The following is a 53113-nucleotide window of genomic DNA, read 5'->3' on the forward strand; positions in this document are numbered from 1 at the left end:
CGTGTAAAGCCTATTTAAAAAAACAAAACAAAATATTTGTTAGCTTACATTATATTTAATATAATATAAAAGTAATATTGTATTTTTATTTGTTAATTGCGTTCCTTAAATATGAAAAATATAGACTTAATAATTACAAAACTTAAAACAAATATTTATTCGGGCATAATTTACACACGTCTATTTTATTATAAAATCATGACGAAACCAGTTCTGCATATGAATTATTTTGCGGTTAAAGACAATTTATTTATTATGCAGAAATTATAATAAATTTACCTGAAAATATAACAAACATTTTTATAACTTTTACAAACAGCTTTCTTCACAATTTTACCTTACCAATTTAACTTTCAATAATAACACTAAACATATGTCATGAATAATTTACAAATAAATAATGTCTTCATCTGTGTGGAATTTAACAAAATAGTTATTGTTCAGTTCGCATAGATTGAAAAAAAAAAAAAAAATTTAAATAATAGTAGTTTAAGTTACTCCTTATTACATCAGCTATCAGTGAAAGTCTCGTCAAAATCGGTACAGCTGTTTCAAAGATTAGCTGGAACAAACAGACAGACAGACAAAAATTATAAAAAGTGTTATTTTGGTATATGTACTGTGTATACATATGTGTAGTCACATTCATATGAATTTAGTAAAAAGTGGTTATTTTAATATTACAAACAAACACTTTATTTGTATAGATAAAATAAGTTTCAATTTGATTTAACACCATCCTACACTTATAGATTAGCATAGAGAATCTCAAGGGTTACAAGATTTTCTACTGGTATAAAATACTCATAGAGTCAAAGACTTTTTTTAGGATCTATTAAAAGACTTAAAGCCACCTTTTTTGTACAATATTAGTGTTTGGTTTAGTTGTTATGTCAACTGTAGCTGTTTTGATATGTGTAAAAGTAAGTTAATTCAACAAGTGTACAAAAATTTTGGAAATTAACGGAAGTTGTAATACGGGCCTTCATTAAATGTTTGGATTAATTTTAGAACTAGATTCAGGTGTGTGTGTGACTTTTCTACTTAAATACCTTTAGAAAAAAAACTTTTCACATAAGTATTATGTTATTGATATAAATTTTTAGTTTGTCGCAAGATTTGGAGCTATTTTTGAAAACCTACAAAAGTCACATGTTTTGCAATTGGAAACTAATGTGTGTGACATTTACCTTTGTAAGGGTCGGTAACAAGTTGTGTTACGATTGTTTTATAGTTATTTCAAGAGTTACCAATAATTTGAAAGAAGTAATTAAATATATTACAGACCTTATTACCTTGTAGTAAATTTGAGGTCATTCTCTAGTAAGTAAACATTGTAATTAAAAATTTCGAGAAAATTTGCAATTTCTGTAGTATATTATTGAATTTTTTGTTTTCACATTTTTGGTGGTAACATTTATTATTTTTTTTTTTTGCTTTTTTTGATATTTTTATTTAAACATTCTATTTTATTAAACAATTGATTCAGCCTTTAGCATCGTCCTGCTAGGCATAAGCTTTCTCCATATACGCAGCTGAATCTACTGTGCTCCTCCACTGTGGGTTAGCAGATATATTCTTTAATGATGACAACTGAAACCATCTTTAGAAGCTCTAAAAGCCATTGTGATGTACCCACAAAGACAGACACCCAGTCCAGACACAAATATTTGAACAAATATAAATATCCATCCCGAGCGGACATTGAATTGTGCTTAAGCGCCTACACGGTACACACCTACACCAACACGGTCATAAGCTAAATGATGTATATAACTTTTACTTTAATTTTAACTAAGAGTATTTCACAATTTCACTTCTTTTCTATGTTTATGATGACTTTTCTGTAACTTTATGCCAAGATGTGTAATTTTCAGCCTGTTTTTCATCCGTATGTATGTACCTACTATGTTTCTGTAGTAACTTTCTTTGTGTGCGTAGTATCTTTCTAATATGAAGCAATTTATATATTGGGTACACAATTAGTCTCCAACATATTAATTTAAACAGACCAAATTTAGATGTGTCTGAAATTAATTTACTAGAAACCTAAGAAAAATTTAAAACTAATTATTACCTGTCCTACATTCTACACTCTTCTACAATTAAGGTAACACTGACTGTATACTAGGAATTGCTTACTGAAAAAAAAAAAAAAAAAATTTGATCATTGTTTTTAACCGACTTCAAAAAACTTCGATAATTCTGTTTTTAATCGAAAGCTGTTGCTTGTCAAGTAATCTTATTTTAAATTTAATCGAATACTTTTTGAGTTATAGATATATAAAGAATAGAGAATGAAAATTTATATGCATATATTTACGTAACTTTTTCGTCAAGCTACGGTGTATGACTTGTCAATGTAATTGAAGTCAGGTTTTTTTTTTTCGTTTGCGAGTAAACATACTTTTTAAAATTACTATTTATTATTATTTATAAAAAAATTAATAATTCTTTTGTTTCATTTCAAACTGTTGTGTAAATAAATTAAATAACTAATTTGTGGATTACAATAGCCTTACTAGGTATTTAATATGTGTATCTAATGAACATGCAATTGTGCAATTAAAACAATTTACATAGCCAAGGTTTTTCGGCTTTTTCGTTTTAGATTTTTAATATTTATATTTTTTTTTTCTAAACGACTATAAATACCAGTTACATAATAGTAATTTTAGTGTAAAATATATTCAAAGTTAATTATAAATATATAACGATATGTCCTAAATTTTGTATAATACAGTTTAACGGTAGTATAACTTCCAGTAGTTTCCACGGTATGATTTTTAATCGGTAAACCAGTGGTAGCACTACTACGAGTATAATAAAACGGTAATATTACGTTGTCATCACTAGAAAGATTGCGTGATTGCTTGCAACGAATAACAGAGTCAAGCGTGCGGAAATACGTATCAGAGAAAAGGCTATGCCATACGAAAAATTAATTGGTCTAACTGAGATGGATGTAGTTTTCGCGTCACAGTGTAAAAGAGAAGGAAAATGGTTTAGGTCGATGTACTCGCGCTGTTATGACTACAATCACATAGAGGCTGATCGAGATGTGATATAGCGGTAACTTGATGATAATTAAGTCATTATTTATCAACAAATTACATTTCTATATTATGAACCCAAAAGGTTGGGATGTATGGTAAGTGAATAATAAATTACTGAGCACTTTTGCCAATTAATGTACATAGATGGCTAAAGATTCGAAATAGGCGGAATTCGAATTAGGAATCGGAAAAAAAAATCGTTTGTACCGTATTGATACTGATTTATCTATTAATCGATTTTTTTATCAGTTATAAAAAGTGAACTGAATTTATGAATCTGTATTTTGCCCATTAAAAATATCGATAATTTTAATTAAATGCGGTACCTAATTGTTACAATATCAATTGAACAGCTAATGTTTTCCTTATCGCTTTACTATTTATTATTATATTCTTTTTTTTTTTGTAAACTTAGTTTAACATGTACGTTTTTTTATGATGTACGTGTTAAAACATTTATATGTTTTATATATATATATATATATATATATATATATATATATATATAGATTCACTCGAATAAAATCTATACTAATATTATAAACGCGAAAGGACTCCGTATACTATGAGGCTACGGTACTAAAGAATATAGCCACCCCCTCTCTTCCCGTGGGTGTCGTAAGAGGCGACTAAGGGATAACAAAGTTCCACTACCACCTTGGAACTTAAAAAGCCGACTGGTGGCGGGATAACCATCCAACTGCTGGCCTTGAAATACACAGGCCGAAGACGGGCAACAGCGTCTTCGGTACGACAAAGCCAGCCCTGCGGTCACCAACCCACCTGCCCAGCGTGGTGACTATGGGCAAAACACATGAGTTCACGTTATTTTTGGCGTAAACTTGTTGAGGCCTATGTCTAGCAGTGAACTGTATAGGCTGTAATGAATAATGATGAAAGTACTCCGTCTGTCTGCTTGTCGCGCTTTCACGCCAAAACTACTGGACCGATTTAAATGAAATTTAGTTCACAGATAGTTTTGAGTCTAAAAAAAGAACATAGGGTACTTTTTAATCTGAAAAAGGTGTGTAAGGGGTTGAAAGGTGGGATGAAAAGTTGAATGGAAGTATCGTCATTTTTAGAGCTAAAAGGTTGAAACTTCATTTTTAGGCTTTTGATTCAATATAAATAAATATTCAAAGTTTGTAAAATTTTTAACCTCAAGGGTGTAAAATAACAATAAAGAATAGAGGATGAAAGTTTATATGGAAATATGTAAAGTTTGTGTGAATATTTTATAAGTTTGCGACAAGAGACAAAATATTAGACCAAAAGATATACCCAAAAAATATTGACCAAAGTCACTATTCCACGCGGACGAAGTCGCTCGCAAATCTAGTATAGAATATATTTTAAGTTGAATAAAGTTCTTCTATCTGTGCAAAATTTCATTAAAATCGGAGATTAACCCGCACAAACATTGTGACGCGAGATTTTTATATACATACTTACTAGCTGACCCCGCAAACCTTGTTATGCCATATTATTATTATATTATTGCGTTGTTTTGCCATATATTGTGTTATTAACCCCCTTAATCCCCCCCCCCCCCTTATATCTTAGGGGTATGAAAAATAGATATTGGCCGATTCTCAGACCTACCCGATATGCACACAAAATTTCAGAAAAATCTGCCCACCCGTCTCGGAGGAATGTTTTAACTAACATTGTGACACGAGAATTTTATATATAAGATATAATTTTTTCGAAGTCAACGTGTAATGTACCCTGGCATAAAAGTTATGACCTTTCCCAATAAGTAATAATGGACATTAAAATTAAAAATAAATGAGCCCAACATTTTGTTTCTCTGTATTTACCTTGTGAGAAATTTTATACGTTATTTTTGTCTGTAAGTTGAATAATAGATTATATTGTATTCGCTCTTGACCCAATTTCATTCTAAAAAGACACAAAGATACCGGCTACACCACTAAAGGCCGGTTTGATCGGTTGTGTATGAAGTTTATCCTGCACATAAGTAAGTTACGAATAGACTTTAATGCAGGAAGTAGAAACACAACATTAGGACCAACAATTAACAAACTATAACTATTACATTCATAATTTCGAATAGAAATATCTCATAAATATAGTAGAATTTGAAGGTTAAATCATATTTTTATGAGAATCCTGTACGTGTGTCGTTAACTACCTAAACACAAGATGCCAGTTAGGATTGTTACGTGGTTCCTGATCTATGAAGGCAAGGCACAAAACTAACGAAACTACGTCATGTTAAGTCGTCAGTACTGTAGCCCCCCAACTTCGGATGCCGCGTCATATGTCTTTTTCTCATTATTTCTAAGTAGGTAGTTAGGTACTGTGTCGCGCGCTAGTCGCTATGTCGTGCCCGTTTAGCTTTAGTACGATCTCATCTCAGTATTTAACTAAAAACGGTTTGTCAATGTAGAGTTTCCGCGCACCATAAATTAAACTGCAAGTCACCGTTATATCGAAGTGTCTACAAACAAAATATTTGTATGAAAACATTAAAGATTTGATCTGTTTGTCGAAAAATCAATTGATAGCCTTTATCTGTATTTTTTTACACAGCTAGTGTGAAATCGTTGGCGTAGTCATGAAAGAATAAAACTATGTATTGTGATCTTTTTACTGGATAGTTTAACAGAAATTATTTACAGGCTCGGTTGAACAGAGCTTATCAGATAATTCATGTACTTATGAAATAATAATGCATTTTTATTAGTTGACATTAGCCCATACAACCAAGGAAGTCATACAAAATAATCGAAGTTATTTTTTATTTATAAAACCGAAAATAACTTCGGACATATTCAATGTCAATGACATGTTAAATCATTGTTTATCTTTATCTATATATAAAGTCTCAGTCTTTTATGTTTTTGGTTTGTTAACATTTGATTCAATATGTTGTAAAGTTGGTAAAGTAATTATGTAAGTAAAAATACAGTCATGGTCATTTGTGTTTACTGACCATGTGACTCACCGGTGTCAGATAACCTGTTTGTTTGTGGTGTAGTTATACATACATCAACTGAACACAGTCATCAGTCGGCTAATGACATTAAACCAGGGCTGTTGAAAATTCGTGACTACCCTTATAGTATACAATAATTATATAATTTTTTCTTTAGGAATTTATATTTTTTAATAATACAAAATTGAATAATTCCTCAACTTATTTGTTTTGATTGTACGGGTAAAAAAGTCGAAAACCGAATCTAATTTAATTGTTCTCGTTTGATTCAATCGCATGTGCCTGGAAAAATGGCAATGATTTCAACAAAATTACTGTTTCGGGATCTGTCATGATGAAGCAAACCAATTGGGAAAAAAATCAAATAACCGAACATAACACACGTATCAATTTATACCTACTAACAAAGTACCTACAATTCGTAATTACTTTGTTAGTACATACAAATTGACATGATTGGCTAACTGAAGCTAAATAATTTAATTTTTGACTCTTACAATTAAATTATATATATTCAACAAACAAACAAACAAACTTTTCTAGAGACCATCATAAGATAATTTCACATTTTAAACTAATATATAATAATATAGGGAAGAGTATGAAATTTCGTACACTAATAGTTTATATAGAGAAGGAGTGCAGAATGCTAATATATATTTTTTTAATTATGCATAAAAATATATTAAATAAATAAAAAAACATTATACACAACCATGTATTTGAAACACACACGCATATTTATACTCTTGTTGATTGTCAAAGTCTGTAATCAAATTTAAATTTTTTAAAAAGGTTCTTTATTTTAATTATTTTTTGTTTTTTTTTTTTAATTTCAATTTTTAATTATGGTCGAATTTCGACCACTGGGCGACCACTAGTTTATAGACGACTCAGGTCGTTGGGTATTTATCTTAAATTATTCCAACTTATCAAAGCATATGATGCACAGTTGTCAACACGAATATGTATCGACGCGTATATTTTTACCTTATACTGTAAGCCTTTGATACCTAGTATCTGCCAAAGTAACCATGAGTTAAACTTCATATTTGACCATTGCTTGCATTAATTGTTGGAAGCATGCATTGAGAAATTTTCAGCTATTATGAAATGACGAAAGTCTGACCATCCTGGGCTCTCGGTCTAATAGGTAGGTTCTGAAATTAAAACAATTCAAGAATCAAATCAATTATTCAGTTTTATATGGTACTCACATTAAATAAAAACTCCCAAATCAAATGTACATACGAATCCCAAATTATTTTTAACCGACTTCCAAAAAAGGAGGAGGTTCTCAATTCGACTGTATTTTTTTTTTTTTTTTTTTTATGTATGTTACATCAGAACTTTTGACCGGGTAGACCGATTTCGACAAATTTTGTTTTAATCGAAAGGTGGTGTGTGCCAATTGGTCCCATTTAAATTTATTTGAGATTTAACAACTACTTTTCGAGTTATATCTAATAATGTGTTTTTACTTGACGCTTTTTTCGTCGACCTACGTTGTATTATACCGCATAACTTTCTACTGGATGTACCGATTTTGATAATTCTTTTTTTGTTGGAAAGAAGATATCCTTAGTTTAGTACCATGATAAGGAAACCAGGATCTGATGATGGGATCCCAGAGAAATCGAGGGAAACTCTTGAAAATCCGCAATAACTTTTTACTGGGTGTACCGATTTTAATAATTTTTAATTTAATCGAAAGCTAATGTTTGTCATGTGGTCACATATAAATTTTATTGAGATCTGATAACTACTTTTTGAGTAATCTTTGATAACGCGTAGTTACTTGACTATTTTTTTCGTCGATATACGTTGTATTACTCGTCGATGTAATTGAAGTCGGTTTTTTTTTCGTTTGCGAGCAAACACAATTATGTAACCGCTGATTCTATTTCTATAGTGAAGTGAGTCATTATAGTCACTCGATACAAGTTGTCACATCAAAATCCACTTAACAATAAAAGGTCATTACAGGTTAACAGATTTACCTTGACAAATAATATGAATTTATGGTCATATTGTATAGTTAAAATATCCACTCCTACGTAATAACTATGGATAGTAGCCAAACCTTTACTTAGGTTTACATAAAATTAATTAAAAAGCCGAAGTCTTACACAAATTATCATTTCCTGTTTAATCCTGAAGTAGTATTTAATACCTCTAACAAAAAAAAAAAAAACTACCACTAGCTAAAATTATTCAGCCTTAAGTCTGTTTCAATATTTTATGCTGCTTTATGTATACGTATACCTTACATTGTTTTGTGCTAAATATTGTTACAAAGAAGAAGAAAAAAACATTTTTTCTATCGCGCGTAACATTGATTACCATTACAGTGTGTTAGTTTAATACATTAATATAAAATCATTAAAAATATATAAAGCTTATTCGAAGTGGTCTCCTTTGGCTGCAATACAGTCCTTTAAACGTTGAGGCCAGTTATCATTAGAAGCACGCACCATATAATTCCATGGGAAAAATCTTCACTACCAATCGTGTAGATTGTTTTAGCGGATTAAGATCAGGACAGATGTTGGCCAGTCTTCAGCTCTGATCCGGAATGTTGGTTTCTAATCAAGATTGGGTGGACCGAGCTTTATGACCCGACGCCGAGACTTACTGAGAGGACCATTCTTGGTTATTTAACATGGTGTACCATGTTAAATAACCAAGAATAAGTTAAGGGCCTTAACTACTAACTCTCTCAAGAATTGTATCTTGATACACATGTGCCGATGTTTTGATACTTTTTTCACAAAAATAGGGCTCAGTCACTCCTTAATAGATAACACCCTACCAAACCATCACTGAAGTCGGATAATACCCGTTGTACTCTGTTGACTAATTTTGAAGCTTCCTTAGAGCTGACGACGTCGCGTTGGTGCAGCGTGACCGCTAAACATAATTTTTCTGTGTCCTCGTTGTGACGTTGCGTACCGCTTAAGTAGTTGTTCTAACTTGCAATCTATTAGAGACACACTGTTATCTCTGTCATCTGACTATGACTTCAAAGTCATCTTTTAAAATACACTGGCATACGCGTAACGGCTGCCTTGCGCCCGATCCTTGACCGGTGGATTCGCCGTATGCGCAAACCCCTCACCTTCCGTCTGACGCCAGTTCTAACCGGGTACAGCTGCTTTGGTGAGTACTTGTGTCAGATGGCCCAAGGGGAGCCAACGACTGGATGTCACGATTGTGGCGCGGCAGTGGACTCGGCCCAGCACACCCTCAAGGTGTGCCCGAGATGGGCGGCGCTGCGTCGCGATCTGACGACAGTCCTCAGAGGGGACTTGTCACTGTCGAGCGTCATCACCGCGATGCTCGGCGACGACGAGTCCTGGAAGGCGATGGTCCCCTTCTGCGAGACAGTAATGTCCCAGAAGGAGAATGACGAGCGGATGAGAGAGGGGGCCGCTGACGAGACCTCCGTCCGCAGGCGACGAACGAGAGTGCGTAGGAGGCGCTGCTTAATGCGTCTCCAGTAACGCCCCTGTACCCTTGTCGGGCCGAGATGGGAACCCGGTCCTGCTAGACACGGCGTCGTCGGGATTGTTCAGAGGTGATCCGGACAGTCCCCATGGAGAAGTCTGGTCTTTTAGCCGAGGCCAGCCTGTCGCAAGCAGGATCCTGTTGCCTGCAGATCCGGGACCCTCCAATTAAAACGGCTGAAGGCTCCCGCAGGGGTATTGGTCGCTATTGCACCCCCAAGTGCTGAAACCGACATACGGTCTAGGGATGCCTACCCAGACATCCTGGATATCACCCGTAAATGGGTTCCCCTGCGATAACAAAACAAAAATCTTTTAAAATACACGATATGGTTCTAGGTGCGATCTTCATCTCCCGAGATAAAATCTTTTGCTTTCGGTCAGGATTTCTTCGAATTCGTTTCCTTACTGCTTTGGTCACCTTTTTCTTACGAACAATATGTGAACGGTCAGATCTTTTTCTTTCACAAACAAAAGAGGTTACAAACAAATAGCCCGGTACACAAACATTTGATTAATGCCAAGCGTATGGAGAGTTTTTAAAATTGAATTTGGCTTCGTACCTACTTTGTGTAATGCAATCACAGCTATTTGTTATCACCCCACTCCATTTTAATATTACAAAATGTTTTACAATGTATTGGCGCGAAATAGAGAAAACTAATATATATATATATAATGTTTTGTTTATTTTTAATTCTAACAGTATTGTAGATGGCCAGTATGGCCAAATTATGTATTATTTTGGAAGCCATGGAGAAACAGTATCATTGTAGGTGAAAACTTCTTTCCCTCGTGGGCGAATGATAGGAGTTAAACCGTCACGCGATGTTTCTTCTGAAACATACAGATCTTCAGTTTCACTATATTATTCTTGACCATCCTTTAAGAAATATATTTTAAAGATAAATTGAAATCTCTTAAAAATTCAGTAGCTAACGAACTTCAGGTAGCTTGCGAAATTAAATCCAGTAGAAACTGGTAGCAATTTGTCTATCTACGCTTCTCTATTGAGACATGTCCGGCTCCTGTCTATTGGTCAGAACATGCTCTTATAAACATAAGGACATTGGTCTTTTTCATTGGATATATATATATATAACTAAGCGTGAAAATTGTACAGAAATTGATTAGTAGTCTATTAGCTGTGCAAGGCAAACTGGTGTATGTATGTCCTGTCTCGCATTCATTGAAACTGGTTCTTAAGTGAGTCACGCTGCCCACGTGGTGTACACTGTATACTTAGCTTAAATGAACACTAACTTAGTTGCGGGCAGTCCATACTTTTTCAAGCTTGTAATTTTTTTTACCCACTTGAAAAGTACTACTAAAATGCGTTGAATCTATGTATATTTATTGTTTCTTTTATATTATCTATATATGTTTAAAAGTGTGTATGGTGAAATAAAAATTTAGTAATCCTTAAAAGTAGTGTTAAAAATACACATGTTGGTGAGAGGTCCAATTTTGAAGGGATCAAATGTTGATGTCATTTTAATCGATTTTAAGAGAAGATGAGATTCTCTATTCGTCTGTATGCATATTTTGTGAATTCGCCGATATTTTCTTAATTTGTACAAATTTCTAAATAATTTTGGATAGCTCTCAAACTCGACACATAACCTGCCGGTTTTTTTATTCGTCCTTTTGAACGAAATTTGATAGTTGAAACATATTTGTAAGTTATATACTGACAGTCTTAAATACGTATAATTTACTAGGAAATTTTAAAGTGATACGAACAACTATATAGTTATTAGATACATAAAAGTTTAACAACAACAATTGTTATGTTGCTATAAACAAAAAAAAATGCGGTCTGACTCAGTAAAGTTGGCTGGTTTTGTATTTGATTGCCTATTACGTCAAGCACTCGACTCATTTACCTCATTGAATAAGTTTCGTGAATGTGCACTATAGACGATCCTATCTACTTTTATATATTTTACGCTTATATATTCAGACGGTAAGTATTTCATACGGAAGGTACAAAAGAATCATTTTCGTAGATTTTTTTCCGTAGGAAATTTATATGCCTATTACTTACGTTCAGAGTGTCTTATTATTATTTCACTGATAGCAGTAAGTCAGAGTTGTATCAGATATTTCTGATCAAAGCGAATCAAAATATAATTAAAACACGATTCAGCCTGTAATATCCCACTGCTTGGCATAGGCCTCTTTCCTATGTAGGAGAAAAGATTAGAGCTCAATCCACCACGCTGCTCCAATGCGGGTTGGCGGATGTATTCCCTACCATGAGTAACGATCGCTGTCAGGTCTACACGATAACAACCAAGACCAACGGCTTAACGTGCTCTCCGAGGCACGGTGGGGAGAACCACAGGGACTGCACAAACACCCAAACCACGGCAAACATGTGTATGGCCAATACAAATGTTTGTCATGTGCGGGATCAAACCCGCAACGCATTTTGTTTGTTTGTATAATATAATTATACCTTGCATGTAAACTAAATTATCATCATATTTTATTCGTCATCTTTAATCCTTATTTCTTCTTATATACTAAGCTACGCTGAGTCTCCGAAATTCGTCGAGCCTATGCTGCCTATGCTGTACAGCACAATAAATAATAAAGCATATCAAAACGAGCATTGAGATGCATTACATAAGTCCTATGTCTGTATTTATTTTTAAATTGTTATAGCGTGAAATATTCGCTAAATCTAAAATTCACAACCCGAAAGCAAATGTGAATTATGCCAAGCCGACCCGAATATGTCAATTCAACGTAAATATTGCAATGGGCTTTACAGTTCGGCTTCCGGTATAAATGTACAGGAATTGTTTAGGATTGCCTTTGTTTTCAGACAAAATATTGTGGAATTAATTGAACTTAACTGCCTAAATTTTTGAACTGTCTCATTTTTAATACTTCGATGCTATAATTAGGATCAAAATTTTCCAGAGGTTAGCAATAATTTACTATTTTTAGCTAGATATTTAGTTTTCTAGTGATATAAGAAATATTATACTACTAGCTGACCTGGCGAACTTCGCATCGCCTAAATTTTTTATTGAGTATAATAATTGTGTATATCGAAATAAATTATAACCTATCTTTCAAGTTGGACAAAGTTACACATCTGTGCCAAATTTCATTAAAATCGCTCCAGTAGTTTCGGAGATTAGCCCGGACAAACATCGTGACACGAGATTTTTATATATATAGATAGATATTTTTATTCGACTATAAATGTTCTTCATAGTTTCATCGTTCATTCGACAAATATACATGCGATAACACTTCAATGATTTTCATGTATTCTGCTGATGACATATCCAAAATAAATTAATTGTCACGAGAAAATTACAAATATACATGCTCAGTAGAATCTCAAGATATATTGACGAAGCGACATAACAACACTCGGTGAAACGATCAATGTACTCGTCGATAATTAAGTAACTTCTGACGTACGGAAAACGTAATTAGCGTAGCACATTATATACCTTGCTTTGACAAAAGTTATTTACAACTATACATTTATTTTTTTAAGCAGTCACTTCGGTAATCATAGATGTGTGAAAACTAAAATTTATTACAAAAGTAATTTTAAAGGAAAATGAACCTTCCTACAACGTATATACTAGACGTTGTGGCATAAAATTCTGTTTTTTTTTTTTCAGTTAATGTTCGAGCCAGCGCCAACAGTGACGTGTACATCGACTTTTACTCTAATTAAAGGTAAGTAATGCTTAACCGAGGATTTATATTATAGATTCATTGCGAATATTTGCTTTAGTTTGTTTTATTTATTTTGTTAATTTATAGATGAATCTAAAAAAATCTAAATTCTATTAAGATCCATGTTGTATTCATATTAAGCGACAAATGATTAATCTCAATAGTTTTTTTTTTTTTTTTAAACCATTAAATTGTCACATAAATTTTTCTTCTGGAAAGAAAATAAATCCGAGTACAGTACCCCCATCATTAATAATTTTACGTATACACAAATGCAAAAAGCTGCTGGGTTGACATATTCAAGTAGCGCTTCTTAACCAGCGCTAATACAACCCTCCAAACCCTCTATTGTAACAATACAGTTAGACCTGAAAGTATGACCATAAACTACTCATAAAACTCAATACGTGAAATAAATAACTGGATCGTAACAGTTTTAAGTTTGCGCATTGGCGTCGGTTCGGATTTATGAGTAGAATAACCGTGTGATTAACTAAGTTTATAAAATCTAAGACTTTGAGATGAATTGACTTCAACAGTTGTCCGTGGAGTTGTCTTTACCCTTTTGTAACTGCATCAAACTCAATTCAGATTGTGAATTTTTATTTCGACTTTACTTTTGTATTTTTTTTTTACAGAATAGTTGCTTTATTTGAAAGTCAAATGCTTTATTAGTATAAATAGTATAAACTTAAGCTAAAAATGTTTATGACAATAATTATATTTAATATATTTTATATATATAACATTTATTAAATATTATAGAAAATATTAAAATTTTCTAATTAATAGTCGAAAACGATTTCCGAGAACATATAACTCGATATCAATAATTTGATTACCTATAATTCATCATGCTGATATATAAAAAGTTCGTAATCGTAAATATACAACATTTTCGAAAGCAACATATTTTAATTATATAGTGAATTATCCTACAAAAAGTCTGTAGTTATCTAAGGAGGTTTATCTGTTAAGACCCTAAATTGAAATGCTGTCCATGAACTTTTCAAACCACGGTTAAATGCAACGGGATATTTCAGAAGCTCTCAAGAATATCAAGATGATTTTAAAATAACCCCAGTCTCTGGCAAATTGAATATTTTTGAATACAGAAATATCGGTCGTCTGTTCGATTTCAGATTTAACTTTAGATTGAACCTGTTAGTGCAAGAACTGGCTATAAATAATTAGATTTTCAACTTGTGGTCGATGGTAACGAATTTGAGTCGCTTAGGTACTTAGGAGCTTAGGAGCTTTCTATAAACATATAGTTTAAAGGCAGAATTGAGAAAATAATAAAATACTGAAACGTAACATTTTCATTATTTACTACACTTGAATTTTATTTTATACATCGCTTTTTCATCGTCCTCCAGTCCTCCAGACTAGACGTGCTCGCGAATATTTTACGCTGAATGCAACCATAAAAAATGGACTGGTTTTTATAATAGTAATAATAGCACTGCCGGGAAAAAGTTTTTCAGCAAAATAATTACTTTAAGAGACCACAACATGAATGATTTGAAAAATTCAGATAGCAAAGAAAATGTCACCGAATAACTAAAAATAGAACTATGTAATAGGTATTCATATATTAAGCAAAAATTTAACACGATGACTTGATCGTAAAAAAATGAATTTACTTAATACTATGGTTGGTATTTTTTGTCAATATTAATTAAAGTTACAAAAGAAAATAATACGTATTGTGAGACTCCGAGAAGAATCGAGCTAATACCTACGTCAGACTTGCCGTTTTATATAAAATTAGACTTCGAAAGACGTGTTGTAAAATAAGATGTGAATACGTAATCCTGCAACAGGACGTTAGTCTATCTCCAACACGGATACTAATATCCTGCAGAGGGATAAACTAATTTTGTGATCACCTATCTAATATTATGTTATAAACTATATATTTCTTTGTAACGAACGTTTATGTTACGTGTACGTTGTATTTTCAAACAATTTTATTAAGAAGGTTGATAAAAAAATAATTTAAATTGTTTTCGGCAAATGTTTATTTTTGTAAATTTGGTCATTGGCAATAATTAAAATTGTGTTTTTAAATATACGAAATTTCAATTGTTATGAAATATGTAGTGTGTGATGGTTTAAAAAAAATGCGAGTGTACTTTTACTAACATTGTACTTACATTACTACATACTTGTACTTGTACATACTTGTACATTGTACATACATACACTACATACATTTCAATTATGATTTTGATTTATTTTTTATTGCTCAAAAATATGCCGTGTACATGCTACTCGATCTACCGATGGCACTCCATGACTCTTGGCGTATATAAACTTTCATGGTATGAAAAACAGACAGCATCACTAACAAGTAACGAGGCAGTGAAGTAGCAAACGGTATAATGATGTCCCTCAAGCAATACCGTTCTAATAACCCATGGACACTCGGTTCTTTTTGTGTGGTATTTTAATGTACTTTAACTTCTTTTGTTCAAGTTGATATTAAAAAAATGTTAATAATCACACTTCCTATTATATAAATAAAAAGTTTCTTCGATAATAATTTCTTTGTAAATTTTAACTTCTGCACTTTAAAAAAAGTATGGAAAAATATAATATAATATAAAAGTATGGAACAGTGAAATAAGTAATTGGATTTTAATTAGTGTACGTCTATTCGTTAAAAATTCTCATTTAACGTCGAGACGCTTGATCCTAGTTGGAACTGCGTAATTACCACCCCAACAGCACACAGCTCTGTCGCCAGGAAAGGAATAAAAGTTGCAAAGTCAGAAGTTTAACAAAAAATCTTAAAATTGTACGCTTTTATATTTTGCTTGTCTGGTACGATCTGTTCTGAGATCTTGTTATGGTCACATGTGTACCCCATTTGTCTTTGTCTTTCATTTTAATTATATTGATACAGCAAGACATATAAATAAATGGCAACGTGCTTAAAAAGTAAACGAGTAAATTACTGACGACTTTGATATCCAAAACGATGTCAACAATAAATAATGAAACAAGTTTTATATTAAAAAAAAATTAATGTATCAAAATGAACTTGTCAATTAATGTAATCCTAATATGAGTAACATTCAATTTATTTACCGTAAATTTATAATTTAAAAGCATATTTTAATTGTGACTATTTTTAAAAGATGAAAACTATAAATCGACTCGTATTATTTAACCTACTTCGTTGTAGACCTTTAAATAGAGCCTAATAAATAAAAGTTCAGTGCTACGCCCTGTCTGGTCGCACCCACCACGGGGTGGAACGTTTCTACCCAACCCGCAACTATTTATCGACGGAAGGCAAACTCAAATCCTTATACCAGTGAAAAAGCTACAATACAATACAGAATAAAATGAAGTTCTTTAGAGCTTTAGCATATACATTACTAAAGTTTTCAATGATGGACGCTCGGTACTTTTATGATCAATATTTTTTTCAATTGAAAAAAAATATATATTAAATTCATCTTAAATTGTAAAATAAAATATAAGTAAGACTTCTCGAAACTAAGGTATGTTTTAATTTATGCTAATAATTATTTGTCGCCTAAACATCATAATCATATTTGTAAAGTTGCATATAGTCTTTGAGACTACAAAACCGAGTAAAAGCAGTCGGTAACATCACGTATATACAAAAGTCGGGCATAATTTTTCCTATGTAAGAGGAAGGATCGGAGCTTAATCCACCACGTTACTCTACTGCGGGTTGGCGGATATATTCCCTAGTAACGATCGCTGTATGTGATAACAAACGTGACCAACCGCTTAACGTGTTCTCCTAGGTACAATGGGCCGGCCAACAAGGACAGTTTTACGATTGTTAATGTAATTTAATTTATAAAAAGTTAATCCTTTTCTTGTTTCAAAAGAAATAATTATTCATCATCATCATCATCACAGCAGCCTTTCGCAGTCCATTGCTGGACATAGGCCTCCACAAGTTCACGCCAAAAATGGCGTACCCATAGTCACCACGCTGGGCAGGCGGGTTGGTGACCGCAGGGCTGGCTTTGTCGCACCGCTGCCTGTCTAGGGCCTGTGTATTTCAAAGCCAGCAGTTGGATGGTTATCCCGCCATTGGTCGGCTTTATAAGTTCCAAGGTGGTAGTGGAACTTTGTTTTCCCTTAGTCGCCTCATACGACACCCACGGTAAGAGAAAGGGTGGCTATATTCTTTACTGCCGCAACCACTGTTCCATTGTTCTTCTAAATAATAAAGTTACAATCAATCAATGAATAAAAATAATAATATTTTACTAATAATTAAAAACAAAACCAAAGTATATTGTAGATAGTAAATTGACATTAATTCTTCTCTAAAAGTCTTCTCTAAATAGTCTGTAACTTATTGCGGAACAAGACAAGGGGGCAAGGGGCACCAATGCGCATGCGCAGGAGATCTCTCAGCTTCTCCGAATACAAACGGGCGACTTGACAAAATCAAGGCAATTAAAAAATGTATTATTGATTTCTTTCAAGTTAGCTAACATAAAACTGTGTCAATGTGTGAAGTTATTAAGAAAAGATAACTGACTGCGCATAACCGTCTAGATTCCGACGTCCAATAACACTCTCATTGAGAGATAAATTTGTGGTGGCTTCCATCGAAGAAAATCGGACTTTTAGAAACCTGCAACAGTAAAAATTTCTAAGCAAAATCTTGTTCTCATATGCGAAGAACGACATCGTGTGTAGACTTTTTAAATCACGTTCAAAATCCCGAGTAGAAATTTTTTCGTCTTCCTTAGAAGGACCGGACCAGGCATGCCTGATCAGGACTAGATAAAGCATGTAACGCAGATGATTGGTCTGGACCTGATCAGGATGAGATGAGATTTCCTGATCTGGACCTGATCAGGAAATCTCATCTCAACCTGATCAGCGGGTTCGGTTCGGTCCTTTTAAAAAACACGAATGTATATTTTTGAAAAAATTGTTTAACAAAAAAGCGAATTGATATAAATATGTATTAACATAATTATTATAATATTTATTTCCGTTTATTTTTTCCAATGTATTATTTATTTATGTTTTTACTTTAAATATTAAATATTTTTATTTATTTTTATGTTATTAATTAATTATTATTATTAATTAAATTTTATTTATTACCTTCTAATGATTAACTACTAACTACTATTTCCTATTACTTACGACTGCTCCACTGTGTAGAAATGGACTCCCTGCTAGATTGTCCTGATAACTGTATATATACTAAGTGCGCTTAGAAACATTAATAGCGCGATTCAGGCTCAGTTCGCGTCATTTCTTTCAGGCCATCCTGATCTGGACCGGACCAGGTCCTGATCCAGTATGCCTTACCATACTTGGTAAGATTTTACATCAGGCTAGCCTTGTCTGGACCGGACCTGGTCCTGATCCAGTATGCCTTACCATACTTGATTATATTTTACATCAGGCTATCCTTGTCTGGACCGGACCTGGTCCTGATCCAGTATGCCTTACCATACTTGATTATATTTTATATCAGGCTATCCTTGTCTGGACCGGACCTTGTCCTGATAGAGCTTGCCGGATCAGGCATGCCTTATTCTATCCTGATCCGGTCCAGATACATGATCTGGTTGAGCCTGACCTTTTTTCTACTCGGGATGGTAACCTTTAACGTCGTAATACTTTTTTGTCATCTAACAGAGTAATTTTTTTATTTTATAATTAATTTCGACAATTATAAAAATAAAATTAATATTAAACAAATCAATGATTACAAAGAACAAAAAAAATACTCAGTAATGCATTTGGTCTTGATTTAATAATCATTTGCGTTGGCTCAGGAAACTAAAATAATCCAATGAAAATTTCAAACTTAGACTTTTGGAATATTTGATTTTCTGCAGTTAAAAATTTTCTGAACATTTCATAAAAACAGGTAACAAAGTCTGATCAACAGTTTTTGAGTTCCCAAATTCATGTAGTAACAACATTATTTTTTTATTAATAATGTTTTCTGCTCACATTACACTTAATAATGCTTTCTGCTCACATTACACTGTCGTTTATTTTATAATAACCAGCTAATATATAATTAATAAAATTGCCAATTACACGAGGTATCACGAAATAATTCCCTCGTGTAGCGTAAACTTTTATGTTGTATATAGCCAGCACAAATTTATATTACAAAATTAGGTACAGTTTGCGCGTTATATTTGCCATTCATTATTCATTTATCCACTATCCGTCTTTGTACGGTTATTTATTGCTGTACTCGAAGTAATAGGAACTTTTAAATTTATGAATATCAAGTATGGCCTCAATAACAACACGTATAATAAAAATATTCTATGAAGAGTAGGTGATGCAGACCTATAAATTTTTTAAATTAATTTTCGTAAACCGTGGCTACCCTAGTAGTGACGGATGCGCGGCCTTCATGCTTAGTGGCCGGCCGACCGCCGCGAGTATCACTAACTTTCACCTACGCGGTTTCATCAAAACTCATGCGATCTTCAGCTCCCTAATCTTTAATATTTACTGTGTTATTGTTTTAATTGTTTATAATTTTAAAATTATTGACTTGTGCATCGATAAACTTCAATGAAACCACACAAGACAGAATTTAACTGTCTGCAATTTGAAATAGACAAATTTCCCTGGAGAAATACGCTGACGGTTTAATTATTGCCTACTTAGCTCTTACTGTGAGTACATGTATTTTCTGAATTATACTTACTAGTAATTCTAGTGTAAGTAGGAACTGAATATAATATAAATATCCTTTAAATTCACGTGTCATGTTATAGTAGCGCTTTAGTACATTTTTGATTATTCTAGCTCTTTTCAGATGTTTTAAGCATAGAATTAAGTATTGTTATTCATCATCTACATTTGTGATGACTACACCATCCTTATCATGTCATTTTGTATGGGCGATATTATTTAAAAATGCATGATAGCACTTCCTGAAATCTAGATAACTTCCGGTAATGGTCCTAATCATTCATCCAATTATATACATATAAAGTTTTGGTCAAAAATATTTTCACTACCGACATTTTGACAACAGTACCTATTCTTTAATTAAGAGAACATTCGTGTACGTTATGTATACTTATATAAATTGCATATTATCAGCCACCATTCACGCGTGTTCAGGCGGTTGACATTTTGTGTTCTACACATTGAAATTATTAGCAAAAGAGACAATTATTTTTACGCTTAATATTTAACATAAAACGTACACTTAGACATAGAAGTGGTAATTCGAAAGGCGGTAGCTGATATTAGGATGGATCTGACATAAAGTTATGGTGCAGAGAGGTGGTCGCGTGCCCGCTATATGGCAGAGGGCTCAACATGAAGGTGGACGTGGACGGCCGGGAAGCAGCAGCCTGCAGTGCTACTCCGATTGCTAGTAATACAGAGTCGCCTGTCTCATTCCTTGACGGTTTGTTGGCTGATTAACACACTAATACGCGCTTGAGGATTTCGGTCTGTCATATCTATGTCCCGTCGTATCTCGCCGCTAGATAGAGATAAATATGAAGATAATCTATTTATGTTATTTTTTTGCCAAAGTAGGAGTATAAGGATACTACTAAAAACAACTTCGACACAAAATCGACAAAGATAGGTAGATATTTCGACGAAGTCGTACGTACATTATTCAGTTCAGACTCGACAGACTTGAAGCAAATAAATTTTTTTGTTCAATAAAATAACAGCTTTATACAATACATTAAACGATTTACTATTGATACAGCAGACAGAAATTCTCATCATTCTCGAGATCATGCACTGTAAAAACGCCTGCATCCCTTAACCCCGAAATAACCTAACACAGCTTCACTGCGCACTTAAAACTAATTCTATGTCGAATAAGATGAACATACTAAACTCTACGTTCAAACTCGCTCACATAAGTCAACGATATAAACAGCTAACAGCGTACTATGTTACTTACGAATAAAACCATATTATATTACTAGTATTTAGTATAATTTTATGATTTTGTAGCGAAATATTTTTACGCTTTTATAGTTTCTAGGTACGTAAAACTATAAAAATGGCAGGTAATGTAAATAGCTTTATAATTATGTTTTTCTATTTTATTTAAACGTTAATAAATAATTCGTTAAAATTTCTTAAATTAACTAAAGAAGGAAAAAAAACTTTAATGTAATCAGTTTTTAGTTAAAATTATATAAGCCCAACTTAGAAACAATCTATTAATATTATACAGTCGTGCACCATACGTCATCTTAATTGCACCTTTAACAGAAAGCAATTACTCAGAATCGATAGGAATAAAAATAGATCTAAAGTGTCTGTTGCCGTATTTATTTCTATTAACGCAAATATTTCTTAAGTACTATACTCATTCGATTGTTCTAAAAATCATAAGAAAACTGGACCTTTTTTTTTAAGCAATTACTTTTTAACAATTTGAAAAGAAAAGGGAAAATTAGTTTTTATTGTTAAAAATGTGCTATGTTCAAATCAAAATTCAACATTATACATGCGAAAAATTTATTATTTAAGCTGTCCCAATACGTCTACACAATGTCATTAATACTGACAAGTTTTGTCGTTGCCAGACTGCGGTGTAACCACCTCAGACTCGATCCCGACGCCCGAGCGGGCACTGCTCGCCAAACTGGAGGAGGAGAATAGAAGAATCGAGGCGGACGCGAAGTGCCCCTCGCTAACCACCGTGCACAGTCGCAAGAGCTCCGACACATCACAAATATCCTTAGCTTCAGGTAAGGTTGATAAAAAATGTTAACATTCAGCAATGCGAAGCCTAGGCAAGTGTCGTTTCCTACTATGCGATATATATTTTTACTCAAACACGCAAGAGGCTGTTGACAGAATATGGCACGCTTAGTTGATTATTTATTGAATCAATTTTCATACCAGCCACAGCATATTTACTATTTTATGTATATTTGTACTCCACGCGTTGGCGCAACGGTCACAGCACTGGTTGTAACTGTTGGGCTAGCAGTTGCGGGTTCGATCCCCGCACCTGACGAACATTTTTATTAGCCGTACAAATGTTTGCCGTGGTCTGGGTGTTAGTTGCAGTCCCTGTGGGCGTCCCCACCGTGCCTCGAAGAGCACGTTAAGCCGTTGATCTCGGTTGTACACCTGATAGTGATCGTTACTAATAAAAGGGAATATATCCGCCAACCCGTACTAGAGCAGCGTGGTAAATTAAGCTGTTATCCTTCTCCTACATGGGGAAAGAGATGGATGCTCAGCAGAGGGATATTACAGGCTGAAGCGTATATTTGTACTCTCTTCTATGTGTGATATGTTTAACTGTTTTGTGAGTCTGTTGAATGTTTTTACTTTTAATTTTCTCAATAATTAAAATGTGTTTTTAATAGTATTTTGATAATTTCGAAGTCAAAATACAACCTCTTTGATGATAAGCAAATACTTAATTTTTTTAATTTATAATTTAACATCTACTCAAAATACCCATACCTTTTGTTAAACATGTATGCATTACATACCACAGGCGATTTTTCAGTACAACTACAAATCGACAGTCCTGTGACTGCCTAGTAAAACTAGAACGTGTCCGACGCTGACGGTTTTTTTTTTTTTAGCTTACAAGTACTCTTTGATCACTCATCATTCATTCATTCATAATTTCTGAACATATTTTTATTTTTCTTATCTGTCTATATTTACATAAATTATTATATGATAGTTTGTAATTAACTATTTAAATTATTGACGATTTTTTTTTTACATGAAATTGCTATACATTGATGAATTAACGTATGTTTTATGTAGAAATGAAGTGCCTGAAGTACCGTAGTTATTTAAGATATATTTACAGCTTATTAACTATTTTTAACATAAAATTAACTTGAAGACTCTATTATTTAGTATAAACCTTGCGTCATGTTTGAGCGCGGTGTTGCGTGGATTTACTTAATGTGTTACATTTACTTTTATGCGCAATTTTAGTTTCATTGCTTGCGAAACTTGAATCGAGCTCGTCTTTTAAACTGATTTTAAAACTCGATTTGCCAGCACATTATCTTTTATCTCAGTTTTACATTGATAACGGAGATATAACATGTAAAGAATTCCAAATCAGTAAACCCCCGTATCAGCTTGAGATGAGTGAAAAAAGTGAGTCAAGTGTTAGTATACAGTCTTATATATCAACAGTTATTGATAATATTCTGGGTATGTAGTATTATGTTTATTATAGTCTAATAATTACCTCTTTTTTATTTACGCAATTGTATATGTTAAGTTATTCCTATAAAATTTTCATTTTTGGTTCTATTAAGCGACAACTTCTAATAACATAATAGGTATGTTTGTATTTTTTTAATACAACTAGCTCGGCAAACAAGCGCACAGCTTACTTGATGGTAAGCGATTACCGTATCTTATATACATACATTTTTGTTGAAATCTGTTATTGTAAAGATGTTTAAATTCCACAAGAAAACTGTTTAGTGTAATTAACTGTAAATGGCGAATTCCTTTAATTGGCTTTTGTGAAGTTATAAGTCAGGTTTGCTGTGACTTGTGTTGTGCTGTGGTATTAAATGTTACACGACAAAACATCTAATGCTGTGTGCCAACAGTGCATCAACAATACCACACTGACAAACTTTGAAGTTAGAGCTTGTTTATATAACTTGTTTATCGTTTTGTTGTTGGATGCAAGTACATCAGTGTACGTAGCAGTGTGCGTAGTAAATTTGTGTGGATCTGTTTTAAACTTACGTCTATTCTTTATATGTATATATATATATATATATATATATATATATATATATATATAATAGTATTAGAAGCTGGCGAAAACTACTGTTCAAATTTTAATTACTCTAAACCTTGTAACTATTTAGTTTTAAAACTAGTCCAGTTAACCAGCTAGCACGAAATGACTGAAATTATTGTTTTAATAATAAACGATGCATTTCTAGAAAATACTATAAGTTTTTTAATGATTACGATTTGTAATACGAGTATGCTTTGCTGTTACTTATTATTAGTCTATTGCCATTAAAATAAATATGCTAAAAGTTTGCAATGCGAATGCACAAAATGTTCTATTCAATGCAAAACAATGTTCTATTCAATGCAAAACAATGTTTTTAAAAATTATTTCATAATTTTCTTGTAAAAAAAAAAACATATCAAAAATTATATTCGTAAAGTTCTCAATTTCGAAATACTTACCAGAAAAATGTTTCTCAGCAACAAGCTCAAGCTATGAAGAAGGGGGAAGTAAGGTCGGGAGCAATGGCGAGGAAGACTTATGGAGTGTCTGGGGTAGGCTTGTCAGTCATTGGGAGACGGAGTGGCGCCGCCGGAACCAGTATGTACGAGACCTAGTACGGCAGGGGGTGCCTCATCATTTCAGGGGCATCGTATGGCAGCTACTAGCGGGAGTCGATTCCTCCCCTGATAAGAAATTATACGCTTCTTATATTAAGGTAAGATTTTGTAACAGACTATTTAATGTTTGCTCTTCCTATATCAAAAAACGAATCGTTCTGCTTACGATGAGTTCAATTTCGTACACCCCATGTTGGAAAGTGAACTGTAGTAATAAACCGGGCGTTAATCAGATTTTTTAAGCTTTTGGAGTATTTTGAATGGCATTAAAATGTATTATCAACGGATTTGATTCGGTTCAACCAAGGACACTTATTATTGTAACTCAGTTTAGTCAGTTAAGAAACTGTAATTGTTTATTTATGATTTATTCACAGATAATTAAAGACACCCTGTGACGGTTCCTTCATAAAGTTCTTATAAAAATGTGACCAAGGCTTGCTTCTTTATCATCGACTGGCTTATAGTATTCTTTAAAAAACAATATAATGATACGTTTAGTGGAAGTAGTGTACTTGTTTAGTAATTGTAACCTTAAGTCGACACAAATGGAAAAATATCTGTCATTAGGAAAGGTAAAATAACTAACTTTGTGCGAGTGTCCTAGGAAATTTGTCACGAGTACGTCTTGCCAAGAAAACCCATAGAAAATAGTGAAAAATGTTCACAAGACTTTCGTTGTCATGTTAATACATCGCAAAATGGCATTAAGTATTAAATTTATAGTGAATAATAATTTTCTTAGACAAAGATCAATTTAAAAAAAAATTACCTGATTTGTTGCATCATTTCTTTGATGTCGATAGTGAGAAATAAATTGTGAGTTGTTCCGTTTTATAAAAATTAAGGAACTCGTAAAAAGATTACGTTTCGTAGTTGACTTGTTGTTACTAACAAAAAATTTGTGAAGATATCCGCAAAGAACATATGAAAATAATTATTTAGGCAACAGACTTCTAGAAAAGATATGTTTTTTAATTACATTTAATAACTTGATCTTGTTAATAAGTGATGTGAAGTAATCTGTACTTCAATAAATACTAGTCTATCAATAAGACAGATTTTAATTATTTTGTTGTTTCTAATAGATAAACTCAAAAGCCACCGAGCTATGAGAATAATATGTTATCACTTAGTTACAATAGGCTATGTTTTAACGGAAGAAGACGGACCCGCCAAAAATATCCAATCCACGCGAACGAAGCCTATAAAGTTTTTTTTTTAATGTATATTATTTGTTTATAGGCTAAATCAGCGTGCGAGAAGGTGATTCGTCGTGACATCGCTCGAACGTACCCTGAACACGATTTCTTTAAGGAGAAAGATGGTCTTGGCCAAGAATCCCTGTTCAATGTAATGAAGGCGTATTCGCTACACGACAGGGAAGTTGGTTATTGTCAAGGATCTGGCTTTATCGTTGGACTGCTTTTAATGCAGGTGAGATTGTTTTATTGAAATACTTCACATTAATTGAGACGACAAAGTGTTTGCTGTACTCAGTATATACCTTCTTAATTCAATGAAAGGCTTAGTAATACTAACATTAGCAGTAAAATTTATACTAAACGATTTTAATTGATCAGTCCTGTAGTATATTGTTATATGAACATACACTGTGGCGATAAGGACGCCGTTTACTTTGTCAAGTTGAAAAATATTTCATTAGGCTCATTTATATTAAATCTTCCTTTCACATTTATTCAAACCAAATATAATTGTGTTTTCAAACGAAAAAAAAATCGACTTTAATAACATCGACAAATAATACAATGTAGATAGACGATAAAATATTCAAGTAAATACGCGCTATCAAAGATTACTCGAAAAGTTATAATCAGATCTCGATGAAATTTAATTGACCACGTGATAAGCATAAGTTTTCGATTAAATCAAAAATCATCAAAATCGGTACATCCAGTAAAAAGTTATGCGGTATAATACAACGTAGATCGACGAAAAAATAGTAAAGTGAAAACGCATTATTAAAAAAGTACTTGTTGTAGTTGTATACATATATGTATATATGTAATCCAAATGAGTTCCTCCTTTTTTTGGGTCGTTTAAAAATCAGTCTGAAACTACCAGTGCTGGACAAAGGCATCTTTCTCCATATAGAATAAGGGTCGAACTTTAATTCTAATACGCTACTCTACTGCGAGTTTGAGCATTATCCAATATAGGATAATCTTAAAATAGTTCATTGCCAATAAGGCGTCTATTATAACAACTGGGACTGATCCCGTGCTCTCCGAGCCATAAAGGGGACATGCACATGGACTGGAAACAAATAATTTTATAAATATCTGTTAAGCGACTAGACGACTTTAGACTGAGGTAGGGCACAGCAGGAATTTCCTGCTCAAAATATGGAGCAGGCCTGACTGGGGTAGTACCTCGACCTTACAGAAGATCACAGCTAAATAATACTGTTTTCAAGCAGTATTGTGTTCCCGTTGGTGAGTAAGGTGACCAGAGCTCCTGGGGGGATTGGGGATTGGGTCGGTAACGCGCTTGCGATGCTTCTGGTGTTACAGGCGTCTATAAGCTACGGTAATCGCTTACCATCAGGTGAGCCGTACGCTTGTTTGCCGACCTAGTGACATAAAAAAAAGACGGTCCACCGTGATACTATCCGTTGATAACGTCACGCAGATTATCGACTGACTAAAAAATTGCTATGTTCGATTCAAAATCAAGAAATTATTATAAGGTATTTTGACTAGCCTTTTGGCGCAGTTTGTAGTGGCCCCTCTTTTTACTCCGGGGGCCATGGGTTCGATTCCCGCCTGGGTCTGGTCTGGGTCTGGCAGTAATATTTGTATTTAATTATTTCTATTTATCAAAAAAATATATATTTAGCTGTAACAGTCGGCTGTTATACACAAGCAAGTTGCTTTCCGTAGGAACAGACGACCGTGTGTGTAAGTTATAACATATTATTTATTTGTTTGTTTATTAACAGATGCCAGAAGAGGAGGCTTTTGCAGTTCTACTAAAGATAATGCAGCACCATCGTATGCGTGATATGTTCAAGCCAAGTATGGCAGAGCTTGGCCTCTGTATGTTCCAGCTAGAAAACCTCGTTCAGGAACTTTTACCCGATCTCCACGTACACTTTCAATCTCAGGTTAGTTCAATTTGCCAAATGTATATCTAATATATATCATATCTACATTAAAAAAAAAATACCTTTTTTTTTAATTTAATACTAAACGCACAGACAAAAAAATTTAATCAATTATTTTTGTTTTTATATTTGTCATAAAATTGTCTCTATAAATGGTTTTACGTTCCTATCTTTTGTAACGAAATTAGGTGGTGAATTTTTTTTATTTATAAATATTGTAACTTAAAGGAGATTCAAGTGCACAAAAAAGAAATTATCTCCCTCTCTAAAAGAAAACTCGGTGTTCTAAATTAAATATAAACTCTAAACAGTAGACAACACAAAGTCAGACAGATATACAAAAATCTTTCGCTTCCCTAAATACTGCTAAAAACTCAAATTTAATCCAAACAGAAACATGCATAATATTCCGATTCGACAATAAGAAAGATAGTGAATAAACACTTATTTTAAAAGTAAATAAACAAATACAAAATACTTTGTTAGTCATAACAGTAAAGTACAAATAATAATAATCGTGATATTAGTCATAGTTCCTAGATAAGTATAGATTAAACTGAAGGATTGTTTGATATACGTTCATGTCAACATGGTTTCATATAATTAAGATCGGAATCAGGATTATTCTTTATGAATCGAATATCGATCGCAATCAGTAGTGAATGTATTCTGATCTAACACATTCTACATTTTATGGTCGAATTTGTATAATTCATATAGAAGGCAAGGCGTTTCGTTTTCAATTTTTTTTTGTTTTTTTTTTTATTAATTAAATACCAATCGGTACGTACCTACGGCATGCTTTTCGATCGATAAATGAAATTTTATGATCGTGGATTTTTATGACTCTTGACGAAATGAAGTTGTTATCAATTCGAAAATCTTTTGGTTTTATATTTTGTTGTTTAATATTGGCTTTTTTTTTAGTTTTAAACTGGTATTATTTATATGGATATGTAATAAGTACAACAGTCTCAAAGATAATTATATAAAAACACAGGCATTGCTCAACTTCATCTGCTTGAAATAATTACAGTATGCAGGATTTATGTTTGTTTAGGATACTTATTTTACCATTTTCCAACTCTTTTTTAAACCCCTTTATGCTTTTCTACAAAGAAAGTACCTCAGTTATGTCCTTTCCCTCTGTCTAGTTTATTTTTATATTAAACTAGCTGACCCGCCGAACTTCGTATCGCCTAACAGTCGATTCTTTAATTTTATAATTTTTTTTTTTTTAGAATTTTTCTCTCCGTAAGAACCATCCTCGTACTTCAAGGAATATTTTAAAAAAAGAATTAGCGAAATCGGTCCAACCGTTCTCGAGTTTTGCGCTTAGCAACACATTCAGCGACTCATTTTTATATTATAGATTTCTTGAAAATCAGTTCAGTTGTTTGGACGTGAAACCGTATCATACCGTCAGCCACTTAAATTTAGTTATTAAAATCTTGCAGTTTTTCCGATCGCATTCGATTTATTGCAAAATATTTGTACTGTTAATATATATCTTTTATTCGTAACGATTATTAGGAAAATTCACGTAAGACAGAGCTAATAATAATATTTTGTTTCAGAGTTTCAGTACATCGATATATGCAAGCAGCTGGTTCCTTACACTCTTTACGACGACACTATCTCTCCCCCTCGCCTGTCGCGTTATGGACGTATTTCTCTCTGAAGGCATAGAGATTGTGTTCAAGGTCGCCCTAGCGTTACTCACGCTTGGCAAAAACGATCTCTTGTCTTTGGATATGGAAAGCATTCTGAAGGTAAAAAAAACTATTGTAATCGAATTTTTGCATAAAATATGCTATTTGTATTGTTTACCTTAAATATTTTCTCGGCAGCCGCATCATTTTGTTAGTCGCAAACAGTATAAATTAATACTTAGCATACGATAACAGGCGAATTTTAGATGCATTAAATCTTTTCTAAGTCTTTATTCGAGTAGTGAAAATTTTTCTATCATATATGTATATATATATGATATATTGTGTTAATAAATAGTTTTAAACAGAAGTAGTACCGCGCCCTAGTGGACGCTCGAGCTTTTCGTGGATTGGGAGGTAGCCGATTCAAAGGCAAATGTGGGGCGTTATGACAGTCAAAGGGGCAAGCGCTCCATACCTTCCTAATTAGCTACCTATTATTAATTATTTTTATTTATTAACGTCTATTTGATTTAAAAAAAATAAACATTTTGTCTAGCCGGCTAAGATGTTTTTATTATTATTATTATTATAGCATAATTAACATTAAAACATTCAAATAAACATTAATAAACTAATTATTTGATTCGGTTTAGGACTGTCGGTAACAAATCTATGCAAGTTGGTAAACAAAGACTTGATTTACGCAACCAAGCATATTTCGACAAATATACGGGAAATTGTAACAACCTGTTTATAGGGCAAGTGCATCGGGCCACGGCAAACAAAGAAAGACGTACAAGTTAATATAAAATATTTAAAAGGCAGGACATATCTTTTCTAATATCTTATTGTTTTTGTGTGCTTTACTAGTGATCCATACTTGCGCGTAACTGATAAAGTAAAGAAGTCATTATAGCCATTACTTTTATAACTTTCTATAAATCAGTTGAAAAGTCAATGTATTGAAATGGTGAATTCCCAAATGTCTAAAACTAAGAAGAAATGTCGGCAGTACAATATAGAGTATTTGAAATATGGATTTACGCATATTCCAACAAACGAATTATTACCTATGTGTTTAATTTGCCAAAAAGTGTTTTCAAATGAAGTCATGAAGCCTTCTAAGACTTGAGAAGAAATATTTTAAGCAGCCAACAATATGAAACCTTTTTGCATCGTGGTCTAAACGGGAAAATGATGGACCACGAGCTTCATATACGTTACATCATACATTTCGTTATCATCAAAAATATTTGGGTACAGTGCAAAGAAGAATCGATGAATGCCTAGAGACGTTAAACTATCATTGTTTAATTACTTAAAGTCTTCTAAATTTTCCATTAAACTCTATGAATTATACTTTACCAAATACGGAGCACTTACTCACTTACTCTTGTCTTACATCCGATTCACAAAAGGAGAAAAAAATTGGGAAGAGTTATTATTTCCAAAAAAATTGAAATATAAAGGAGAATTCATATTTAATACAATGCACTTGTTTTTTTTTTTTTTTTAAGAGGTAAAAATTCCTATTCGCCGTGTTTTATCTATTGCTGTAGATGCTCATGCTCAGATACATATGAGCACCATGCTCCAGCAATGATGGGGCGTCATTTCATTGCGCGTTTAAAACAAGCAGTACGTAATGTACTCGCTGCACATTGTTTTATTCATCGCCAGCACTTGGTTATAAAAAAATCGTAATGAACGCCTGCATGTCGCTCCATTACGTCATTAGAGTAGTCAACAAGACAAGAAGCAATTTACTTAATGACAGATTATTTTAACTTTGTAGTGAAAACGATGAAGACTATAATCGCTTTCTGTTGCACACGTACGATGGCTCCCGAAAAAGGAGGTTGTCTGAATCGCTTTTCCAATCTATTTAAATCAGTACGAAACTTGATTACGTTCAAAAATGACATTTCTTATTTTACCTTTTTAAAATATTAAATGACGTAATTTTACAAATGCAAGGTAATGAGATGAATTTAATTAAAACAAAAAACGTCATAGCTGCTTTTGTGGGAAAACTTCTTCTATTCAAACAGAATCTAGGAAGAGGCGAATACAACCACATACCGACATTATCAGCATTATCTGTAAAACAGGAAGATTTACTTACTTACTGCCAACATCTGGACGCTGTTCATGCTGATTTTACAGTGCGATTCCAGGACATTTGATGAATATACCAAGCTGGGTTTTAGACCCTTTCGTAAATGCAGATACAGCAGTATCATAAAGTTAACTCATAGAACTCACGAGTAATTAAGAATTAAAAGTAAAATTCAATAATGGATTCCAAAAGTTCTGACTTCAAAAATCAATATCAGCTCTCCACCCTGGATTGTACGAAACAATATAGAAAATTTTAATTGCATTTCCGTCATCATATTTGGCTGAGCGTGGGCTTAGTGCAATGCCTAATTTACTGTCAGAAAAGGAATAGACTGCAGATCACTGAGCGTGGTGGTTTGCGACTGATGTTAACTAAATTGAAACCCGAAATTAACAAATTGTTAAAACTCAACCAAACTCAACCGTCTCATTGATATTTATGTTTCTTATTTAATTTTTTATTTATTTATTGTTTTACTAATTATAATTAATCGTCTTGTCCTTGCTTTTGTGCAGTGCTCCAGTGCATAGTGCTCAGGCTTTGTGTATATTGTCTTGCCTTTGCTGGTTAAGTTATAGTTTTGTTGATAAATCTTTGTATGATAAGGCTTTGACTGAATTAAAAGTTTTTTATTATATTTTTTTTTAATAATAATTAATCCTAATCCTCAGCCACGACTACGAGTAGCACGATTACAAAGAGAGAGAGAAAGAGAAGGAGAATTAAATTTGAATTTGTGATTATTAATAAATAATAATAGATAGACATACAAAATTATTATAATATAATTTTTTGCATTGCAAAAAATCAATTATTATGTATTGATAAAAGACACAGCGTTGTATGAAGAAGCTGTATATAAATTTCAAGCGGCGATAATTTATTGTCGCACTGGTTGTTGTGTAATAGGTTACTACACTAGATTCTGGTAAGCGTTAAGCTTTATTTCTATATAAGGGGAAAATTCACATACTCATTTCATACAACGCTGTGTGTTTTAGGAAAGCACATAATTAAGTATTATGAAAGGGAGCGTTGGAATTTTGTTTTCCTGAAAAAGGAGTAGACCATAAAAGGTTGGGAACCTATGTGCTAAACGAATTTGCAGTAATCGCTAACTAAAAAATCTAAAACAGAAATGAGTACTATCGCTTTCTCTTAATATCTATCACTTTTCTCTTTATAACAAAATAGAAGGCCCGAATCAACAAATATATTACTTGCTAGGTTTCCCAGTATTTTACAAATTCAAAGGCCTGTCTCCGTTTGAAATCAAAAGTCATATAATGGGTAAAATACATTTTAAACTCAAGTGGTCTATTGGATTTCTACGTATTGCGAAAACAAACAGATTTGGTAATTTCATTTACATAAATTAAAGGTTTTATTACATAAAATGATTTTAACATTTTGCTGGATAAAGTCGCTCGTACAAGTACCTCGTTAATAATCGTGTGTTGTTTTCTTTTAAAATATAACCGTATATTATCGCTTTATCTATAATTATATGATAACAGTACATGCAGAAAGAGTTGCCGGCGAAGGCAGAGGCCGATCAAGACGCGTTTATGAATCTCGCATATTCAATTAAAGTGAATCCTAAAAAAATGAAGAAATTAGAAAAGGAATACACCGTTATAAAGACGAAGGAGCAAGGAGACATCGCAGTACTCAGAGTGAGTTTTATTTAGATTTATTTTTCCATACAAAGCACATGTAATAATAGTAATGTCTATCACGTAATTAATTGTTATATAAATTATATTATCTGGAGGTCTTTTCTTTAACTTTTGCACTATTTTTTGTCAAGTATTTTTATAATGTAAAATTATATAATTTATTAATTTAATTTATAATTCAGTGAAAATTATTAGAGGCCTTTTTTTACCTAGGGCTTTTAGGTCAACCTGAGAGGTTATGTTAGACTTTTACTGACCAAAAACCACCACGTGTTAGCAGTCATCCGCCTGAGTGGTTCGAGATGGAAATTCTATTCTTTTCTTGAACAACTAATGGTCGAGTGCTACTTGCGCCTAAGCACTGGTGATTAGCGGGTTCGATTCTCGTTCAGGATGGATGTTTGTATTTATACAAATATTTCAAAGCGGAGCGGAGAGCATGTTAAACTGTTGTTCCCGGTTGTTATCACGTACACCTGATAGCGATCGTTACAAATAGTAGGGAATATATCCGCCAACCCGCATTGGAGCAGAGTGGTGGATTAAGCTCCAGTCTTTATTTCACTCCTTTGCCCTCAAAGAATAATCCTTCTACATGGTAAAGAGGCCTATGGCAGTGGAATGTAACATTGTATCGTAACTTTGATGATTTTTTACAATACTTTCATTAAAAAATAGAGTAATTTGATATTTATGACATTTTTCCCGAAAAATTAAATTTGAATGCTATGTTATTGATTACTTATCTCAATACTTTGATTAAGCACGGATTTATTAGAATATAATTTAAACGATTAAATGGATTTGTAAAATTTTGATTAGTACAAAATACATTAAGATATTCTGGATGAAGAATAACTTTATAAAAAATCGACTAATAAACGCTTGATATCTAATTGGACAACAGATTTATAGAATAGGTTATTTTGTCTATAACCTTTTCTTACAACTGTGGAAACCTAAGTGCTGATTTTATTTCACAGTGTCTTCGTCAAGAAAACCGCCTATTGAAGCAAAGAGTTGAACTACTTGAAAAGGAAAGTTCAGCGCTTGCGGAGCGTTTGGTTCAAGGTCAAGTTGATAGAGCTGAAGGGGAGGAAGAGACGTTCGCTTTAGCTCGCGAGGTTCAAGCGTTGAGACGGGCTAATATGGACGCACAACAGAGACTGGCCGTAGCTCAAGATGAGATTAGAAGCTTAGAAATGACTATCGCGGAGGTATAAATTTATATTAGGTATATACTAGCCGACCCCGTAAACGTTGTTACATGGATATGTTACTAACCCCTTTATTCCCCCCCCCCCCTTATAATTTAGGGGTATGAGAAATCTGTCCAGCCGTTTCGGAGGAGTATCGTAACTAACATTGTGACACGAGAATTTTATATATAAGATAATATTATAAGTTTTTTAGACTTACCTGTATCGTAATATGGCTTTTTCAGTCGAATTAATCTAGTGATGTAGTGTGTACATAGCAGGTACATACATATGGATTTAACGATTGCATACTGTCCATGAACAAACTAATAACCTCATCAGATTATTTAGTACTTTTTTAAACCGATTTCATAGTCACAAGTATCTTATATTAAACTAGCTGACCTGGCGAACTTCGTACCGCCTTATTTATTTATTTTTACTTAAATATAATAATTACATATATCAAAATAAAATATAGCATATCTTTCAAGTTGGATCAAACTGCACACGGTGTGCAAATATGGTTGACATCGGTTAAGTAGTTTCGGAAACCATCGCGAACAAACAAAGTGACGCGTAATTTATATATATTAAGATTGTATGTTACATATACCATAACAATAAGCCAACAGTAAGTGCAACAACTCCTATCAAAAATTGCAGTGGTTTCAAGAAAAGAATTAACTGGCATTTAAGCAAGTGTGCTGCATTAATCCTCAGTTTTCATTAATATCAAAAAATATTACCATGATGCTGATGCTTAAGAATTTTTCAACTTGTCTTCAATATAATTATATCACAGCTAGTCTTTAAAAAACAAATCTCAAGCGGAACAGTTTACTTCTTTAAAATCGATAATCGTAATATAATAAAATACACCCGTAACACAAGTACAAATTATTATGGTATAGCTAGTGTTAACATGTCTGTAAATTTAAATTTGTATTTTTCCAGAACAACTCACGTCAGTCATCGCTAGAGGGCATGGAAGTCAACAACGCGAAAGGCGAAGAGTTAGCTCGATGTCTTCAAAGAGAATTAGTAAGAGCTAGACTCGACGCGGCAGAGAGACAGGCGACTGAACGAGAATTGAACGCTAGGATTGCGGAACTAGAGAATGAAAATAAAATATTGAGGAAACAACGCGTGGATAATAACGTTGCTCACTTGCAGGTCGGTCATTATTTTAATATGCTACGTTAATTCCTCTCTATTTTCAACTGCTAATTTGATATTTTTTTTTACAAAGTAAATATCGATTTGTTTAGATTTCTTAGTTTCTTTTTTTGTTTTTAAAATCAACATTAACCTCCTAGGATGATCGATATTTCTATCTTCTTAAAGATCTTTCTTAAGATTATTGTAATCACTTCAAAAAAATTAATACACGTGACTTAATTTGTTTTTGTGACTTAATCCTTTTTGTTTTTCTTCGTTTTGATTTAATTTGATCTGGTTTTATTTAATTTAATTTTTATTTGTCGTAGATTCGATTTAATTTATTTTTATTTTTATTTGTAAATCTGGTTTTGATTTGATGTACACCTTTAAATTTTAATTGTTTTATTTAATACTTTGTGTTTAGAGACGTAAGACTATTTAATTCGATTTCGTTTTAATTAACTTCAATTTGATTAATTTAATGGGACTTGATTGGATTTTGTATGACGTAATATTTATTTTATACTAGCTGACCCCGCAAACGTTGTTTTGCCATATATGTTATTAACCCCCTTAATAACTTTGGGTATGAAAAATAAATGTTGGCCGATTCTCAGATATGCACACAAATTTCATAAAAATCGGCCGAGCCGTTTCGAAGGGGTATGATAACTAACATGGTGACACGATAATTTTATACATAAGGTTTATCGTGGATTTGTATTTGACTTGTCTTGATATTATGATTCAGTGCGATGTATTTTGATATCATTTACTTTGTTATGGTTCTTAACAATTTGATTTGTCTTTTTTGTATTTTCATAATATTTAAATTGTTTTTGATCTTTGTTTGGTTTGACTCATTCATTCAAATGGATTAAATTATTTTTATTCATTTTATGAATTCAATTCCATTGGTGAATGTTACAGTAACTTTTACTTTTTTTTAATTTGGTCAAATACTTTAACAGCATAATTTAGTTTCTGCACATTAATCTTGGATTTATTTTATTTTTAATGTGTTATTTTTTGAGTTTTCAAAATTCAATTATCATTTTTCAATTTGAAACTCATTTGTTGGACTCAATTTTTCTATTAATGCTTTTTCTTTTAATGTGGGTAGAAGGAATCTATTCCTGTCAAATCGTAGATTAAAAAGAACTCGTATAAAAACTGCTACTCATTTTAATATATCATAAGTACTTGTTGGTGATTTAAATTTTTCTTAAAATAATTTATAAATATAGAGACACAAGAAAATATTTGTTTCTAGGACGAGTTGATAGCGGTAAAACTGCGCGAGGCTGAGGCTAATCTTTCACTAAAAGATTTACGGCAACGAGTAACAGAGTTATCGGATGCCTGGCAAAAGCACCTGCAGGTATTTTTAAAGAATATTTATAATTGTACTCTTCTGTAAACGACAAACGAAAAAGTTTATAATAACTGTACACAAAATATTTTTGCTGCGGTCTTTAAAATATGGAGATCTCTGATATAGCTTCTCCGTTAATACGACTGAAGAAAATTGTCTATTTTAGTAGTATTCAAACCATGACCCATAGAAATAAATAAATATTTTTTTCTATACTGGTAACTTTTTTAATCAATCTTCTTTTGATTTGTCGTCTATATACTCGTAAATGTAGTTGTAAATTCATTTACTTATAGCATTTTCCTTGCATTGGGTAAAGTTTAACACCTTTACTAAAGTGCTGTTTAGGTCATTCTATTGGTCAGTAAATTATGTTTATTATATGACCACGCGTTGGCGCAACGATCAATAGCTAGTGCTAGTGCTGTCGATTGTGGGTTCGATTCCTGACATGGCATACTTTTGTATTGAACATACCTTTGCTTTGGTCTGTGCGCTTGTGCTTGTGTATTCTGTGTGTTTTCCGGATCCTCAACACAGGAGTTATCCGTTTGAGTGGAGGCATTTATTTATTGAAGTAAAACTTTTTTATGAGTATCTTAATGAATGCGTGACGAGTGTGTTACAAAAAGTGTGATTGGGCGAGGTAAACGGAGCAAGAGAGAGAGGTGCGAGCACGCATTTCTCTCTCTCCCACAGTGCAGGCATATTGTGCAGAAGTTTTACTTCAGTCGTGTGGTCTAAAACACACTCGTTTTTTATTAAAATAATAACAACAGGAACACAGACAAGAAACGCCGCCGCCGCCGGCCCAATCGAACGTAGTGTCTGATATAATGGCAACACCCAAGAAGTTACTGCGTGCCTGGGAGGGCAGGTCCACAGACATGCAGAAATTAGAAGAGGAATTAATGACAATAAAAATAAAGGAGGTGGAAGCTTTAACCGAGTTGAAGGAGCTCAGACTTAAGGTATTTCTGTTATATATTTTATTACTAAAAGTGATTATCAGTAAGTCATTGATTGATTTATATATATCGGCAAACAAGCATACAGCCCACTTCATAGTAAGCGTTTACCGTAGCGTACCAGAATCATTGCAAGCGCGTTGCCAACCAGCCCCCTGAACTCTGAATCCTTACTCACCACGGGAACACAACACTGCTTGAAAGCAGTGTTATTTACCTGTGATCATCTGTAAGATGTAGGACTTGGGACGAGGTACTTCCCCAGTTTGGCTGCTCCAGATTTTGAGCAAGATATTTCCTCCTGTGTCCTACCTTAATACCTATATACTCGTAATCTGTGTATGTTGAAACATATTTATATATAAAAATGTTAATTTCCATAGGAAATGGAGCTCCGTACCCAGGTTCAGGTGTCAACGAACCAGCTTCGAAGACAGGATGAGGAACTGCGTCAGCTGAGAGAAGAACTGGACGCTGCCTTGCAGAGGGAACGCACACTGCAAACAAGGCAGAGAGAATTCCAACACAAGTATGCTGACTTGGAGAGCAAAGTGAGTATTAAATCTGTTATAAGCGAGTCACAACTAGGGAACTAACCGTACACCGCACACACTGTCCTTAGTCACCACAGGAACATAATACTACATAAATTATTTGTCTTCTATAAGATTAAAGATACTTTGCTTGCTCCAAATGTTGAGCTAGATATTTCCTGCTTTGCAACTAAATATAAGTAAATACTATACAGTACATATTCTGCCATAAGTTTTACTAATTACCTTGATTGGATCACTGAATGTTGTGTATTATACTATTAATATTTTGTCAATTAATGTATTTTAATAATTGTCTACTGTACAAAAATACAGTTGTAACATACAAAATATATCCTTAATTTTGTTCACTGCTCACACACAAGCATAATAATTGTAACTATATCGCCTATGAAAATTATTTTGACTGTTTTTATTGACTGTGTTTATTAAATTTAACTGCGATTTCACTATATGTATATGTTGATGGTTTATAAGAAGTAACTTCTGAGTTTATCGGGGTTTCTGGTTTGCAGAATTGCCATTCTAAATCGGCAGTAGCTTCAGTAATGAAAGAATCCATCCATTAGCCTTTAATAGTCCACAGTTGGACATCATCATCATCATTTGAGCCTATTGCAGTCCACTGCTAGACATAGGCCTCCACAAGTTCGCGCCAAAATGGCACGAACTCACGTGTGAACTTAAGCCTGCCTTAATGTTCGCCACTCCGTTGGGTCCTATTACTAAGACGTGTTCGCCATTCGAGAACCTTCGTTCCCTTTTTCTTTGACCACTGCTAGTTGTCTTTAAAAACTAAATATAAATTTCAAGCTTTTGATCAAATCAAATTTTCTGTAAAATCCAATTAGACTAACTTTTTTCTTAGCTTACAACTTATTTATAATATTTATCTAGCTAGCAACATATAAGTAATATTACGTAAAGCGAAATAATTAAATTAGTAATAGTGGTTGATTCTTTTGTGTCCTGTATATTTTTTACAATTTGTATGCACATATAATTTGCCTACTGCGAAATATTCAAAACTTTACTAGTTTCGCGCTTGCGGCTATGCATTCTGTATTACAATATTTTGCCTGTTCCATTTTCTCTTGAAAAATGGCTTTGTCACTCAGTGATAAATTAGCAGTCTGATAGTTTTTGAATTCATCAATAAATAAATAAAAGAGAAAAAATAACGAAAATCAAATTTTATCGCTTCATAATATTAGATATTGATCATAGATTAAGATAAGCATTATGTATGTGTAAATAATAAATCTTTACATAGCTTTTGCGATAATTAACTACATAATAGTAATAATAAAAGTGTGTTAGTGGCTAGCTCGGCTATTTTAGGAATTTCAATATGTATGTTAAAACTATTATGAATTAAATTGAAGTAATTTTTTTTAATATTTACTTTTTATTTATACAAAACTAGCATCTGACTGCAACTTCGTCCGCGTGGAATAGTAACAATTCTGTCATACATGATTTTTGCGAAACTTTAACTGTTTACGCAGCGCACACAGCGGAAACTCTCAAAAGGAAAAAAAGCCCGATTTTGAAACATTTTTCATTGGTGCTCCGCTCCTATTAGTCTTAGAGTAATGATATATAGCCTATATAATATATTCCTCGATAAATGGGCTATCTAACAATAAAAGAATTTTTCAAATTGGAACAATAGATTCTGATATCAGCACGTTCAAACAAACAAAAAAACTCTTCAGTTTTATAATATTTTATACAAAATTTAAATATTTTAAAACTAAATGAATTTTATAAAAGTTTTATTACACAATGCTTATTATTATTATTATTATTTTCATAATTACGTCGTCGGTTCTTTAATATTAGTCTTAAGTTTTAATATTTGCGTTGCGATTTATTTATAACTTATATGGTTTGAAATAAAATTGTTTACTGTAGTTAATGTAATATTGTGTCTTGACTATGCTAGCGTATTTTACTTTGTTATGTATAGTATTTATAAGAATTATAGTAATTTTTTTTCTTAATATCTACAGGCAAAATATGAATCAATGCAAGCGAACATAAGGAACATGGAGGACGCTCAGAGAATAGCGGAATTAGAAACCGAGGTCTCTGAATATAAGTTAAAAGTAAGTACTTAATACATTGTGTATGACTTTTTTACAAAAGAATAACAAAATTAAATCCCGGTTTTTTGTTTTTTTTTTTTTTTTTTTTTTTTTTTTTTTTTTTTTTTTTTTTTTTTTTTTTTTTTTTTTTTTTTTTTTTTTAATAGACTATCCATCGTTTTTACTAAGCTTGAAATTGCAATTATTCGTGTATTAAATTAATTTAAGGCAATATTACAATGATAAAATTATTATAGTTTAAAACATTGATTCAATTTGGTCAATGTTCAACCAAAAAACGAGGGGGTTTTACAATTAGTGAGTGACGTCCACGAAAATTTATCTCAGTACGTGTCGATAGGGCGAATCCACTATCGTGGGCACGGTGAGCTTGCCCGCAACCTTTTTTCCCGTGACTCGTTATTTTATGGAGTTATGGAACAGCAGGCCTAATAAAAGCCCTCCCGTAAAATTTCGTTCCTTTTAAAACTTTCAACTAATTCTCAGTTTACGGTTTTACCAAACGATTAAAAAATATAATTTCAGAACGAAGTGATGGCGACTGAAGGGGAACTACGGAGTAGTAATATGGACGACTCAGATAGAGTTCGAGAGTTGCAGGAACAAGTCGCCGAACTGAAAGCAGAGGTAAATCAATACATAGAAAAACACTACTCTATTAAATAAAATAAAATAAAAAACATATAACTCTAATGTTGGTAGTAAATGTTGTAGGGCTCAATAAAATATAGAAAAGTATGTTGCACTGCTAATATTAGCTGCAACACACACATGCATGCGATATACGTAAATTATCTTAAGTAGTCAAGACATTTTTCTACTTTCAGATTGAAAAAAAAACTCATATCCTTTTTAAAAATTTTAAATGTTTTTTTATGCTTACTGTATATATAATTTTATTTCAATACAAATATATTGTTCACCCTTCTTATTATACACGGAGAAAAAGTCCTATCCCAGCAGTGGGATGTAACAGGCTGAATAATAGTTTCATACCCTACCACATTTACTACTAACAAACAAAGAAAACAAGTATACATTATATACATGTGTATATATATATCATCATTATCATCATACCTCGATCTTACAGAAGATAACAGCTAAATAATATACTGCTTTAAGCTGTGTTGTGTTCCTGTGGTGAGTAAGGTGACCAGAGATTCTGGGGGGGGAATTAGGGGTAAGGTCTTCAACGTGTTTGCAGTGCTTCTGGTGATGCAGCTAGCTAGCTGCATCCATCTTTATAAAAATAAAATGTAATTAATAATAACAGTCATTGCACTTTGGTTGATGTTATGACTTTAACATCTTACACAAGCTTTGCTTAGACCCCGATGCATTTAGTTGAACTAGGTTAACACCCCTTTTATTAGAAATTAAATAAGTATAAATTATTAAAATTGAACTCCCAAGAAGTTAAATTTTACATGAAACATTGTTAACTGAAAAAAATATATATTTCTTTTTCAATATATGGTAAATTCCAAGATATTGTTATATTTATGTTTATTATGTTTTTAAAAAATATTATTTATTAAAAATATTGTCAAAAAAAAATTCAACTAAATAGCAGAGAACGGTCCCGGCACATCGTGTGACATGCTTTGTAAATAACTCACTAAGGCACGGTTCCTATAATATTAAATAACGATTCGTTTTGCTTGCAAATCGTTCCTTTTTTTGAATGCGGCTTCATTTCGAACTCGAATTTGAACAGCTTGTAACCAAAAATGAATCATTTAATAGGAACCGGGTTTAAGAAAAGCACTACTACTAACATTTCATACTGGTGCTTCATTCCACGACTTTACAATACAGTCATGTGTAATATTTTCGAAATTACAATGAAACTGAAAAATAAATTGTGACTAATTCGAAATACAAATTCATGGGTTGATATAACTGCTTTCAAAACCTTAAAAATTAGTATTTTTGTTTTTTATTTTTAATGTAGTAAAACTACACTAAAATTAAAATGATTAACAGTTTATTCCGATAAATTAAATATTTATTAATAATAAAATGTACTTTACTAATTTTTAATAATTATGTAAGTTCATATCATTTTCTTTATTATAGTAAAAATTTACTTAATTTAGAATTAGGAAGACGTAGTCAACTCAATTTAACTTAATATTATATTAATTCTTCTGACATTAACAACAAAATTTAGAACTATAAATTTAAAATTTAACATTTTAAAATTTAATTGTTGAAAAATTAATTAAATTTTGAGATTGATGAATTAAGAAGAAGGATTTCTTTATATTTCGTATTTTCTGTATCTTTTGCAAATAGAGGACCTTATGTACCTAATTAGATTGAGAGAAAAACATTAAGAAGTAACATAATTATTAAAAACGAATTGTCTTTCAAATGTATCAATTTTATACTTGTTGAACAATACTGAATTTTGAAAATTACATTCTAAATTTAAATTCTTTTAACATTTTGAACATTTGAACAGTTTAAAAGTATTTTGAAAGCGGTTATTTAAAATATTGATTGTACATTGCCTCTGCGTGTCTGATACTTTATGTTTGCACAGTATCCTACACCGATCACAACGCCGGACGGAGAGCCGTGGAAGTGGTTCGACGACGCGCGAAATTATTTACATCAGTACGTGTTTGAAAGTGTGTTGACCTTGACATTAACTGCACACGTACACGATTGTACCTCTATGTGACTTTATTTGACTAGGCTTAATAATAACACCATTGATTCTTTATGGATAATATGCTGGAATATAGTACAGTAGGTATATCAAATCTAAATATACTAAACTTGGGGTTTTTTTTTAAACAAAAATGTATCGTCGGTTTATAATTGTGCAGGGATACTATAAAGGTGTGTACGAATTGAAACGAATCTCTCTAAGTATGATCTAGTTAAAATTAATAGGTATTGTAACTACTTATACAATTTTTCTCTAAAAGCAACTTTTACGTATAATAAAAATTTTCGTTCTTTTTCTATTTTGGACAAAAACATATTTAATTTTCAACATATGTATATGCAAGAATTAACAAAATTCACTTAAATGAGAAATACATTACAAGTTATTTATTTATTTATTGAAATTTTGTAACCTATTCCTGAGATATTTTAACGTTAGATTTTAATATTTATTGTCTATTAACCTTTTTAAATTAAATCAGGTGTTTGTTATGCCATGACTATAATAGTTATGAGATATTTTTATGTTTGAGTCGTGACGTAAGTGCTTTTAAGTAGGTAAATGAAAAGGTCAACACACAGCAATTTGTCATGTTATCGTATATTAGACACTTTAACATTTTCGTTACATTCGCGTGATGTTTATTTTATTTCGTTTTGTTTTTGCTCTTTTGACTGACTTTCAAGGAGATAATTTTCCGTACGATCTGTATGTATTGGTATCGCTTTGTTGTTAACATTCTTTGGTCATATTAAAATATTAAGTAAATTACTTCGTGGCCGGAAATAATCATCGTTCCAGGAATATCTTTATATTGAACTAGTAAATAGATTTATAACTAGACTTATATAAATATAATATACAATAAACATAATATTAAATTATTTCCTAACTCTAAAATTACATTTAGTAAGTCAAAAATAAAGTACCGTATATTAGATCTCATTTATGTTGCTTTTTTTATCTTAATATTTTAACATGGCCTATGTTTTGTTTTGTTTTATTACTAAAATGACCGTTTCATTACATGTGCATGTCGTTCATATGAACTACCATGAAATTTCACTTCCATCCAAAACAATTAACTGAGTGTTGTTGTTATCTAACTTAGATTAATATCCCCGTTTAAAAATAAACTACCCTCGTATAATTTAATATTTTAACTGTTTATCACTGATAAAATCACGGTTTAGAATATACTACTAACACCTGTAAATTGATTATTTGATTATCGTGATTTCCTTTCCTTATTTCCTTCTGTAGAAAATGCTCGATATGTTTGATATTATTTTTGATGCATGTTCGGTTAACGATGAAGGTTTAAAATGTATTCAAGCTTTTCATGTCAATAGTAGATTGAACGTTTACGAAAATGGCCTTAACGAATTCTTTGCGGAAATTGTACGAATGGTTGCTTAATCGAACACAACTACATTTTGAAGTACAATTCGCGGAACTATTATGTTAATTGTAATAGCCATGCGATAGCAAGAATCGTGCAATTATTGCTCAATTAATAAAATATTGGCTTTATATGACCAATGTTATTATAATATAAATTCTAGTGCTCGCTACTGTTTTCGTTTTGGAGTTTCAGCGCTAAAAATATATTTAATAATGTTTGATACCTTTCAACCGATGGAAGATTTAACTTTATTAATTGCCTTATTTTACCTAAAAGATGAGCCGTTTTCGTTAACGATCCGCCGAGTACGAGCTATGAATGTCAGTAATTAGTGACATTGTTTTAATTTAACAAAATTTAACTTATGTTCTCGTATATTAGGTCGTGAGGTTAGAGGCGTGGAAAGCTCGGGTGCTGGGCCGCTCTCTTAGCCGTACAGTTTCCTTAGAAGATGACATTGAAGAGGACGACAAACTGAAACTTATACTGAGAAGAGAATCGTCGGCCTCACTCGACCTTAACAGAAAAACGTAGCACTACACCCGTGGAACTTGTAATATTAGTTGTATGTATATTTACATATATACGTGATTGTTTCAGGGTACTTTTGTGTGATCTTCCATCGGACATTCATAAACTAGAACCAATTGTATCTTGTTTTTTTTTCGCTTTACATGTAAACTGTAAATCAGTTCCTGTATTCGGAAAACCATTCGTTTTTACCGTTTAACAGTTAAAATGAACCGTTAAATAGTGAGTAAAACGGATAGTTTTTTTTTATATATATATATTATATTTATGTTCTGAATAAGGAACACGGGAAAAAAATTTAAGTAAAAAGGTAACCTCTGGTAATTCAAAAATTTATTCGCTACGGCTGTCTTCTCGCACCAAAATCTCTAATATTAGACAGTATTATTTTTTAATTTTCAATATAATTTGCTTCGCTTTATATCAGTATTATTGGCTTTATATGTGTATAGTTTTATTTTTATTTGAAAAAACATTTTTTCAATACGTTTTATAAAAAATATTTATATGAATAACATAAATCAGTCAAGTTTTCATATTAAAATTAACACAAATATTTAAGAACTTATAAATAAAAAACGAAAGTAAAGACAGCCGTGTTGAATATATCCAAACTTTCGCAATGTTTGTTACAATTCTTACATGTACGTTACAAAAATACATTTTTGTCATAACCGTTTCTAAAACGGGGCAAGAAAAATTATGATCGATTTCTCGAGTTGAGGCGAGAGCATTTCAATTTAAATTGTATTAAGGACTTGTTCACTAGTTGTGTTAAATTTTCTGCCACACTCAATAAATCGTCATTTTTATAGCGTTACAAAAATCGCAGTATCAAACGGTTGGTCATTTCTGAATCATGATTCTTAAGTGCTACCCAAGTTACGAAGTCCAAATCCAGAGGGGAGTCAATATTCATTTCGAAACACACTAAAATACGAATTAATAAATGAATTTTCAATTATGTGATTCTCATCGCTTTCCGATGGACGAATATAAAATATAAACATATGTAAACGCATCAATTGTAAATGAAATCGTGTATTTTATCGATATTTGATATCATTAAATGTTAAATGTCTAAATTATTATTTACTTAATTTTATAAAGTAAGTTTTAAACAACCACGCTTATAATGCGGAGACAAGGTATTTAAAATAATTTATTTATTAGAGATGTATCGACAAGTTTGTTAGGCCTACTGCTACATTCGTAATAATAATAATAATAATATTCTTTATTGCACACCATTAAAAGATACAAACAAAAGTAGTACAATTAGAGGAAGATGTACAAAGGCGGTCTTATCGCTAAAAGAGCGATTTCTTCCAGACATCCTTTGGGTATAGGACAGCGCATAGAAAAGCGATTCGTAGCTGCGATTAGTTGACCAAGCGCTGACTTATATTCACACTCTTATTATATACGTATAATGTTCTGAATTATTAAACGAACTCACAATATTCATCTAGACTTATAAATATGTTTATTTTAAGCTATTGCAGTTATATAAATGTGACGGTCAAGGTCCTTCAGCGATATACACACAACACATACACCAGATAAATAGAAAATTGTCTATGATCCGATGTTTTAAGTATGAACTTTCGGGATCTCAATTAGATATGAATTAAAATCATGATCGGCTTAAATGAAAACCAATTCATATACTCAAAAAACGATTCGTTTCGCTTACGAACCGTTCATTTTCGAAGACAAATAGCGATGTTGAAAGGTAAAAGGCAGTTACTGTTTTTTATTCCTTTTGTAAAATTTTGACGGTATTGCATGTCCTTTACGATTACAACTATAAATATATATCATTAAAATTACTCTATTTAACTTATATTAATATTATAATATCACTTGTTATGTTCAAACAAATCCGAAACTGTAAAATCATTTTTTTCATATTCCCATATTTATACATTACTGAGTTTTACCTAAGTATAGCAGTAATCTTTTTTTATATATAAAAAACCGGTCTGGCTTTATTTGATTAGTCGCCCTTTTTGTATCCGCTATTTGGCTAATCAGCTATTTGGCTTGTCGGTCCATCTCTAATATTGCTATAAAAATATACACTTATATTTTTTTTTTATATTTGTGCAGCTAATAGTACTTATACTGTATTGTAATCTCAGACATTTTAAAATTAATGACGAATGACATGAAATTCAATGACGGCTTGATCTAACAATTAAAAAACTATGTACATTGGTGAGTCTGTGTGAGCGTACGTGTATGTGTTACGTGTATGTTGTACGTGTACGACACGATTGCTTTATTATGAGTTCCTCCTAATGGCTATTGATGTTCAAGTGTTCGATATCGAGATAATTATTAAATTTGTGATATAAACTGTGAACCATTTATTTCTGCGCGTACAACTATCTATACAAGTTCCAAGTAAACCTGCAGTAGTGCATCGTCTTACGATTCTTTAATATTAGAGATAGGGGCAACTTATTTACTATGATGTAATTTTTATATATTTATATTTATAATGGTAGACATTTTCATGTTAGTTGGCTACGATTAAGTAATTCCCGATGTTCGGAACGGCTATTAATTTTTAATTATGGAATATTCGTCTATCGTTGACGTTTTCTGACCAAAAGACGAAAATTTGTAATTAAATCGATAATTCATATACTACTTTATTAGATTTTAATATTACATTTAAAAAATGACTAACCGATCAAATCGTTCGAAATTAGATAAATTTAGAATCAGTCGTATAGTCACTCTAGTTGGTTTGTTATGAAAAGACAAATTTCAGAAAATAGCGTAGAAAATTTGTATCTCAAATAGCCGTACTTTGGTTTTGATATGAGTCAATTTGGTATCTTAGTAGACTAGCTGCAATAAAGGCGTATTATAATATTGTTTGAAATGTAATTTTTAATACAGTTGCTCAAAAAGTGGCGTATTGCAGGCACGTATAGCGTTCGGGATGTGGGCTATTACATACTCGTGCTTTTTTTTTTACGTTTCCCGAACTCGTGCGTTCTCTTTCCCAACTGTCAAAATAGTTTCTATTAAAAAGAATAACCAACCATGAAGTTTTTACTAAAAAAATTCATAGAAGTTTTTATGATTCATGCAAATACGTATGTTTCTAAAAAGACATTCTTCTCGAGTAGACATTTGTCGGAACTCTTTGCAATGACAGCCTTTCCACACTTGTAATGAAATATACTATTTCATAGCTTTTTAGTAGCTTTTTTTTAGAAATATACGTATTTGCATCATCATTACAGCCTATACAGTCCACTGCTGGACACAGGCCTCCACAAGTTCACGCCAAAAATAACGTGAACTCATGTGTTTTGCCCATAGTCACCACGCTGGGCAGGCGGGTTGGTGACCGCAGTACTGGCTTTGTCGCACCGAAGACGCTGCTGCCCGTCTTCGGCCTGTGTATTTCAAAGCCAGCAGTTGGATGGTTATCCCGCCATCGGTCGGCTTCTTAAGTTCCAAGGTGGTTGTGGAACCTTGTTATCCCTTAGTCGCCTCACCCACGGGAAGAGAGGGGGTGGCTAAATTCTTTAGTGCCGTAGCCACACAGCACACGTATTTGCATGAATCATAAAAACTTCTATGAATTTTTTTAGTAAAAACTTCATGGTTGGTTTTTCTTTTTAATAGACATTATTTTGACAGTTGGGAAAGAGAACGCACGAGTTCGGGAAAGGTAAAAAAAAGCACGAGTATGTAATAGCCCACTTCCCGAACGCTATACGTCCCTGCAATACGCCACTTTTTGAGCAACTGTATTAAAATATACTATTTTGAACTCAAAGTCTGATTTTCGCCTTATTAATAAGCATTATTTGTGTACTTAGAGACATAACATATACCATGTTTACTAGTAGGATGTTAGTATTTTAACCAATGTTGTTTTTTTTTCTATTAGAAATATAAGCGTTCGAGCTTGTGTTGCGGCTAGTCTGTCCTAGGACATTTGTATTGAGAATTAGCCACGTATTTCTCTAGAAGTTTTTATTGTTAGATTAGTCTTAATATATGTATCCTGTAGATAAAATCATTTGTATCTCCTTAGTATAGATACGGATAGTATCCCATTCCCGATGCCAAGTTTGTAGTTCATTATCTAATAACCGATGTTTGTAAGAACGAATTTAGGATTCTTAAATATAAACATATGACGGTAGGTTTTTTTTTATATTTATTTTTGTTGTATAAAATCACTTCGTTCGGCTACGGGCTAACGTAAATTGATGTTAGACATTTTTTTAATCTAATAATAGTGACAATTATATAAATATATATCAAAACGAATATGGCGCTTTGTTTTCAGAGGTTTGGGAGGAACACCGGCAGGATTAACTTCGAATTAATCACGTTCAAATATAAAATATATACACGTGATCAAAAATACATAAAAATCCTCAATACCACGAAGCATATATAATTACTATATCCATAGTAATCAAAATTCCTCTAAAAAGGATATTTTTTCTTTATTTGATCGGTTTTATTTTTTATTGACTTACATATATATTTTTATGTTTTTATTTCAGTATTAAATTAACTTTATAAACGAGCTATTATTTTAAAATTAAATTCTATAATATCGTTAAGACTAAAACTTTATGATTGAATCATTAAAGAACGACCTCGTCCTTCGTTTGATACATTCCATTTTATGTATTATTGCAATAAGTTTTTGCCTTTTTTAGGTTGTGTGGGCTTGTACGTTGTTTTAACAATTAAAATGTATATAACTTATAATTTAGAATAGGCTTAAACCACTTTTTACCATTCCTTATATGTCCAGGAATGGTCGTAAATGAACCCCTGTCCGAATTATCTTCACATATTACTACGGGTCTAAATTTTATTTTATTTTTGTTCGCTCATTTGAGATGAATAACTAAAAAAAATCGAATAAATTACCTACTGACCTTTTTTTCCTAACTAACGTTCAACTTTGTCTCTGTCTATTAGACAGCTTAAGAATATAATCCCGAAACCGAAAAACATATATTGTATGTACTTAGTTTATTATTATTTGTTTTTTCTTTTAGGTTTTAAGATTTTAATATAAAATTTAAATACTCGTCTGAAGCGAATCTTTGTAACGTCACCCTTAATTTTAAGCTGAAAAGCAACAAACGAAAACGGTTTTGTCATCAAAAGTTACGTATTTGAGAGAAACAAAAGGTTTTTTTAACTTTTATATTTAGTAAACGATTTCAAAGTTTTCTGCTCTCTAAATTTTTGTATTACGACTTTTTAGCACTATATTTGAAAATGGAATAAAAATATTAATTAATAAATAACGACAAATAATGTCAATTAAGTCGTAAAAGCAATACTATGTGTTAATATATTTTTGTATCCTCACGCAATTAATAATAAGATATTAAAGTTTTCAAGTGCACAGCTTAACCAAATATATATAATCAATCATCCTTATTCCCTTGCCGTTACAAGAAGATGAGCATCATTATGATAATATATTAACGTTTCCTAGTTTCGAATTTTAAAATATATTTGTTTAAGCAAGATTTCATTTATTTGTAAAAGTAATGTATAAATTACTGCTGAGATTTTAAACATAAAATATACCGCGACGTAAAGCTTCTTCATGTATTTTAGTCGTAAAGCAACCGGCAGCTATAATAATTGTTAATTGTTTGTACCTATAATTTAGTTGTTATTATACCAATTTAAAACGGGATCATGTCGTGTATAAAATCTTTTGCTATATAAATCAGATACTATTTATTTTTTAAACGTATTCTATTACTTAGTTTTGTGTAAATTAATTAAGAGATTTTATTGAGAAACACTTATGATCGTCATAGCATTTCATATCGAAACGAACGTGCAATAGAGATCATAGTATTAATTTATAAATATTATTTTAGTTTTATTAACATTATATTGTGACAAAAAAAAAATAATGGTATCGAACTGTTTTATAATAAAACATCTGAAGTTGTCAGTAATACGGATTAAATTATAAACGATACAGCACCACTTTTATTACAGCAAAATTGATATTTCTTCTCACCATCAATGATTCAACATTTTTATTAAACATGCGGTCTGTATAAAATTGTTTAACTAATTTTCTAGTAAGGTTATCACCCCTTTTTTACACACGATACGCGTCTAAGTGATAATTGTATTATGTAAAATGTTACTTGTACTCAGGGTATGTTAACCCTTTCACTACGACGGTATCTAGAAGGCGAAGTCGCTTACCGCCATGCAATTAATTCTTAACAAAAATTTTATTGAGCACTAAATAATACATAGATTTTTTTAATCGTCATTTATATGTAGTAATTTTTTTTTACACTTGCCATTAATTCGGTTTTTAGGTTTACCATTTTAAAAAATGAATGTTCTTAGTGGTGCTTCATACTACATAAAGTAGATTAAATTTGGATTCCACTCTTTTTATTTTGGTAAATATTGTATAGTCAACAATCAAATTATGTTATTGATATACTGTAAAAAAAGAGAAACATTTTATGAACTTTATTGCAATGAATACATCCACACTGTTTTTACTCCGGTATCAAATTTATTGCAATATTTACATATCAAAGTTCTCAATACCTATTATTCGATCCGTTACCAGGATAAAATTATTTTCTTACAAATAGTTTTTATTGATCGTAAAATTTTAATTGCACAGTCTACATCATTTAATAAGAACTTATATTTTAGAAAAAGACGATAAAGATGTATTCGTTAAGATGTAACTTAAATCATGACTAAACAAGGGCTATTAATATTATTTCATACTGATTTACAATTGACCTTAAAACGTTAGTTTGTTGTTAACAACGATGTATTTTGCAATATTGACTTATGTATTTTCGTAATAATTACTGATAATAGTAGATTCAAACTGTAACCTCGTGTATTTTAAGTAATAAATTACTCTGTTTAATAAATGATTTTTATTATTTATCTGAATATCTCTACTCGGTTTTTATTTTTTTACAGATTCGTTGCTAAGTGTATATTGTTGAACTACTTGTCATCTTATTCTTGTATTACTGTCTGTAGTTTATTGAGGTAGATCACAGCTAAATATCACGCAACTAAATCATACCGTTCTCAATTATTGGTGTTGTGTTTTTGTGGTAAGGTAGAGCTAATGGCCTCATCATTAGCTCTAGCGGATTGGGAGTAAGATCTGCAAAACGCTTGCGCTACTTCTTCTTTACTTCTGATGTCAAAGGCAACTGTAACCGCTTACCATTATGTGACCGTATGCTTTTGGCCATCCTGGTCGTGTAAAACAAATCTAGATAAAGAAGAATTGCAGAAATTATAGAAAGTATTTAAGCACGAACATAGCTTCATTCTTTTTTGTGTTGTCGGATAAGGTGTGTTTAATCCCAACACTGTGGTGACGTCGTAAGCGAATAGTGAGAAAAGTAGTGCAGTGCAACATGAGCGATACCTTAGAACATCGTCGCATTTTGGAAGGCGTCGATGATTTCAATAATATACAATTACAAATATATTTTTTTTTTTTCAATTTTTTATCTAAGGTTAAGAGCGACGATTACGGTTTTCTTTCTCATTCTCAAAATCTTCTGGCAGCATCAACATCTCTAACTCCCACTCTCATAAAAGCTTTTCTTCTGTGCTTAAGTTAGCCTATGCTTGTGTGCGCCAGACTCGGGCTTTGGTGTCGTGAAATTAAATGGCGGGATCTATTACTCAATACTGTTTTAGTACTTGATCCGATGAAGCAAATTAATATAATCAGTGCGGTCGGTGCCAGCCTTAGTTTAAAAGAAATATTTATATGCGTTAAATATTAAGGCTGACACCGACCTCTAAATAAATAGTAGGCATATTTAGGTACTTTAGATTTTTTTTAATGTGAAACTTTTATTACTCCCTTTTAGTAATTAATTATCTAATAATAAAAATTACAAATTTGAATTCAGTTAATTT

At 32.2% G+C, this 53113-nt stretch overlaps 1 protein-coding gene across 1 annotated transcript; it reads left to right on the forward strand.

Moving 5' to 3' along the window:
- The first annotated feature begins 20558 nt into the window (after positions 1–20558).
- On the forward strand, positions 20559–45674 carry LOC123668852 (ecotropic viral integration site 5 ortholog). Its single transcript, XM_045602543.1, has 15 exons — positions 20559–20649; positions 21800–21964; positions 24441–24679; positions 25827–26018; positions 27544–27708; positions 29286–29480; positions 33003–33161; positions 34148–34381; positions 35321–35539; positions 36801–36908; positions 37682–37873; positions 38254–38421; positions 40440–40535; positions 41061–41162; positions 45005–45674. The coding sequence occupies exons 1-15, from the start codon at positions 20559–20561 to the stop codon at positions 45155–45157; spliced, it is 2478 nt and encodes an 825-aa protein (XP_045458499.1). The 3' UTR covers positions 45158–45674.
- Positions 45675–53113: the final 7439 nt, after the last annotated feature.

This window comes from Melitaea cinxia, chromosome Z, assembly GCF_905220565.1.
Source record: "Melitaea cinxia chromosome Z, ilMelCinx1.1, whole genome shotgun sequence".
NCBI lineage: Eukaryota > Metazoa > Arthropoda > Insecta > Lepidoptera > Nymphalidae > Melitaea > Melitaea cinxia.

Excerpts from the sequence above, each read along its gene's own strand:
- LOC123668852 (XM_045602543.1), top strand. The coding sequence starts at position 20,559 with ATGAAGGTGGACGTGGACGGCCGGGAAGCAGCAGCCTGCAGTGCTACT. Across the intron at positions 27,709-29,285 it reads ACGTACACTTTCAATCTCAG|AGTTTCAGTACATCGATATA; the intron begins GTTAGTTCAATT and ends ATTTTGTTTCAG. Across the intron at positions 34,382-35,320 it reads TAGAAATGACTATCGCGGAG|AACAACTCACGTCAGTCATC; the intron begins GTATAAATTTAT and ends GTATTTTTCCAG.